This window comes from Saccoglossus kowalevskii, chromosome 15 (assembly GCF_978046115.1).
Source record: "Saccoglossus kowalevskii chromosome 15, keSacKowa6.1, whole genome shotgun sequence".
Classification (NCBI taxonomy): Eukaryota; Metazoa; Hemichordata; class Enteropneusta; family Harrimaniidae; genus Saccoglossus; species Saccoglossus kowalevskii.
Genome location: NC_140655.1, coordinates 10,139,756 through 10,200,635, shown reverse-complemented (window position 1 = coordinate 10,200,635; position 60,880 = coordinate 10,139,756). Strand labels below are relative to the sequence as shown.

At 34.6% G+C, this 60,880-nt stretch overlaps 2 protein-coding genes across 2 annotated transcripts; one reads left to right on the top strand and one right to left on the bottom strand.

Annotated features, from left to right (window-relative positions):
• Positions 1-9,392: 9,392 nt before the first annotated feature.
• Positions 9,393-50,539, bottom strand: LOC144357982 (putative N-acetylated-alpha-linked acidic dipeptidase). The gene is made up of 17 exons (XM_085508693.1): positions 50,396-50,539; positions 43,028-43,359; positions 39,705-39,842; positions 37,144-37,264; positions 36,269-36,394; positions 35,264-35,453; positions 31,110-31,215; positions 30,152-30,327; positions 29,811-29,930; positions 27,761-27,843; positions 27,524-27,655; positions 26,100-26,185; positions 25,467-25,557; positions 18,679-18,925; positions 18,016-18,100; positions 16,182-16,280; positions 9,393-15,786 (listed from the first exon to the last, which is right to left on the bottom strand). The coding sequence occupies exons 2-17, from the start codon at positions 43,354-43,356 to the stop codon at positions 15,588-15,590; spliced, it is 2,328 nt and encodes a 775-aa protein (XP_085364819.1). The 5' UTR covers positions 43,357-43,359; positions 50,396-50,539; the 3' UTR covers positions 9,393-15,587.
• A 184-nt stretch (positions 50,540-50,723) lies between these two features.
• On the top strand, positions 50,724-60,429 carry LOC100374387 (YEATS domain-containing protein 4-like). The gene is made up of 8 exons (XM_002737946.4): positions 50,724-50,809; positions 50,923-51,062; positions 56,124-56,243; positions 57,249-57,315; positions 57,399-57,493; positions 58,012-58,104; positions 59,154-59,241; positions 59,389-60,429. The coding sequence occupies exons 2-8, from the start codon at positions 50,997-50,999 to the stop codon at positions 59,568-59,570; spliced, it is 711 nt and encodes a 236-aa protein (XP_002737992.1). The 5' UTR covers positions 50,724-50,809; positions 50,923-50,996; the 3' UTR covers positions 59,571-60,429.
• The last annotated feature ends 451 nt before the right edge of the window (positions 60,430-60,880 follow it).

The window sequence follows — 60,880 nt, the reverse complement described above, 5'->3', positions numbered from 1 at the left end:
GAACAAACTAACACTAACCGTGAAAAACATCCACCAGTGTCGCTGGTGGAAAATTTCATATAAAAATCGCAATTTCTTAATTCTTTTTTGTTTTATTGCAACACATTAGTGATACAGTGACCCACTCGCTAAATCGCGGGTGTCGGGATCCAAACAAAAGTAGCGACTTATCGGGGTTCGGGACTTACCGTAGGACCCGTGGGGCGGCATGCGTTGGGAACGGATAAAAAGCACATATACACACATGGGTTTGTAGTATGTTTTCTTTATTGAAAAACATCACAATTCATTGTAGTTAATTTTATAGAGCGATATCAAAGGCCAAAATGTACGTAAAGTCGGGACTTGACACCCCGTCAACACCTTGAAGCAGGCGGCTGTAAGTGGTAAGTTGTCTCCTCCAGCCCTTTAACAGCAAATTAAATACAAGATGCAACGAAACATCAGTTCTTTCACTTCAAAACTGTTGTTAAAACACAGCAGAATTCTTGGGAGCCACCCAACTATATATACTGTGAAATACTTTATTTTAGCTGGAATCAATTTTCGCTGAAAAAACTTTTTAAGTGTTTTGTAAGGAATTTATTTTCACTGATTGTTGGCGAGTTGAATGTAAAATATAGGAAAAATAACGTTACTTGACGCGATATTGGCAATTGGCAACATTGTATGTTTTTGCGCTCGTTTTGAGCAGTTGCTTTCCAGTTGTTTACGAGTTAACATCTGTATTACGTTGTTGTTGAAGAATAAACGAGATTGAGTTCCAGTTACATGACGTGTCCGTTTCAGTGTTCACTTTCGTGACTGAGAAGACCCGAACCTCCCCTTCCCCCACATTTTTAGAATTTGCATATAACATTAACGCGTAACAAAGTTGTGATAAAGGAAAGAGTGATATAAACAAAGATCAGAAAGGGTGGTAAAAGAAAAGTTATATAACATTTAATTATTTAATAATTTATTAAAATACATAAGTTTGTCCATCTCCCTGTGGTCTGGGTCTATTTAGGAACTCCTGGCAAAGCACCTGCGCAAATTACAGTATAAGGAAAAAATACTAGTTCCTAAGGATGGTATCGTATTTGAACTGTGCAATGCAATACAACATGGTTGGTGAGGTATATTGTAAATATTGTAAAAATCGAAACAAGATACTGCTTTCAAGTGTGTTGAATAAATCCGTTATAAAAGACGCAATGAGGACAGAAGATGGCTTACTTACTTGGTTCACATTCTGGTAAGCCTGTACATGTTCTAGTCTCCCTTTTCCCAATCTCACATAGTTTTCTACGATTCCCTACATTTCTTACGCACTTCACAGTGTAAGGGACGTCACCGGAACCACATGTAACGGGACACCGGCCATACCATACTGTGAATAGAAAGGTTAAACTCACATACTAGTATGCAAATTAACAGCCTTCCACTCTTTACAGCTTTATTTCTCATAAGTTTGGGAATAAAAACCAAGCGTCTGGATTATAAAGGCCAACCGTAAAACCATGAAACTATAAACCATGGTAAAACCAAATATCTTACCCTTACCAACTTACACTTAACAACTCACGGTTACTAATAACCGTAACCATGAACTACTAAAGAATCTCCATCGACAGATGAGGGACAAAGCAACGATTTTAATACTAATATATTTGCACACAGCGACACATTTTTAACAGGGGTGTGAAACATGTCGCAAAACGGACGCTTGCGAACGAAGTCATTGCATAAAATGCTATCAAATACTGAACGAATAACTCACTTGTGCCAGCACTGCGACCCGGCACGCCACAGACAAAGATTGAGACGGTGAGAAAAACACACAGGACAACTTTGCACAAATTACGACACATTTCCGTCATTTGGAAACAACTCGATAAGAATAACCGGTGTGTTTTTCAGTATCGCTCCGGTCATTACTACAGTCGTTATTAACTGTTAGAATAATGGAATATTAATATTCTGAGATGAACACGCGAGACCGCGGGCGCAAATGTAGTGGTGGTAACTTTCAAAAAAAGTGCTTGGGTAGGTACAATACAAGAGAAATGAAAAGACAGTATTACACGTATTGTTGTTGTAACATATTTTGACTGAAACTCGTATTGGTTTTACGTCTTGCTGAGATTCTTATAGGTCTGACGCGTGAAGAAGGTAGCCACGAACTAGAGCTATTTGAAAGCGTTCGAATGTGGGACGCTTTCAACCTCCTCATAGCAAAACTATTAAAGTTTATTGTGTCAACATTTGTATTCAATCTTATAAATTTGATATTCAGCGAAATAGCAAAATAATAAAACATTTTGTGAATGAGATTACTTAATTATTAAAACACGCCTTAAAACAGTGACCCGGGACGCATGCGAGTTACCATGGTGATGTATTCTGTGTCATTGACGTATTTAGTACATAGCTTGTACGTTGATATTTCAGTCCAGTGCTATTGCTCAAAATGTTTTCAATAAGTTTTACCAGCAATAAGTAACCTAATTAGTATGCATTTCGAGAAAATACTGCGTGTGTGCATGCGCAATTTAAATAAGAGTATTTTCACTGTATTTTATTTTCACTGAATTATCCCTTCAGCGAAAATAGCGAAAATTAATTCCAAGCGAAAATAAAGTATTTGACAGTACTATTCATGCATGGGGATTTTAATTTTAGTCTTATTTTTATCTTATTTCTGTTCTTACTTGTATAGTCAGTCAGCTAGCTTTTATTATATTTTTTGAGCCCATTACTGTATTGCATTGTTTTATTGCACTTTATTGTTTTATTAGATTTGTCTTTTGTTTACTATAAACTTTATTACACTTATTTAAGCTTTATTCTAGTTTTATCTATCTTATTTGTATTTATTATAGTCTTTTAGCTATTTTATTATCTTTATTTTAATTTAATAATATAGTGCATTGTTTTACTTTTTGTATTTGTCTTTTATTTACCATACTGAACCCAAGGATGATTCGGTAGTGTAATAAAGTTATTATTATTATTATTATGAAAACAAATACTATAAAATCCACAAACGTAGATCTTTGTTTTTAAATAAGTGTATGTCCAATGGAAAAATAACAAAACGTACCGTATTGTAAGGTGTAATATAATGTAACATAATATGGGAATTTTGGAAATGTGTTAATGATCTTTCTAAATCGCTGAATTTAAACATAATATAACATAATTTATTAGACCCTTTATATACCTAATTGACAATATTATAACAAAGGGATTAACGCAGCATTTAGTGTTCTGGCAGAGGGTTGGGAACTTTGGACAATTACTTTGTATGTAACATTCAGAAATAGGTCACATTTCTTAAACTATTGCCGCATTAATTCAAAACATTTTGTGGTCACCCTAAATACCCTAAAGTGGGTAATATTAGATGTTTTATGGTCTAGGGGTCGACTTACAGGTTGTTTAATATAAGTTATATTCATTATTGGACTTAGTTTGTATATTATTAATATTATTTATTTCGCAATTTGTAGTTGTGTGTACACTCATTCTAATAACATGGATGAAATACGAGTAATTCTCGGGGCGGACATCCGGGCATTTTCTACCGCCTGGCAACCCTCGCGGTGAAAACAAAAACCAAAAACTCGCAGAAAACGGTACTTTGCGATGGTTGTTGAGAGTCCCCTGAACAGTGTAACAAGATTAGCCCTACGTGTGTAACATATATGAATTTGGTTGTTCAGGATTACTTCAAAGTTGAGTTTGTGTTGTTTTCTCAAGTTTTCACCGGCTCGACCGGCGTTCCATAGCAGCGCGAACAGAGCCCATAGAAATACATGTACAGTGGTGCGCGTCTTTGCAACGTAGAACGTCCGTGACGTAGCTCCGCCCCCGAGGATAGGCAGAAAGCGCATGTTTACGGTGCTGCCGCTTGAGGGCGCACTTCACGTCTTTGGTCGAAGTCCTGTAACGTCCTTGTTGCTTCCGAATATTTTTAATTTCACGTTCCGGTTCCGGGTTTTTTGGACAACCTGACAGCGCGCTTTTTGAAAACACTATCGACCCGCTATCATAATAATCCTTTTAGAAGTTACGTTTTTTTGGGTAGCTGTCGTGTATATCTATATAGAAGCTAGTTTCTTCGGTACCAGTCACGTATATATTTATAGACGTTATGTTTTTGGGGGTAGGTGTTGCGTGTATCTATATAGAAGCTAGTTTATTGGGTACCAGTCACGTATATATTTACAGACGTTGTTTTTGGGTAACTGTTGCGTATGTCTATATAGAAGCTAGTTTATTGGGTACCAGTCACGTATATATTTATAGGCGTTATGTTTTTGGGTAACTGTTGTGTGTATCTATATAGAAGCTAGTTTATTGGGTACCAGTCACGTATATATTTATAGACGTTATGTTTTTTGGGGTAACTGTTGCGTGTATCTATATAGAAGCTAGTTTATTGGGTGCCAGTCACGTATATATTTATAGACGTTATGTTTTTTTCGGTAGCTGTCGTGTATATCTATATAGAAGCTAGTTTCTTCGGTACCAGTCACGTATATATTTATAGACGTTATGTTTTTGGGTAACTGTTGTGTGTATCTATATAGAAGCTAGTTTCTTGGGTACCAGTCACGTATATATTTATAGACGTTATGTTTTTGGGTAACTGTTGCGTATATCTATATAGAAGCTAGTTTATTGGGTGCCAGTCACGTATATATTTACAGACGTTGTTTTTGGGTAACTGTTGCGTATGTCTATATAGAAGCTAGTTTATTGGGTACCAGTCACGTATATATTTATAGGCGTTATGTTTTTGGGTAACTGTTGTGTGTATCTATATAGAAGCTAGTTTCTTGGGTACCAGTCACGTATATATTTATAGACGTTATGTTTTTGGGTAACTGTTGCGTATATCTATATAGAAGCTAGTTTATTGGGTGCCAGTCACGTATATATTTATAGACGTTATGTTTTTTGGGGTAACTGTTGCGTGTATCTATATAGAAGCTAGTTTATTGGGTGCCAGTCACGTATATATTTATAGACGTTATGTTTTTTTCGGTAGCTGTCGTGTATATCTATATAGAAGCTAGTTTATTGGGTACCAGTCACGTATATATTTACAGACGTTATGTTTTTGGGTAACTGTTGCGTATATCTATGTAGAAGCTAGTTTATTGGGTACCAGTCACGTATATATTTATAGACGTTATGTTTTTGGGGTAACTGTTGCGTATATCTATATAGAAGCTAGTTTATTGGGTACCAGTCACGTATATATTTATAGACGTTATGTTTTGGGGGGTAGGTGTTGCGTATATCTAGAAGCTAGTTTATTGGGTACCAGTCACGTATATATTTATAGACGTTATGTTTTTGGGTAACTGTTGCGTATATCTATATAGAAGCTAGTTTATTGGGTACCAGTCACGTATATATTTATAGACGTTATGTTTTTTGGGTAGCTGTTGCGTATATCTATATAAAAGCTAGTTTATTGGGTTCCAGTCACGTATGTATTTATAGACGTTATGTTTTTTTGGGTAGCTGTTGCGTATATCTATATAGAAGCTAGTTTATTGGGTACCAGTCACGTATATATTTATAGACGTTATGTTTTTGGGTAACTGTTGTGTGTATCTATATAGAAGCTAGTTTCTTGGGTACCAGTCACGTATATATTTATAGACGTTTTTTGGGGTAGCTGTTGCGTATATCTATGTAGAAGCTAGTTTATTGGGTACCAGTCACGTATATATTTATAGACGTTATGTTTTTTGGGTAACTGTTGCGTATATCTATATAGAAGCTAGTTTATTGGGTACCAGTCACGTATATATTTATAGACGTTATGTTTTTGGGTAACTGTTGCGTATATCTATATAGAAGCTAGTTTATTGGGTACCAGTCACGTATATATTTATAGACGTTATGTTTTTTGGGTAGCTGTTGCGTATATCTATATAAAAGCTAGTTTATTGGGTTCCAGTCACGTATGTATTTATAGACGTTTTTTTGGGGTAGCTGTTGCGTATATTAATATAGAAGCTAGTTTATTGGGTACCAGTCACGTATATATTTATAGACGTTTTTTGGGGTAGCTGTTGCGTATATTTATATAGAAGCTAGTTTATTGGGTACCAGTCACGTATATATTTATAGACGTTATGTTTTTGGGTAACTGTTGCGTATATCTATATAGAAGCTAGTTTATTGGGTGCCAGTCACGTATATATTTATAGACGTTATGTTTTTTGGGGTAACTGTTGCGTGTATCTATATAGAAGCTAGTTTATTGGGTACCAGTCACGTATATATTTATAGACGTTATGTTTTTGGGTAACTGTTGCGTATATCTATATAGAAGCTAGTTTATTGGGTGCCAGTCACGTATATATTTATAGACGTTATGTTTTTTGGGGTAACTGTTGCGTGTATCTATATAGAAGCTAGTTTATTGGGTGCCAGTCACGTATATATTTATAGACGTTATGTTTTTTTCGGTAGCTGTCGTGTATATCTATATAGAAGCTAGTTTCTTCGGTACCAGTCACGTATATATTTATAGACGTTATGTTTTTGGGTAACTGTTGTGTGTATCTATATAGAAGCTAGTTTCTTGGGTACCAGTCACGTATATATTTATAGACGTTATGTTTGTTTTGGGTAGCTGTTGCGTATGTCTATATAGAAGCTAGTTTATTGGGTACCAGTCACGTATATATTTATAGACGTTATGTTTTTTGGGGGTAGCTGTTGCGTATGTCTATATAGAAGATAGTTTATTGGGTACCAGTCACGTATATATTTATAGACGTTATGTTTTTTGGCTAGCTGTTGCGTGTATCTACATAGAAGCTAGTTTATTGGGTACCCGCCATGTATATATTTACAGACGTTATGTTTTTGGGGTAGCTGTTGCGTATATCTATATAGAAGCTAGTTTATTGGGTGCCAGTCACGTATATATATTTATAGACGTTATGTTTTTGGGGTAGCTGTTGCGTATGTCTATATAGAAGCTAGTTTATTGGGTACCAGTCACGTATATATTTATAGACGTTATGTTTTTTGGGTAGCTGTTGCGTATATCTAGAAGCTAGTTTATTTGGTACCAGTGTATTAAGATTAGACATAATTTTGATTTCAAGTTGAATAATGTACTGCCAGACGAAGAAGGCAGATTTTTGTGCTTGGATATAACATTTCAAGATTTACAAGTACAAATTTGCAATATCTACGCACCAAACTATGCAAATAATCTAGATCGTTTTTTCAATTATGTTTTCAGAAAATTGGGGGAGTGCAACGCAAATGATGAACAATATGTGATAATGAGGGGAGATTTCAATATTTGTATGCGACCAGCATTAGATCGTTAGGGCGGAAACCTGAGGAAAAATGTTACATTTACACGAAATATTACTGAAGGTTTGTATGCCTTAAATTCAATAGATACATGGAGAGTAAAAAAAATAACCGCAAAACAATATACATGGCGCCAGAAATCTTCTATCATACAAAGTCGTTTAGATTATTGGTACATTTTGGATATTCTCTGAGGACAATGTTAAATCAGTGACAATTGACCCATCTATATGTAGTGACCCACTCAGTAATTAATATTTCATTTCAATCCCGCAGCTGGGTCAGACACGAAAATAAAATAATAGTTTATGTAACGATAGAGAGTATGTGAGCCAGTTAACTAACACCATTAATCAATGGGGTCATGAGGTTGCTAGCACTGACGAGAGGTTAATCTGGGAACTAATAAAATACAAAATTAGATTGTTTACATAAAATTTATCAAAGATAAAGACCAGAATATATCAGAATATACTATCAAAAAGAAGAAAAAAGCAACCATTTTTTCTGGGATTAGAAAAAAGTAATAAAGCAAAAACAACAATAAAGCGTTTATCTATACAAAACACAGATACAACTGATCTACTAGACATAAATTAAAAAAATTAAACAGTTTTACTCAAAACTATATTCCGCGAAGAATGTTAATATACTAGATGAAAATTCAAATGATTTTTTGCACAACTGTGACATACCAAAACTCAGTGAGAATGATAAAATGTTGTGTAATGGTAACTTAACTTTAAATAAATGTTATATGGCCATGCAGTCATTACCAAATAACAAAACACCAGGCAATGTAATTGGTAACTTAAAGAAACCATTATTAGAGGGGGAGTTAACAGCCACACAAAAACAAGGTGTTGTTACTTTAATTGCGAAAACGGGAAAAGATAAAACATTACCCAACATTACAGGTCAATAACTCTCATTAATGTGGATGTTAAAATTGCATCAAAAGCTTTGCCAAAGCGTATTATAAAAGTTCTACCAACATCTATCCATTCAGATCAATGTGCCTTTGTAACGGATAGGTTTATTGGGGATGCTGTGCGAGCAATATTGGATGTCATGTGGTACTCAAAGTAATACAACAGACCTGGAATTTTGTTATCGCTGGATTTTCATAAAGCATTTGATTCAATAGACAAAGAATTTATTGTTGAAGCATTAAAGGCTTTTAATATTGGAGACTCATTTATTAAGTGGGTTAATACCTTTTATAAAAATATCTCCTGTGTTATGAACCATGGGTACTCTCTTGGTTATTTCCCGGTCAATAGGGGGGGGGGTTAAGGTGATCCTCTATCCCCGTTCCTTTCTGATGTAGATAGAACTGCTTGTAATCAATATTCGTAAAAACCCACAGGTAGTCGGTTATAAATTTTCAAAAAAAACCATATCGAGTTAGCAATGTATGCGAATTATATTTGGGTCTAAGACTTAATGAGGACAAGACATAAGCCCTGCTCATGTATGCGAATTATGTTTGGGTCTAAGACTTAATGAGGACAAGACATAAGCCCTGCTCATGTATGCGAATTATGTTTGGATCTAAGACTTAATGAGGACAAGACATAAGCCCTGCTCATGTATGCAGATTATGTTTGGGTCTAAGACTTAATGAGGACAAGACATAAGCCCTGCTCATGTATGCGAATTATGTTTGGGTCTAAGACTTAATGAGGACAAGACAGAAGCCCTGCTCATGTATGCGGATTATGTTTGGATCTAAGACTTAATGAGGACAAGACAGAAGCCCTGCTCATGCATGCGGATTACGTTTGGGTCTAAGTCTTAATGAGGACAAGACAGAAGCCCTGCTCATGGGTTAAGGCCATAAATAATCTGGACTGATGGAATCAAAGTTTTGGGAATGTACTTAACATATGACGTTAAGACAAGAGAATTTCAAGAGTAAATTAAAAATACTAAAACAAATCTGTGGATTATGGTCCCAGAGGGCGCTGTTTATCACCGAGAGAATACACATTTTAAAAACGTTTGAAATATCAGTTTGTTTATGTAGCAACAATGGTTCAAACCCCTAAAACTGTTAACGAATAAAGTTTAATTTTATATAGAATGGTAAAAATAAAGTAAAACGTAATACAATAATTGCAGACATTAAAACAACCTCTACTTACTTACTTTAATACTCACTCCTCCCCCTCTCTCTACTTTATCACAGACAGAGATTGTAGAGGATTTTACTGCATAGAGCTCAATTAATCACTGGAATTTATTTCTTTTTTGCCAGCAGCTAAATGTGTCAACCCAGTAAATATTCAGAATATATCGTTTGCTAAAATCCTAGTGTATACTGCTACCACATAAAACCCACTAATATTCCCTCCCATGAATATTCCCTCCCATCGCCCGCCCTCCCACCACTCATTGCAGTATCTCCACTGACGTCCATTCATATGCAGCAAAAAGAAAACAAACGATGACTCATCATAGCGATATACATATATAATGGTACATGTAGTTTTAATTAAAACAAACAATGCAGACCAAAAAAAAAATCACATGAGTTAATACTCTTGATAATATAATAGAATAATACATGGATGCATCAAAGTAGGACACACTTAGCAGTGACGGCGGCACAGGGGGGGGGGGGGGCAGAGAGGGCAGTTGTCCCCTTGAAAAAAATATTGGGGGCATTACCCTTCCAAAAGAAAGCTGAAACCCTTTGTGTCAGCAAAATTTCCCCTTCAAAATGCAGGAAATAGCATTTCAGAGGGTCTATATTTCAAAATTTTGTAAGGTCGCATCTTCAGTGCATAGTTGGTGTGCAGATCTCGCCCCCCCCCCACCCCATGCAAAATTGCTTGCTGCCGTCTCTGCTTACACAGTATACAAGATCGTTTAAAACTCAAATAAGCCAATTTAATAATTTGCATCATTATTCAAAGTGCATTGAGGTATAACAGTAATTATCAGTAGATACCGGTAGTAAAAACAAAACATAACTGGGAGTTGTCAAGAGTAATATTTTAACATGTGGCTTACATGTTTCCCAGAAATGTGAGGTAAGTTCTTAGGCTGGAACACAGCAAAGTAATTAAAGGGCAGTGGTCATTGCACTGCATCCTGTTAGGCAATGCATGTAAAATACTTTGTTTACATGCACAGTACAACCACTGCCCTTTAACACCTCTAAAGGTAGCACAAGATACTGTAAACCACTCCAATTTCAGAATTGGAGTGTGTCAGTAAATCTATGAATGCTATCAAATCATTGAATCGCAAAAACAAACGGCAAAAATTAAGCGGTTTACAATAGATACATAATAGTATTCCATGATTATATGGGGCAATCCCAGGGTTAGACAGCTGTATGTTTAATGGGCAATTGTTGTGGCGACCACGCGCGTTGAAAAGTTTGTGTACATAAATTCATTTGACCCATATGAGTTTATTTTGCGTAGTATCAATAACGCACGCAGTGGCACACCCTTTAAAGACTAGTACTACGGTATATTATTAAAGACATTTTGGCACATGAATTTGATATTATTACCGATAGTTGTCTTTAAGAAAATAAAAAAAAAATAATTTCATCCATTATTTATGAGCAAAATGGTCGCCAAATGTCCATTTCAAAATTGCCAACAGCGTTCATTCCAAAATGGTTGCTCCAGTGAAAATGTAAGAAAAGATGGGGAAAATTTAGAAAATGTGAAAATAAAAGTTTGGTGTGGATAAAAAAAAAAGATTTTTTTTTTATTTATGTACACATCCTGTCAGGATAATGTTTGAGATTTGATATTGAGATTTTTTTTTATTAAACCTGTTTCTTCTAGAAACCATGATATGACTACATGTACTATAATTAATTACACCATGAAACAGAGCAGATATGTCAGTGATATTTAAAAACACATTTAAATAAGTTAAACCAATATAGCTTAGCTGCTACACAATAATGAAAATAATATCCACACAATATTATAGCAACAAAAAACAATTCAACAAAAAATGAATTCCGAAACTCGGTGCAAAGCAAACCAAACTATGACAAGCAAAGCAAAGCAAACATTCTTCCATAATAAGAAATTTCTTGCTAATATATTAAATAATATATATTGGGCTATGTAAACTATCGACATCAGATGACCTCTAGATTATCCACATCAGATGACCTCTAGATTATCCACATCAGATGACCTCTAGATTATCCACATCAGATGACCTCTAGATTATCCACATCAGATGACCTCTAGATTATCCACATCAGATGACCTCTAGATTATCCACATCAGATGACCTCTAGATTATCCAAACCCAAAGTTATATATAATCAAAACCCATGGTTATCTAGATTATCCACATCAGATCATATCTACATGCAGTGTTATCTAGATTATCCATATCTAACATTATCCACATCCAATATCTACAGTGTTATCTAGATTATCCAAACCCAGTCTTATTCATGTCTAGTGTTATCTAGATAATCCGCATCAGATGTTATCTGGATAATCCAAACCCAAAGTTATATATATTATCAAAACCCATGGTTATCTAGATTATCCACATACGATCATATCTAGACTATCTACATGCAGTGTTATCTAGATTATCCATATCTAACATTATCCACATCCAATATCTACAGTGTTATCTAGATTATCCAAACCCAGTCTTATTCATGTCTAGTGTTATCTAGATAATCCACATCAGATGTTATCTAGATAATCTACATCAGATTTTATCTGGATTATCCACATGCAGAGCTGTCTAGATTATTGAAGACACTATCTTGATTATGTACATCATTGCTATCTACATCCAGTTATTATATCTAAAAAAAAAATACAAGTCTATGGAAGCCCATTTCCTCTCTCAATTACTCTGGTTACATATTTGACACAGTACATTAATTGCTTTGTAGAAAAGTATCAGGTCAACAACAAAGTTTCAAACTTAAATTAAAAAAAAATATTAAAAGGTATGAATGATAAAGTAGAAATTCATTTTAGCTAAAAATAGTATTTGATTTTTGAAAACATTATTTTGCACCCTGTTCCTGAGTGTTTATGTGCGAAAATGTTTACAGGAGTTATTAATCACCACTGTAATATCAAGAGACAAATTCTCCACAAATTTCAAGTCTGGGAAAAGGTGTGTAATTGTGCAACAAAAGACATTTTACCTGGGTCATGGTATCTTGAATAAAATATTTTGTTTTGTGAAAGTTGATTGAATTATCAAAATGTGACAAGAATCTAATGAAGTGTTCCACAACAATGTCGTGACAGCAGCTCATCTCATTTTGCAGTTGATGACAAATAGCAAATATTCAGAAATGTCCTTTCAATACTTTGAGCACCAAAATCAAATTCAGTCACTATCAACAAAAAATAGTTTTAAATTTGGAAAGGTGAACTCTCAGTCTAACGAGCCACAGTTTTGATGCAACCCTGTGAAATCGTGAATTTGTCTTTGGAAATTAAAGAGGTGTTTACATTATCCTCTCTAAAAACAGTAAAGAAGCAAACAGAATGGAACTGACAATGAATAGCTAAGCCATCGTAAGATTACTCATATGACTACTAACTTCTATCACACAAAATAAATGGATCAATGAAGAGTTTTGTTAATGTACAATACTATTCACTAGTAAAAAAAGAATCTTTATTTTTACATGTGACATTCATTTCACAAAAATGAAAAAAATTAAATAAAAAATAAGGGGTCACCATACATAGAAATACTTGTAGGTGTACAAAATGGAGTGAAAATAGCAAATAGTTTTTTTCTGTTTTAGAGTATTTTTATACAACGAATATTTTCAATAGCAAGAATACATGGTGGAAATCTGATACGTGTTACAATGTACTTCTCCATGTCTGAAAGTATTTACATTTAACTCTTGTTGGTTTTTTAAAAGAAAAATAGTTGTCTGGTGTGCTACATTGCGCATCACAATGTCTGACCATTCCTTATTATCTATAACAATTATTTCGATTGTACTTGTTATCATGAAAAACAAATTGCTTTGTCAAATTGACCTGTAAGGAACACTTTTCAAGCAAAAGACAATATTTTGGTTTTAGCTAATTTTGGTATTTACAAGTACCGTAAAATCTGTATTAGAAGCCGCATCCCTAATAGAAGTCGCACCCATTCTTTTTGAATAATTGAGAACCAAAAATTCGTCATTTCTCATATGTGTAGATGCTCTAATAGAAGCCTCATCCCCTCTATTGCATTGTACCATTTTAATAGAAGCCGCGGTTTCTAATACAGATTTTACAGTAGTATATTTTTAAAAATGAAGATGGCAGTTTTGCAGCTGACTGCTCGTTTACTGTTCTTGTTGCCGGGATACTCAAATGACATGTACAGTTATGATGACTGAAACTTAAAAAAAATATGAAAAAAAAACACTGCTGAATAACTTTATATGAAAATACTCAACAAATCAAAATCAAAATACTCATCACAAGGAGAGTATATTTTACTAGTAATAAATTCTTAAATATTTTATTTGGAAACATTTTCTATCATGAAGCAAATTCATGATTAGTACAAGCTTATGATTGTTACTGGAACAAACAAATCACAACACTTGATTCATTAGTTTAGTGCAGTGCAGTGCAGGTTTACACAACTTTGCATTAAATTCTCAGTAAATTGCATAAAGAGTTACTTTTGACTGATATTACAAATTTAACGCTTAATGGGAAAATGCATTGTGGGATATGTTGTCAAATTGAACAGATCAAGGAGAACTAGTTTTTTTGCATAGAGGCAATAAATATTTTATAAATGGGTCATTACCCAGAATGCAGATGGGCATTAACTGCACTTTTCACATTACAAATAATACTAAGGGAGAAATTTTAATTCTGGGTTAAACAGAACAAGGAGAATTATTTATTTTTTTTTTGCATAGGAAGCAAAAATATATATATTTTTTTAATAAATGGGTTATAGGATTCAGAATGCAGGTGGGATATTACCTGCATTATTCATAATAAAAATGGAACAAACCATCTAGCAAGTAAGAAAACTTTGATCAAACCATTATACATGCACAGAGGAAGAGAGCTAAAATACAACCTAACTGCATTGTAGATGCATTTATCGTAATCTTCCGACTTAGAGTCCATGCTACTTAGCTCTGAAAATCGCGTTACACCACCCATGAGCAAAACCATTGTATCCTGTTAAATTCTGATCGAAAAGCATATAAATCAAAACTTGTTATTTGGACCTTAGAAACACCTCAAATTAATGTAAGCACATGAGCTACTAATAAAGAAAATATGGAATACTGTAGTTGAACCATTTATTTTCACAGGTATCTCATTTCACTCGTATTGTTAAATTTATTTTCAAATTTACAGATTTTTTAGTGAAATAAGTATGATTTAGCAGATTTCTTTAATCAGTGAAAATAAAATTGAAAAATTAAATGCTTTTACAGTAACAGACATTATTTTGTAATTTTTTTCAATTTTTCCTGACTGCCTTATTAATGACAAGACCTAAAGTTCAGTGAGTGATCTTTACAGTGGTTGATTTGAGTTTTTTAAACATAACCAACTAGACCAACTAAAAGAACTCTAAACCCAATATAATTTATAATTACCATGTTAAATGGCAGTAGTCGTCCCGGCATGCATGCACGAGATATATGGGTCTCATATAAACAAAGATGGCGACTTTGACTGTAGCGCAGATCAACAAGTACAAACTGAGACGTTACCAAGCTTTAATTAAGTATTTGTTAGGTGATTGGAAGATATCGAAGGAGTCACCGGCGGTAATCAGTGCAAGTCGCGCCCAGGTCAAACCTCATACTTGTGACTTCCATTTGAAGAGCGCATTGGATTGTGGGAAAATAATGTTTATCAACACAACGCGACGACCTTTAAATATGCAATATGGACGGAACCTGCAATTTTTATTATTGTTGTTGGATACTGTACATTGTCAGATACATTGAACTCTGAGTTCTCATGACCTGAAAACACTTCTTGTAGCACACATATGAGTATCCAAACAAGTACGTGCACTGGTTGATTTGGCACATGCATATTACAGTTTTTTGATTATTCAATTTTTGAATATTATTGTACCCTGCAAATGCAACATTTTTAGTTCAGGACAAACCATAACCGAATTTTGATTATGAAGTATCAACATCAATAATAATGAAAAATAATTTTCTAGCCATATTGCATTTTTAATGATGCATGAAATAGGTTAAAAAGTTTGGATTCTGTTTACTGCAGTAAGGCATCTTGAAAACTGTTTGTGGCAGCTTGTATTGATAGGGTAATCAGTGATAACTGTCGTTGAATTAAATCATCTCTACTGATGCTTGGATCGTACACAGTATGCGCATAATAAACAGAGTCAATGATACTTCCAAACCAGGTTCCAGTTGACAGGTTTGTTGAACTTGGAGACAACAGTACATGCCTTCAAAAAAAAAAAAAAAAACATTTCTGTACACAGCTCAGAAATCTAAATGATTGAAATTTGCCTCAAAAAACAAAAAAATAAAATATATTTCTGTATATATTTAAAATTTTCTCAACCATACCTCTTGCGTATTTTTTGATAATTCCATCATTAATATTTGACCAAATCAAAATTTTCCAATGCCTACTGTTCTAGATTAAATGTTTGATATCGTATTATAGCAGAAGTCAATTTGTGTTTGATGATTTACTGAAACGGATGGTTTGTTTTTAACTGAGTGGTGACTAGTATATTCTTGCATTAAGCATAATGTCAACTAAGTTCAGAATACAGTGTGTATCACATCAATATCAGACCAACAATACTGATATGAGAAAAAACATGATTCTTACTTGTACTGTTTATTTCTCTGTGGAACATTAATATCATGTCGGATAAAATGTCTTTCCAACTGCATCAGTCTATCATTGATGTCCCGTACTCGGTATGGACTGTGGACAAAGTAGAAAACATCCATAAATACAGAAAAAAATCAAAAAAATCAGGCTTTACAGAAATAATTTAGTTTTACTGATAATGCATATAAAAAAAATTTTAATTCAAATTGATTGGCTAAAATTCAACCAGGCTTTACAGAAATAATTTAGTTTTACTGATAATGCATATAAAAAAAAATTTGAATTCAAATTGATTGGCTAAAATTCAACCAGGGTGAGTGTACCACTGGGATGGAAGAGCCACCATACCCCCGGATAAGAGAGCCACCATACCCCCGGATAGGAGAGCCACCATACCCCCCGGATAGGAGAGCCACCATACCCCCCCGGATAGGAGAGCCACCATACCCCCCCGGATAGGAGAGCCACCATACCCCCCCCGGATAGGAGAGCCACCATACCCCCCCGGATAGGAGAGCCACCATAACCCCCGGATAGGAGAGCCACCATAACCCCCGGATAGGAGAGCCACCATAACCCCCGGATAGGAGAGCCACCATAACCCCCGGATAGGAGAGCCACCATAACCCCCGGATAGGAGAGCCACCATAACCCCCGGATAGGAGAGCCACCATACCCCCGGATAGGAGAGCCACCATACTCCCGGATAGGAGAGCCACCATACTCCCGGATAGGAGAGCCACCATACTCCGGATAGGAGAGCCACCATACCCCGGATAGGAGAGCCACCATACCCCGGATAGGAGAGCCACCATACCCAGGATAGGAGAGCCACCATACCCCGGATAGGAGAGCCACCATACCCCGGATAGGAGAGCCACCATACTCCGGATAGGGGAGCCACCACACCCAGGATAGGAGAGCCACCATACCCCGGATAGGAGAGCCACCATACTCCCGATAGGAGAGCCACCATACTCCCGATAGGAGAGCCACCATACTCCCGATAGGAGAGCCACCATACCCAGGATAGGAGAGCCACCATACCCAGGATAGGAGAGCCACCATACCCAGGATAGGAGAGCCACCATACCCAGGATAGGAGAGCCACCATACCCAGGATAGGAGAGCCACCATACCCAGGATAGGAGAGCCACCATACCCAGGATAGGAGAGCCACCATACCCAGGATAGGAGAGCCACAATACCCAGGATAGGAGAGCCACAATACCCAGGATAGGAGAGCCACAATACCCAGGATAGGAGAGCCACCATACTCTGGATAGGAGAGCCACAATACCCTAGATAGGAGAGCCACCATACCCTAGATAGGAGAGCCACCATACCCAGGATAAAAGAGCCACCATACCCAGGATAAAAGAGCCACCATACCCTGGATAGGAGAGCCACAATACCCTTGATAGGAGAGCCACCATACCCTAGATAGGAGAGCCACCATACCCTAGATAGGAGAGCCACCATACCCTGGATAGGAACGCCACCATACCCTGGATAGGAACGCCACCATACCCTGGATAGGAACGCCACCGAACCCAAAAAGTACAACTCACAGTAACCCGATTGAGAGTAACACAGGGAGCTACTGATCAAGATGTATTCACTGATGAATGCGACTTCATAAAAACTTGCTTGAATATTGTCTTGTATTTCAACAGTGGTTTTAGATAAACTCCAAAGAATATGGTTTGTTCACTTTACAAATGAATTCTTTCAAGCCTTGAGAACCAAATAGAAATTTTCACTACTACTATCTCATGAAATTAAAGCAATAATGGTGGATATCATATTTTACAAGTAAGCCACTTACTTGATAGAGTGATTAGCACTTGAAATGATTTCTTCAAATTCCATGGCAACTGAGACAAACTTTGCAATCGTACTATTCAAATAATCTGAGAAAAAGAAAAAAAAAACATCAATTTGTATCACAGCAACCAAACCTTGACCAAGAAGTTTCAGTTATTGCACAATCTGTGTAATTATTGGTATGCAATCTGAAACTCTTATCGCAGCGATAGAAACGATATGGGTTCAAGATCACAGAGAAGGACGAGATTTAGCATGTACATTTTTATATCACTACTTTAGTGTGAATTATCTGTACTAGTGTCACAGTGTAAGGCCTGCTTATTGCTATTGAGAGGGCCACCCACAGAACTCACACTGGACAGGGAGGGAGGGTTCTATATCTGCTGACTACCAGTGTGAATGGTTTGCATCACGGGTATGTGATAAACACAGATTGAAAGAGAAGAAGATATTTACTGGTTTTTGCTGTATTCATTCAACACCACTGAATTGAATGCACGCATGCAGTATATTACATGTCACTACCATGTCACGTACAAGACATGGAATACGATTTCCGTAGCCAAACGTACCATTGACATATACACTAGCAATTTACACTAAGTCAGTAACAACAACAGTGTCATTCAAATGAAAAAAAAAAAAAACTTTCAAACCCTACCTACTGATGTTGCTAAGCTTGTCAAATCCTTATGCGGCAAGACATCATTGAATTGTTGCTGTAACATTACAGCATAATCACCGACACTGAATGGTAGTATCGTTGAATCTGTTAATTCCAGTAAGACCTCACCAAATATCTTAGTCATCGTCTGATGGAGACGCAGTTCAGGATCTACCAAACGTTTTGCATAATGGTAGTCATCATATACAGTGTTGTATGCTGGATATTTCGTCATTTTATAACTCTGAATAATTAATATAATACGTGTTTATTACAAGAATACTGCAAAGTATGAACGAAGGTAGTATGGTGATTGTGTCAAATGACACATAGTGGAGTTTGATACGTTCCCATACTGCATACTTTGAGTCTATGCTTGTGATATCCTTATACACATTTTCCTTGCTTGTAGTAATAAATTAATGAAATATAACATTCTGAAAAGACAACAAAGAATGTTTCGCACTATACAGACGGGTGTGTATCGTGACGGGATTCTTTTTCTATCTCGTGTTTATAGCACTTCTGTGTCTGAAGTAAACAAAGAATCAAAGAAAGCTTAGAAAGAACTCCCGTGTGCTGAGAGTATTGAAGACACATTAAAAATTAATTAAAAATTACTTGTACATGAGATATTGATAGAAAAGCTGAAAACTAATTATGTACATCAGGTAACTAATATGAACAGAACAGAACAAACAAATTATGAATTATTATGCTAATTAGAGAATTAATATGAACAAATTTTAACCCAAAATTAAACAGGCCTGTCTATTGTCCTAGAGCATTTATGTACCAAATTTTATTCAAATGTGATGATCAGTAATTGAGATATCAGTGTTAATTAATTATGTTAATTAGGAGATTAATAAGCATAAATATTTACCAAAAACTAATTGGGTTTCTGCATAGTTCTCTTTAAAAGTTTCATTAAAATCCAATTTGTGGTTCTTTATACATCAGTGGAACATTATGCAAATTAGATAATTAATATCCAATTAAAACTAATTAGGTCTCTGCATAATCCTAGAAGATCTATGTAGCAAGTCTCATTGAAATGTGATGATTACTACTTGAAATATCAGAAGCTGAAAATTAATTAATTATGCAAATTAGGTAATTAATATGTACTCGTATTACCTTAAAAACTATCAGGTCTGTGCAGTGTCCTATGACATCTATGTACCAAGTGTCATTGAAATGTGATGATTACTACTTGAAATATCAAAAGCTGAAAATTAATTAATTATGCAAATTAGCTAATTAATATATACTGATATTAGCCTAAAACTATCAGGTCTGTGCAGTGTCCTATGATGTCTATGTACCAAATTTCATTGAAATGTGATGATTACTACTTGAAATATCAGAAGCTGAAAATTAATTAATTATGCAAATTAGGTAATTAATATGTACTCGTATTACCTTAAAAACTATCAGGTCTGTGCAGTGTCCTATGACATCTATGTACCAAGTGTCATTGAAATGTGATGATTACTACTTGAAATATCAAAAGCTGAAAATTAATTAATTATGCAAATTAGGTAATTAATATGTACTCATATTACCTTAAAAACTATCAGGTCTGTGCAGTGTCCTATGACATCTATATACCAAGTTTCATTGAAATGTGATGATTACTACTTGAAATATCAAAAGCTGAAAATTAATTAATTATGCTAATTAGGTAATTAATATCTACTGATATTACCCAAAAAACTATCAGGTCTGTGCAGTGTCCTATCACATCTATGTACCAAATTTCATTGAAATGTGATGATTACTACTTGAAATATCAAAAGCTGAAATATAATTAATTATGCTAATTAGGTAATTAATATGTACTGATATTACCCAAAAAACTATCAGATCTGTGCAGTGTCCTATGACGTCTATGTACCAAATTTCATTGAAATGTGACAATTACTACTTGAAATATCAAAAGCTGAAAATTAATTAATTATGCTAATTAGGTAATTAATATCTACTGATATTACCCTAAAAACTTTCAGGTTTGTGCAGTGTCCTATGACATCTATGTACCAAGTTTTATTGAAATGTGATGATTAGTACTTGAGATATCAGTGGAAAAGCCGAAAATTGATTAAAGGGGAACTAAATAGAGCCTATTTTGGTGTTTGTATTTATCAAGTTATGTATATTGATTATAAATTTGAAAAAAAAAATAAAAAAAAATGATTATCTTCAGAGTTATGATGATTTAAATATGAGAAACCATAAACCTGCGAAGGACTTCCGTTTGCGCCATCTTGCCATCAAAAAACGCCCTCATGAGGTATAAACAGGTAAGGTAACAAAGCATGATGATGAAATAGTATCTGATTAAATATAAGCAACTTAGGGAGCCATAGTTGGCTGGACTGGTGATTTGACTTCTAGTCTACGTTGTTTCGACTTTTACGTTAATGTTATTTACAAGCGTATCAACATACAAACATTATGGATGTGCGATTGATCGAGACAGGCATTTTGTTTGAATTTGAAATAAAACTATCATCCGAACAAGGGGCATCGTCGATGATATACTCTCATCACTCACACTGGACTGATCTGAATCTTCACAGTATACCGTACTTCCCTGATCATAAGCCCAGAGGCATGAACACGTAATGGAAAAGTAAGTGATGAGCTTGTACTCTAGGACCAACTCAGAAAAAATGATTTTGTGTTGGGGTTAAACACTGTAACCATCTTGCAAACAACGAAAAATTATCCAAAAAAGTTATTCGTTCACCACGCCGGGCTCGGGAAAATAATACTTATTTTTGGAAAAAAAATGCGTCATTGATTTGAACGACACTTACAATGAAGAAACAAACATGTTCATAAAAAACACACACATTTTATTACAATACGATTTACATACCATCTGAATTTATGGTGAAATAATGGGTAGGATCTGTGAGGAAACAGTGGACGAAGGCATTTATCATTATCTTCGTTTTAGTATGTTTTCGATCGTACGCAAACTCTCGACGCAAAGCAATTTTCCACTATGAGGTTTTTCAGCACGATTTGACCTGGAACAACTTCCTTCGACATAACAGGTCATGTCTTTCATTAACCAATCAAAATGATGTGTCGTAATGATGAAATTTTCCGATTATTGACGATTTTTTAACGCAATGCGGATGTGAATTACCGCAATGTTAAAATGCGATCTGTAGTACTGATTGCAACGAAAAAACGATGATTTTTTTCCCTAAAAACTGGCGAATCGCAATTTCCGAAATATAAATGACGGTTAATAGTAACCGTGGGTAAACTGAGTGTGGAGGAAGAATTTAAACACCTTTCTCGGTCGCCAACATGTCTCATCGTTCAAACCCTAGGCCTTTCATGATAGTCTCAAAGTAAACCATGCCCAATAACCAGGTACACGACTTAACGATCACATTTTTGACTTTTCGAAAGCTACTCCAGAATTGCAACATCGGGGTTCATCCTGAGTAAATGACAGAATAGAAAGCATGCGAACCACGTTGTGTACGTTCGCCATGCGAGTTTTCTCATAAAACTAAAAGCATGAACCAAACTACCATGCCATTCACGATTATTATGAAATGAAACACACCTTTTACACGCATATTATAATCGTGAATGCTCACAACTCGATAAATACCAAGTAAAAATATAGGGATGGGCTTCATACTCGAGAGGAACTTACGATCGGGGAAGTACGGTACTTTAATGCAATTGGGCTTTCACTCTCAGAATACTGTGGTTCAAACGCATAAGGCTCTAACCCAAGTTTTAACAAGCAGCCTATCGGCTGAGATAGCTCCGCTGTAAGGAATGCACATTTCAATTAAAGAACTGAAGACATTAGAAAATGAACAATATGAATAGTATCAAAGCAATCGGACTTACAGTTTTTAACAAGAAGTCGAAAATATCACTTTTTACCAAAAATTACAAAAATATTCTCCAAAATAAATAGAGAATTGAAGATATCATCACAAAACAAACAAATCTGAGAGAGGTCCACATGTAGTACCTATATATGTAATATCAAAGCAATCGGACTTACAGTTTTTAACAAGAAGTCGAAAATATCACTTTTTACCAAAAATTACAAAAATATTCACCAAAATAAATAGAGAATTGAAGATATCATCACAAAACAAATCTGAGAGAGGTCCACATGTAGTACCTATATATGTAATATCAAAGCAATCGGACTTACAGTTTTCAACAAGAAGTCGAAAATATCACTTTTTACCAAAAATGACAAAAATATTCACCAAAATTAGAGAACTGAAGATATCATCACAAAATGAACAAATCTTAGAAAGGTCTACATGTAGTATCTATATATGTAATATCAAAGCAATTGAACTATTGGTTTTTAACAAGAAGTCGAAAATATCACTTTTTACCAAAAATGACAAAAATATTCACCAAAATTAGAGAATTAAAGATATCATTACAAAATGAACAAATCTGAGAGAGGTCCACATGTAGTACCTATATATGTAGTATCAAAGCAATTGGACTTGCAGTTTTTAACAAGAAGTCGAAAATATCACTTTTTACCAAAAATGACAAAAATATTCACCAAAATTAGAGAATTGAAGATATCAACATGAAATGAACAAACCTAAGAGAGGTCTACCCAAGGTACATATACACCAAGTATCAAAGCATTCAGGCTTGTAGTTTTCAAGAAGAAGTTGAAAAAGTAAAACATTGACACGGACGACGACGACGGACAATCACTCATATGATAAGCTTCGCTCGACAAAGTCGACAGCGGAGCTAAAAAGCACATTGTGCATATAAAAGTTGAGTTTATACTAGTAGTACACAATGCTTGGCAGCATGAACGGCTATGTACAATGGCGTATACGAATGTGATCAGATACTAAAACGTCATAGCTTTGAAAAGTACCCGGCTGTTAAATATGTTCGTTCGTTATTTATTCCCCTCCATGAATGGCCTCCATGGTGTTTAATTGCAAGCACTTCAAATGCCTATCCAAGCTACAGTTATAATTAAAACAAAATTAAACCACTGCAATATTATTTCGAATACAGTTTAGAATATACACAACTATAAATTAAGGCCGCATTTAGGTTCGCTTTAATCATTATGCAAATTAGGTAATTAATATTGCACAGATTTTTACCCAAAACTAATCAAATCTGCGCATTAGTTTGGAGCATCTGTGTGCCAAGTTTCATCAAAATCCAATGAGTGGTTCTTTAGATATCAGTGGAACAGTCATGAAACAGCCAAAAATCAGCTAATTATCATGCAAATTAAGTAATTAATATGCATGGATTTTTACCAAAACCTAATCAAATCTGCGCATTGGCCCAGAGCATCTATGCACCAAGTTTCATCAAAAACTGATGTATGGTTCTTGAGATATCAGTGGAACAGACGGACACACATATATACACACACACACACACACACACACACACACACACACACACACACACACACACACATACACACATACAGACACACTAACTGCAAAGACTCCCTTTTTGTGCTTCGCACACGGGAGTCAAAAATGTTTGACTGTGACAAACAAGATGCAAATTTCCAAATAAAGAAGACATTTAAATGTCTAACACTTTCAAACACATCACGATTTGCGAACAAGTAAATTCTATTGTTTTCTGTGTTACATGTACTGTAAAATCTGTATTAGAAACCGCGGCTTCTATTTAAATAATACATTGCAACAGAGAGGATGCAGCTTCTACTAGAGCATCTACACATACGAGAAATGATGAATTTTTGGTTCTCAATATTCAAAAAGAATTTTCTATTAGCGATGCAGCTTCTAATACAGATTTTACGGTATAATAAAACAAATTATTCAGGTTGATTACAAGTAACCATATTTGCTCTGTGCATCTCAAATAACAAGTGAAGCAAAACACGGAGATTTTGAATACACCAAACATTAATGGGGATTCTCATATACAGTATTTTTCATTTTACAATTTGAATTTCTATTTTGAACAAGCGACTTGACCATCAAAATAGCTCCGCTGTCCTCTGAAAACGTTGTGATAGCAAAGTTAAGCAACGCACACCCATAGGACGACTTCTTGAGAACTGCTCAATTTGAAATTACCGACAAGTATCAAATCAATTGAGCTGGTAGTTTTCAAGTCGAAAATAGCATTTTTTACCAAAAATGACAAAAATATTTGCCAAAAATAGAGAATTGAAGTTATTGTCACAAGGTGAACAAATGTAACAGAAGTCCACCTAAGGTATCTACACACCAAGTATCAAAGCAATTGAGATGATATACTGTGGAATACTTTATTTTCGCTGAAAAGGCTTTTTGGGCGTTTTGTATGGAATTTATTTTCACTGATTTTTGATGAGTTTAATGTGAAATAGAGGAAAAAAAGTATATTCGCTGGATTTTATTTTCACAGAATCATCCCTTCAGCAAAAATAGCGAAAATAAATTCCAAGCGAAAATAAAGTATTCTACAGTATTTCAAGAAAAAATCAAAAAAGCAATTGTTGACAATCACCTATATGAACAGCTCCACTGTGTCATCTACGACGACAGCAGAGCTAACAAAACTTGATCAAAGTGGAATGCACGTCAATATATCAAAATAATTTATCAAATCAAATAAATGAAATGATTTATACCGCAAAATTAATACCAGTTTGACTATTTTTCAACCAATAATTTAACAGTTGAATTGATGGCATAACAAAATATTTAATGATTAGAGACAGTTTTTTTTTTTGTGTGTGTAATAATTGAGGTAATACTAACTGGATGTGGTTTATACATTAATTCCATAGATGGTACCCCCACACTCTGCATAAATGGTAAATAATCACCAGTACCTCCTAGTACATCAATCCTGCAATGAAATAGAAACATTACTGTTGTGAGTTTTGGGTTCTTTGTAAAGTACAGTGGAAGGCATGCACAATAACTGTGAATTCTAACATGTATAATTTCAAGAAAGAAAAAAAGCGATACATTGTCAAAGAACAATTGATCCAACTATGAAAGGAATCATCATGGACACGCATCTCTATATACATAATGCATATAACAAATTTGAAAACCGACATGTCCAAGATGGCCGCCAGTCGGCCATCCATTGATCTGATTACTGAACAAACTGATATGGACATGCATTCCAACATGTATGATGCATATGCCAATTAGTGGTCAGTAGGTCTTGAAGATAATAATATGACCAAAAAAGAAGATAGCCATCTTTGATCTGATTTGCATGAACATATATAATTTATGTACCAAATTTGAATGAAAATAATAAAGCTTTTCCACCATAATACATTTTCAAAAAACAAGATGGCTGCCAGTCAGTCATCTAACAGTTTTGCCTCAGGTGAACATTTTGTGTGGTAGACTTGATTTTATTTTTTGACTTACATAGGAAGTTCCTTTCCAGTCAACATACTTGGATGTTTTTCTATCCATTTATCATACACCGACTGGTCATTAGACGGAGACATCACCTACAAAATAAAGAAAAAACATTCAATGTCAATAGTACCTATATGACTAAACAAAACACTTCTGCTTACAAAATCATTGAAATCAGACTGGCTTATCTTTAACCCTTCTACAAACAATCTGTTAAGGGTGCATGATTGCAGCACATTCTGTTTGATGCGAGTCCCATGCGACATGTATAGTGCATGTAAAATACAATGATTACACCAATAGTCCTATATAATCTGCAATTTCCATCAGAATATTGACAAAAAAACAAATTTACCCAAATTTTCTGTTGGCTCCAAAAATTAGGGTTTACCGTACTCGACCTCGTTAGCGCCCAGGGGCCTCAACTCAGAAAATCACGATTTTGTAGGGATGGGCGCTTACCCGAGCACCCCCCTCGAAAAAGAGTGCAAATAAAAATTTTGATTCATCAAGTGACAGATTATGTCTTTGAGAGAAAATCAAATTACTAAATTAGTTGCGTCGTCATTGATTTTCACAATGAAGAAACAGAAATGATCACAAAAAATATGCACATTTTATTACAATATTAATTACATACCACCATAATTTACGGAATTAAAAACATTTGAGTCTGTTGGAACACAGTCGAAGTCAAAATTGTCATATTATTTCCACTGACGAAGTTGTTGGATCGTATGCAAACTCTCGATGAAAATCACTTTCCGCCATGATGCAATTGCAGATTTGACCTACAGCAGCGTCCTTTGACCTAATGGGTCAAGTTGGTTATTAACTAATCAGAATGCTGTGTTGTACTGACGCAATTCTTTGGAAATTCGGTAACGCAATGCGGAAGTGAATAATCGATGTCGTAGTACGATCTGTTAGGATTGATTTCAGCGAATAAACGACATGGTTTTTCCGAAAAACTAGTAACTAGCTATTTTTGAGAGGTAAACTGAATATGGCATGAAATATTTATCGCATTTTACTTGTATTAACAGGTCATTGTCGAAGGGTTACCGTGTTCTACGCATTCACATGTTCACAGCGATCGATATCCACGCTGTATCATATAAAAACGATTACCAAGATTCGTTACGCAAGACCAAGTTTTAAATTAGTTGCATTTTGAAGGGGTGAGCGCTTTGCCGAATGTGACCCCAAATATAAAAATTGCACAAAAGTGGGGAGTGGGCGCTTGCTCGGGCATGGGCGCTAACGAGGTCGAGTACGGTATTTCAAGAAATTTTGAAGAATATCAGAAAAAAGTGCAGACAAATTTTGGTGAGAAAGTCTGGTGGTGAAACGGTTATGAAAGGGGATGAAAAATGCATGCAATCCTTCAAAGTGATAAAAAGCATTATATTCTGTAAAAATGTGGATACCTTCTTGGTGGCTTCAAAGATAACCTTCTGGAGAAGTGGACTAGCACTGGCAGCAAATGAGTAGTCTCCCATGACAACCGCATCCAAGTTAATGTAAGCAACAGCTCTATTTCCAAGCATCGTACTAAACTCCTACATAGAGTAAATAGATTGACAGTTGTTTTAATAACAAAGATGTTCATCACTAAGAATGGTATCATGAATCAGTAAATGAAATATGACTGAAATATAATTTACCTCAACCCATTCTGTCGATCCAATCATCCCATACTCCTTGGCATCCCAACTAGCAAAGATTATAGTACGGCGCGGTTTCCAACCTAAAATAAAAACAGTGAAATGTTATTTTAGAATATAGAAACTGTTCCATTTCAAACACACTGTGGTTTCTCGAAATGCTTACTAATTAGATAACTTGTCACTGATAAAAGTCACCAAAAACATTTTGAGCAATTTTAAGCAATAATACTAGTCAAGAGTGAAATATAAACGTGCCTCTGCATTCTCCATTAATTTCGTAACTTGCTATGATCATGGTAAAGAGAAAACCTGTGCTTACTTTCAACAGCTAGCTGGAGTCTGATCGAAAACGCGTCTCAATAAATACCTTTACATCATTTTTCCGATAATTTTTTTCAGCTCGTAACGATAGAATCAGTCAATTTAGAACTAACATGTATGCTATTGGTAAGCATTTTGGCACACTTTTACTGAAAAGATGAGTTTTTCATTGCTCATGAATATTAATTTATGCAAATAAGACTATTTATGCAAGGGCAGACACTAAGATATTGCCTTCTTTCAGGGGGGTTTGCTTTTTGGTGTCATTCGTTGGAATATGAATAAGGATTTGCAGGAGATTTTTTTTTTTAAAGAGGAACGAAAATTTCTTAAACATCTTTGTAAACACAGAAATGAAAGTTGTATGAATTCACCATGAGATTTATTTTCAAATTTTATTTTTATTAGGTATACATGTATGTATGATTTTTCTCTTTTCTTTTATTTCTTTTGTTTGCTCTTGTTGGCATTCCAAAGGCTTAATAAATATTATTATCATTATTATAGACAACTTAATGAAGTGAACAAGCATTATCCCTAAGAAAATAGAAAAACCTTTCCTGAGTAACCTACGGGACAATTACAGATAAATTACAAAGTCACACTACACACACATTTCAAAGTGGACAGTAACCAGTAAATTAATTCTTTGATTAGAGAAGACAAACATAACACATTCGATGTTTATTCCCAGGTTATGTTATCAATGTTGATAACCAACTAGGCAGGATTTTCATTTTCTGAACAAAGAATATCCATGTTACTTAAATATTCACATAAAAGTTCATTCCAACGAGTCTACTGCTTGACATGCAATAACGGGATTCATTATAGGTGAAAAAAGCATCAACGAAGAAAGTACCATAAAGAAGGAATTTTTTGGATTCACAAATTCCAGGGAGATCTCTTCAAACTCACTGGGCCTAATTATACAGGTTGATTCTACACTGGGTGAAAGCTGACTTAAAGGGCGGTAGTCGTGCCATGTATGACGAGATATATGGGTCTCATAAACAAAGATGGCGACTCTGACTATTGCACAGATCAACGAGTACAAACTGAGATGTTACCAAGCTTTAATTAGGTATTTTTAGGTATTGGAAGGTATCAAAGGAGTCATCGGTGGTAATTAGTGCAATTCGCGCACAGGTCAAACCTCATACTTGTGATTTCCATTAGACGAGCGCATTGGATTGTGGGAAAATGTTTGTCAACACAAATGTCGCACATGGGCAGCGTAACGACCACCATCCTTTCATTATATGCGCACACGTGAGGATGACAGCGATATTATTATATTATATTATATTAGATATTATTCTAAATTAGATTTAGCATGGGGGACTACATGGGAATAAAATAATGCAGTTAATTATTGGAGTTTTAATTATATTCTATAATTCTTATTAGTCTGTATTAGTAAATAATATTGTCTATTAGCTAAAATTCCAGTTCTGACATGTATTATCCAATGTACTTATAGATACAGAGAATGTGTGTGTTGTCTGTCTCCACATGTTGTATATCTATCATAAAATATACCCATAATGCATAGCAAGTACACTAAATACATGCCTGTAACCACGTTTGTGCCAGCTTGACACAAATCTCCCACAATCTAAGGTACACCACTAGCTGGTAATAAATCTCCCATAATGCAAAGAAAGTACAGCGCATACCTGCTTGCAACAGATCTCCCATAATGCACAGAAGGTACACCACATACCTGCTTGCAACAAATCTCCTACGATTCTTGATAATTCCATCATAACAGCCATGCCACTGCTTCCATCAATTCCCCCATAATTCCATGCGTCTTTATGACTACCAATAATAACATAGCGATCTAAAACGAATACATTACACAAGTTGAGTACAAGAAATATCTGACAGCATCTACTATATAAAAAATATGTCTATTGGTATAACTACCGGTACTAAAATTGTGTTCTCACACTCACTGAAGTATTTGTTTCCACTCCAAATATATTCTGGAACTATTCTTTTTTTTTCAGAATCACAAAAATGTTAAACAAATGATGTCAGAGTGCATTGGTCTACACTGACCTGGTTCAACGGATCCTGGGACACTGGCGAGAATATTGGAAACTTGGTTCTTTCCTGGGGGGTTGTGAACTTCCAATTTTAGTGATAAATCTGAATTTAAGAATCCTGGTCCACCATTATACTGGCAACCTCGCTCACCGCTCCATTCAGGTGGCACATGAGGGAGGTCAAGTTGACTGTAAGGAATACGGGTGTAAATAAGGAGATACAATATACAACTGACAGTGCAGTACGATTGAAAACTGGCAAACTACAAGCATGTGACAAGCTTGTGACATATTTCACAGTTAATTTTAGACCAAATTACACGCAAAAAAAAGACATCAGTTTCCAATAAAAATGATAAAAATGACAGATAGTCTCTATATCTGCAGTTCTGTACCTGGCATTGCTAAATATAGATCAATAATAGTAATTTATGGTGAACTTGAGAGATACTCTGTTGACATATTCTTAAAGAAAATTAAATCATTTAATAGATTCAGTAATTTATCAAATATAATATTAATATTAAAGGATGCCAACACAAAAAAATAAGAGCAACTGGCTTCAAATAGTTTCAGAGTGGTGGAACTGATTTTGACGCATTTTGGAATTTAAATGGCGGTCATTCGGTCATTTTCAGTCAGATAATAAAATAAAACATGTGCATATAATGTCTGATGTATGTGTGGCATTTGAATTTGATCAGCCCAAGCATGGCTTGATACAGATGGATGTGAACAAGGACATGCACGAGGGTGTCAATCCGCGAGTCCCAATTTTTGGCAGGGGCCTCCTTGACCAGACATCAGCACAGTCAAGGATACTGATCCTGATGGTCAGATGAAGGTCAAGAGCACCCATTGTGGTGGCAAAATTGGAGAGTAGCATTGAAAGCTGGTGACCCATGAATGGGGGTGAAGAATGGAATCCTTGGCCAAAATCCAGATAAAAAGTCAGCAGAAATATTACTTACTATTCTGAACACATGATAGTACGAGCATCCTCATAACTGATCACTTGGACGGGTATTTTAGGCAGACTAGTCAGTACATCAGAGTTAGGTAAAAAGTAAGATCCATCTGAAAAAGAAAGAAAACAACTTAAATTATTTCATTCATCATGTTTATATCTTCTCTACAGTAATGCAGTGCGCCCTCTATCCATTTTGACATATCACCAGAAATACCGGATAGTGATTTTTGACAAGTCATTTTATAATGCAATCAAAACATGTGATTCGTACAAAAAAGGAAAACTAAACACCTTAATTTGTAAAAATACGGCATAATTTTTTTATTGAATGGCTTGAAAATCAAACTAGGAAAGATGCTATGCAATGTGCAACACTATGCATCGCTGAAGTCCAAATTCTCATTCAAATTTAAATTTTTTGATTCAAAGATCACAAACCACCAAGTTGGAAGGCATGCTGTCCATGGAACAAGATTATGTAAAAACATGGTTGACTCTCATGGTTGACTGGTATGGATTTGTTCCAATAGGTAGTGTGTCGCTATGACAACAATTATCAAATACTAAACATAATATTTATTGGCCCTAGTAGCGTTTATCTGTTTACAAGTCTGATAACTTTATTTACTTCCTGATCCAAACACGATGCCCAGAACTGAACTAAAAATGGTGACAATTTTTTATTAAATATTTTACAAGTAAACTTGGTTTTTAAAAGCATCCGCCATCTTGGAAATACCACGTAATGGTTCCATGTTTGAAATTAGCATTTCCTAATATGGTAGGATGCAGATTCCCTGTGCGATTCTGAAAAGTTATGGAACGGTGATTTGACAATAACTCCCCCCCCCCCCCCCGAGTCCAAGTTTGACTTGGATTCCATTGTTCTAATAATTGGTGAAATATGGCGATAAGTGGTCTAACTATTTTGGATTGCATTTTTCAGTGTTCAAATTACACAGTCACCACGCGTTTGTATGAACAGTGGGCAACTGTGTAAAGATGAGGAGTTCATATAATCCACAACTTTGCATTTTATACAAAGTTATCAACGATAGACAGGAGGGTACACATGTATAGCTTAAAACCAATAATTACCGAGTATGATGTATGCTACCAGTAAGTTACAATGTTGGGGTTACCATATGGTCTAGAAGTTGTTATGAAGCCCCATATTAACTCAATTATTCAAAGCGCATGCAAAAATAGATTTTTATACCAGCATTAACTTTATAAGTGATAGATAAAATATTTCTGCAATATTCTCTCTAATCTACATGAGCTGATGAATGTATGTGTAATCACTACCATTGATCACATGTATCACAAGAATACTGCAAAGTAGGCTTGATGTAAGTATGGTGGTCGTATCGACTGACACTAATTCAAGTAGAGGTTGGTGCTTTCCTGTGCTGCCCAACTGCAAATTTTGCATTAAAGCGCGGTAGTTGCCGTGCTGTGCATGTACAAGATATACGAGTCTCATATAAACAAAGATGGCGACTTTGACCTTTGCGCAGATCAACGAGTATGAACTGAGACGTTTCCATGCTTTAAATAAGTAATTTTCATGTTATTGGAAGGTATCGGAGGAGCCACCGGCGGTAATTAGTGCAAGTCGCGCCTAGGTCAAACCTAATACTTGTGATTTCCATTTGAAGAGCGCATTGGATTGTGGGAAAATCAATGTTTATCAACACAAATGTGGCACATGCGCAGAGCAACGAATACCGCGCTTTAATCTTTTGATAAAACATTTTGCTGTTGCATGTAATTGTAATTTAATAAGATAACAAAAAATGTTTTGTGTTGTGCAACAGCAACAGGATTATTTCCATATGTATACTTTAAAACACTTTCCTTTTTTTTATCGTTACATTGAATGCAGAATCACTAGATATATAGAATTCAATCACTGAGTGAAAATGTTCTCATTTCGCAAAATGTCTTGTATTTATGATAAAAACTATAAAATAGCATTTTAGCATTTTAGCAGTGACCTTGCAGATTTTCGAGAAAATTGTCTTAAAGGGGAACTAAATAGAGTCTATTTTGGTGTGTGTATTTATCACGTCATGTATATTGATTATAAATTTAAAAAAAAAAATTATTATCTTCAGAGTTAGGATGATTTAAATATGAGAAACCATAAACCTGCGAAGGGCTTCCGTTTGCGCCATCTTGCCATAAAAAAACGCCCTCATATGGTATAAACAGGTAAGGTAACAAAGCATGACGACGAAATAGTATCTGATTAAATATAGGCAACTTAGGGAGCCATCTAGTCTAGGTTGTTTTGACTTTTACGTTAATGTTATTTACAAGCGTATCAACATACAAACATTATGGATGTGCGATTGATCGAGACAGACATTTTTTTGTCTAACTGTCTAATAAATGCTGTTTCCAGTACTGCACTCTACGGCGAGCAAATTATTCAAAGTATGGATGCTGGAGTATGCAATCTTGAGTTCGTAGGTGGTGGTGGAAACATTTTCGTCCATGTATTCAGGGGGCTGCACTGGCAAATCATGGGATAATTGTCACAGGAACACCAAGCAGATTGTTCACAGACTTCCGTGTAATTTGAAATAAAACTATCATCCAAAACAAGGGGCATCGTTGACGATATACTCTCATCACTCACACTGGACTGATCTGAATCTTCACAGTATACCGTACTTCCCTGATCATGAGCCCAGAGACATGAACACGTAAGAGAAAAGTAAGGGATGAGCTTATACTCGAGGACCAACTCAGAAAAGATTATTTTGTTTTGGGGTTAAACACTGTAACCATCTTGCCAACAACAAAAAATTATCCAAAAAAATTATTCGTTCACCGCGCAGGGCTCGGGAAAATAATACTTTTGAAAAAAATGCGTCATTGATTTCCATGACACTTAAAATAAAGAAACAAACATGTTCATAAAAAACACACACATTTTATTACAATACGATTTACATACCGTCTGAATGTACGGTGAAATAATGGGTAGGGTCTGTGGGAAAACAGTGGACGAAGGCATTTATCATTATCTTCGTTTTGGTATGTTTTCGATTGTACGCAAACTCTCAACGCAAAGCAATTTTCCACCATGAGGTTTTTTAGAACGATTTGACCGGAAACAACTTCCTTTGACCTAACAGGTCATGTCTTTCATTAACCAATCAAAATGATGTGTCGTAATGATGAAATTTTCTGATTATTGACGATGATATTTTAATGCAATGCGGAAGTGAATTATCGCAATGTAAATGCGATCTGTAGCACTGATTGCAACGAAAAAACGATGATTTTTTCCCTAAAAACTGATGATTCACAATTTCCGAAATACAAACTGAGTGTGGAGGAAGAATTTAAACACCTTTCACGGTCACCAACATGTCACATCGTTCAAACCCTAGGCCTTTCATGATAGCCTCAAAGTAAACCATGCCCAATAACCAGGTACACGACTTAACGATCACATTTTTGGCTTTTCGAAAGCTACTACTCAAAGTAGTATGGATTACTCCAGTATTGCAACATCTGGGTTCATCCTGAGTAAATGACAGAATAGAAAGGGTGCCAACCACGTTGTGTACGTTCGCCATGCACTCTGAAATTAATGCGAGTTTTCTCATAAAACTAAAAGCACAAACCAAACTACCATGCCAATCACGATTATTATGAAATGAAACACACCTTTTACACGCATATTTTAAAGAATATCGTTGACGCCCAGTAAAAACACTCTGGGCTTATAATCGTGAATGCTCTCAACTTGATAAATACCTAGTAAAAATAGAGGGATGGGCTTCATACTCGGGAGGGGCTTGCGATTGGGGAAGTACGGTACTTTAACGCAATTGGGCTTCCACTCTCAGAATAAGGCTACTTTACTTCTAATGTTGCATATTGTTCCTTTATTTCTGTTGCATGTTTTCATTCGCCATTCTATTCCCTGTCCCAGTTCGATCTGCGTGTTAAAATTTTTTGTGAATTTTTGGGGTTTTTTTTGCAGGGGATGTCCGGGCATAGGCCCACCCCAATTTTTGTTTGCAATTTTCCATGTTCAGGACCCTGGGCTCTTACAGAGGTACATAAATTATAATACGGTACATAAATTATTGGCAAAAAATTAAAATCATGCTCTTTATAATATTGACTCACCAACAGATGGAATTCCGGGAGTGAGAGGATCCCCATATCCGAGATAGGCCGTACCACTTTTAACCGATTTCGAAGGAACCCACCATGTATTGGGATAGACATGACTGGCATCTCTACCATCTGGTGAGAAATCAACGCTGTCTGAAAAGAGTAAAACTCCAGCAGCTTTGGCGTCCTCAGCATTTTTCACCTGAAAGTAAATGATTTACAGTAAAATACTGGAACAAGATTGAAATAACATCGATTGGGATGAAATTTATTTTTAAATTAACTTGTGAGAATGTGTTGATTTAATAAGTTATGTTCACTCAGAGCGAAAATTTGTGTGACCATGAATGCAACTGTATGTTTTAGTGACACTGGCTGGGTGTCGTGACTGAAGATTTATTTTTAATGTACATGTAGATATGCGGGGTTACATGTTAGAAATATTAATTAGAAAGACACATTATTGTAACTAATGAGGAGAAGTTGTGTTTCGTGTAATTCACTCATCATGAAGCTTTTAATTTGACATTATGGTAAAAGCATGTTTGTGATTCGCTCAAATTAAATAGATTTGAGTGTGCTACCGATTAAGAAATGTAAGCAAGACGTGACCGTGACAGTAACCTACTGTCAGCTATTTGTGCTTTTTTCATTGACTCTGTTGGTAATTACACATAAAGCTCAGAACACTGTGTAGTTAAAACCCTTATATCAGTTCTACCTACCATGTTACAAGGAAATATTTAATACAGTGTTACAAAACAGCAATTCCAAGACCAGTACATCAGTTCTACCTACCATGTTACCAGGAAATATTTAATACAGTGTTACAAAACAGCAATTCCAAGACCAGTACATCAGTTCTACCTACCATGTTACCAGGGAACATTTAATACAGTGTTACAAAACAGCAATTCCAAGACCAGTACATCAGTTCTACCTACCATGTTACCAGGGAACATTTAATACAGTGTTACAAAACAGCAATTCCAAGAACAGTACATCAGTTCTACCTACCATGTTACCAGGAAATATTTTGCCAAATCTCATGATAACTATTTTATCTTCTGGCAAGTTAGCTTTCCTGCCTTCTAACAAATCAAAATCCTCCTTGGTACCATAGTTTAAGTAAACAGGCTTTTTCTGAAATAAAAGTAGCAATTACAGTTATATAAAAAATGGAAAGCACATAAATAAATAAATAAACAAATGCAACGCATATGTTCATGAAATATCAGGCGTTAACACAAACAAAAATTGGGAAAATCACAAAGACAATTTGGAAGTAATATTTTCACTTCTACAAAAATATTTATCACGACTCGCAAATCAACATGGTTTATTATTTAAAGTGCCAGGCGGTGAAAATGTCTGAATGTCCGTCCCAAGAATTGTACTGAGACAAGTAAAATTGTCATTCAGACAACTGAATACTGGCAGTACATGTAACTGACTGCAGTAAATATATAAACAACAAACATTTCAAACAAGCAAGTTTTAAAGTTAACGTCAAGCCCTGTAACTATACAAGTTCAGTGGGGAACTTGCTGAAATTGTTCCCAACTTGACCTACTAAACAATTTACATTCTAGAATTGTATAGTCACCATTTGTTTTAAGTTTGCTCAATACAGTTTCACAACAGTTTTTGAATTTTTGGAATTTACAAATAGATCTTTGCTATATAAGGTATGATGGAAAAAATTGGTAGTAAAGACACACAAGGTCATATGTGGAAAAAATTGGGGTACAGACATACTTTTTCGAATAAAGGTATACATGCGACTATGATGAACAAATAATACACGACCCACTCAATTGGAAAAAAATGTTTTGAAATGTTGAATTTTATACTTTTAAATGGCTTACAACCTTGAATATGAAATGACTTACGATGACGGTTGCAGAGTGGCTGTATGCGATGAAAGGCTGATTAATACCGCTCTTGTCTTCACCTTCATTCGTCCAAAATATATTTGATTCGTGACTCACAATGGACAGAGTGCTTTTCGAGCTGAAAACAGATTTATCCATTGGTGAACAAGAGAATAGACTTAAATCTGTAATGTTGGATTTAAAGCCTCCCAAGATATACATGTAATACATTTTTACAACAAAAAAGGCCACCAGACATCCATCTTTAGACAAAACATGATATGGGACATGTACACAATGTGTCATCTTGTGTTATGCAGGCTTTCAATTAATTTTAACAATAAATAACACCAAAAAATAAAAATAATGTACTTTTTTTATGACAACAGACTAGCAACTACTGTAAAATCTGTATTAGAAACCGCGGCTTCTATTAAAATGGTACAATGCAATAGAGGGGATGCGGCTTCTATTAGAGCATCTACACATATGAGAAATGATGATTGGTTCTCAATTTTTCAAAAAGAATGGGTGCGACTTCTATTAGGGATGCGGCTTCTAATACAGATTTTACGGTACTATCTTTCATTCTTTGACTATAGCTCTGGTATTATGCAATACTGTAAAAACAATCACTCTAGGCATGTCAAAGATATGGCATCTTGAAAAAAAAAATTATCTATCTATCTTGATCTATAACCTTGATTTTGTTGTGTATATACATAAACAACCTGAATACTTCCAGTTATAACCAACTTGAATAAAATTTTGAAGCATAAGCGTATGCATCTGTTAGACATACATACATACTCGCATGCATGTACTAGTACCGTAAAAACTTGATTAATTTGCGGTAGTAAATATAATTATTTTTTCAAGTGCGCGAATTAATAGCGTAAAAACATAAATTATTGGGTACTTTTAGATCGATTCAAAAAGGGGCTGTTTTCATAAATTTATTAGTGATTTGTTTTGTTTTCCAATGAACACTATTACAGGATGCTGTTTAAGTGCCTCTGAGACTCGTGGCTAGCAACATTCATGGCATACAGTCGGGTAGAGAACACGCACAACGTCAAGGACCACGCACCATGTTACACTTGAAATAGAACAGTGAAATGGCAAAGGTCACTCTGTACACAAACAAACAATGAACACGTGGCTACAAAGTAGCCGTCTGGCTGCACTGCCTTTTTTAAAAAAAATTTCGGCAGTACCGTCAGACACAGATTATTAATTGTTCGACAGGTCGTCGGCAGTGAAGCCGTCAAGCCAATCACCATCTTAGTCGTCGTCTAAAAGCAGATCAGCAATGATTTCTGCTATTTCAGTGTTGCTTCGGATAAGGTGGTCTCCTGCCCCGTTGATTGCATTTTTGTAGCCATGTGTTCATTGTTTACATGATTGTTTTGTTTTTTTTTGTCAAGCACTTTCATCTATAATGAAAATGTGTCATGAGGTCATTCGCCCGACCAATCAAAAACGTCAATTTACGTACTTAAATTACATCATAGAATAAAATCACTTTCCAAAATGGCGGACACATGGTCGATGCAACCCTGTGGACCAGCGACGAAAAGCCCTGTACTAAGCTTTCCATCACGGAAATTCGTAATCGATGTGCTGACCGATGGATATTTATCGACTAAGTAATAATTTTGCCCAACATCTGTAGTGTTGTGAGGGAATGATTTTTTTCAGGTCTAAACTGCTTGCTAACTGAAAGGCTGTGATGACGGAGATCGTCTGCGATTGCGGCTACAACAAGTACTGATAACATAAAAACTGTATAAATGTATATTTTTAATGTCTTCATTCAATATATATTCTGAGTTATCCACTTTATTCTGGCCAGCGAATTAATAGGATACAATTTCAAATATGTTTTTGAACGCCGCGAAGGATACATTTTAAAATTAGCCTTCAAAAATAAAATGGGTCGCGAAATAATAGGGACCGCGAATTAATCAAGTTATTACGTTATGTTACATGAGAACAAGTGCTTGAAATCAATCTAGGCATGCCTCAGAATTTCTTGTTTGAAAAAGAATGGCCACTCATCAGCCATTTACAAAAATGCCTGACACAAGATACCAGATTGAATGGTAGAAATTTTGGTGTCAACTAAAATGTCAGTCAGCCATATTGAATTTGAATGTGAATGGGAGGCAAATGCATACATGTGACTTAACATTTTCACCACCAGTTTCCTCTGTTGGTTCCAAAATTAGGGTTCATTTCCAGAAATATTGAAGAATATAATAAAAAGGGCAAAAACATTTTAGACGAGAGAGTCTGATGGTGAAAAGGTTAATGTATGTGTCAAGTAAAAGTGCAACTTTTGGGGCATGTACGAGATGTAGGTGTGGACAACAGAAAGGGGAATTGTAAGTCTCAGTTTTCAGACTACAACAAACAAGTATAAATAAAATATTGGACCAAATTATAGTTTCATCGGATTTGAAAGCAAAATGAAACTAATTTCTGATAAAAAGAAATGAAAATTAAAAACAAATTCTGTTCAAAGATTCAGCTACAATGTAGTCTGGGAGGTGATGAATTGCAGTTACTATGGTTACCTGGATTTAAGTGGCAGCCATGGATTATATTTCTTCGTCTCAACCGTGAACCCATACTCTGTCCATTTGTTAGTAATATAATTGTCTCTGTCCAGGCTTGCTTCTGATCCAATGGGATGAGAAACATTAGAGAAATACCTTGAAAAAATGGCAAACAATTAAAACGATGAAATTCTCATTTTGACTGTTTACTGCATTCATTCAGATTATACCAGATATACTAGACCAAATAAAGGTTTTTCAAACTTTTAAAACTATGAAAAAATTCCACACCTGCACTGCAGTATGGTATATATAGAAAATTCAAAGACTGACTGGGAAGGTTATGGCGCCCTCTACAGTCATCTTACATGCACTTGTTGATTGAGGACTAAAATTGCAAATCTATACTGTAAAAGCAGTAATTTTTACATTTAATTTTACTCTTGATTTTTTTAGCATATTCACTGGTTTGAAGTTGAAATCCACCACAGCCAGTACTCGCCTTTGATATATACAATGGTTATAAAAAAAAATAACAATAAAAATAATAATGGAGTTGCATAATGTATTGTAATGTAATGTAATGTAATGTAATGTAATATAATGTAATGTAGCATAGCATAGCGTAGCGTAGCGTAGCGTAGCGTAGCGTTGTAGTGTAGCATAGCGTAGCGTAGTGTAGTGTAGTGATGCAATCGGATTCCTGTGTTGCCCTCATGTTTATTTATCAGGTCATTTTCATAATACCCTTATTGTTATACATCTTTTCCTGCTTGATGTCATTTCGCAAGATGCGATAACCCAACATGCCAGCAAAAGTATTTTACGAGATTCAAGTCAGGGTGATTATCTGAATTCAGTGACGCAACGGGATTCAATTTCATCACGTGCTATAAAAGGTTACTTTGCCCGATATAAACAAAAGAAACAGAGTGCAAAAGAAATACGATGCACATTTCCTAAAAAGAAAGATGTACATAACATTTTCAAACATCTCAGTAGAGGGGTTTTACAGATATCTAAATATTATTTTCATACTGTTAATGGTTAATTGTAACATCTGGTACCTGAAAACCTGCCCTATGTAGACAAAGCGGAGTGTGGTGTGGTTTAAGCACAGTTTTATAAGTGTAAATATTTATTTGCGTCTCGGATATCAGTTTAATAGTTTTGGCTGTACATCGAGCGCATTTGATTTCAGGCCACACTTCACAAATTCAGCATTCATGCAGTGCAAAGCAAAAGGTTGCTGTATCATACGTTTTCATTTGACCTAACTAACATACATTGAAGGCAATCTGAATGTAATTGATTTCATGGGTCACTGCATTGTCACAGCTGCGCAGCACGATATTTCAACACTGTGGCGCTGTGGCATGCATTTATTCCAGGGACAAAACCATGCGTGCCATAATGGAAAAGAATGTGCAAAAAATTTTCAACCGTAGAGCTAAAAAAAGAAAATACCCTACTGTTCTTTTTTTACCATGATGATCTCGGCCTTTGATCAGGGACTGTGCTTTGATATAACTATCCACAAGAGGTAAATTTCATTTAGATGATAAATTGCGTCACTTTTGCAATCACAAAGAGTAATTTCAAACTATGAATAATTAACATTCTGTGAAAATAATTTGAAACCATGTCATCACTCACAGAAATGTAAACTTCAGAGTAAAAACATTGGGAAAACATTTTGATGATATGATGTGTATGCTAGCACTTTTCAAATTCCCCACATAAATGATTTTAATTTTATCCTGATTTGCTAAATGACTTTAAATTCAGTGTAATAATGAGTTCTATTGAAATTTTTTATAACCATGCAGATTTAATTTTTTCAGTAAAATAAAAGTAAAAACCAAATGAATAATTAATGCATTAATTGTAGTTTTTTTAAATGGGTTATGAGCCTGAAACAAGTTATTTTACTGTAGGATGAAATAATCACACAATTATTCACTGTTTTTTTTAATTTGCTGTTATCGCCGATAAGTAAAATCCATTATTAAATCAAATCCATGCAAACATGTAATATAACAATAGAGCTCATTATTTCCCTGCCAGGTTGCGTGTACTTTAAACACAGTGAAATTGCTCAAAGCATCCATTGTGACACAGCTGTGAAGATATTAGTGACCTAACGCTGGATTATATGCAAGCGCAAACAGCCAATTATGTTCTTTATATCACTTGCTTCAAATAATAGGTTAAGCCAACAAAGCACATGGATACAGACATGCAGCTATGATAAATAAATAAATGAATGTATGTGTGTACAGAAAATAAATACATGTACCAGACAGAAAGAAATTAATTGAATTATAGCCATGTATAGTGTTGGCTAATGAATAAGTCAATGCAAACTCAACCCCAACGTCAGGGGAGAATGAAACTATCCATATTGAAAAAACAACTGTAATTTGCATCTGAGGCCAATCTATTAAAAAAGGGAGTGAAGAAGTGAGCAATAGCATCTCCATAACAAGTATCAAGTCTTATTAGCACGCTAACATTTATCTGAGTAAACATTAGCTAGTACATGTTATTATGTCTAGTCTGGTTACACAACTAATATTTATTATAAAAGCGGAAAACAGATATCACAAAATCATAAAACAAAACAAAAATCAAAATAAGCAGGTATATTTGATGTGTTGGTCAAAATAATTGGAATAGTAATTTTCAAGAAGAACTGTCAAAAGTTTAGTCTGGCAGGTGGGCGGTTTACAACCAATTATATATCAATGGCCGTGCTGGCATCAGTGGAGCTAACAAAAGTAGCTGAATATTCATACAAGTCTACAAGAGTTCTCAGTTATTCTTCCAGTAATTGCAAAGGCCATTACAATACACTTTTATACGCTCACATCATTTTTGAAAATCATAAAAGATGTAAATTATTACACCAGTCTGGTTGTAAAGTATTCTTTGTATCATGGCACATTTTTATGTATTTTTCCATATTTGTTTGATAATTTTGATTCAAACGGGCATAATATTAAATTAATGTGGTTTAACAATTTTTTTATAGTGACAAAATATAGTTGACTTTGCAATCAAAGGGTTAGACAAGTTTAATTGTCTACACTTTTGAATGAATGCTCAATAACCATAGCAACCCTTTGAACATTAAAAATCTTGCACAAAATAAACTTTCATATTTTTTTCAAAAATGTTGATTAAGACTTATAGTCAATAGGAAATCATGATCATTTGGTCTTAAAATAAAGAAATTAGAGAAAAATACATAAATAAAGTGCCAAATGTTATATTAAAATTTTTACAAAAACTATATGAAATAAGTGTTTAAAAGTACAAGTGTTGTAGTTGTAACTTACCACAAGAAATTATCCAAATTTTCAACCGACACATCCTTGTTAAGGGAGACACCATATTGTTCTTCGTAATCTTTACTCAAATCGTTGCAGTTTCCTATATTCTTCACCAGATGGCGCCGAGTCATGTAACCAATAATCAATCCAAAAAAAAATATTAGCACTGCCACAAATATCTTGACCATAAGTCCTCGCTTTCCATAGCACCATTCGGGGCATGTAGCAATCTGCTTTGCAGGTTTGTACTGCGCAATATCAACGTTATCAGTCTCGGGATCCCATCGACTGTACAGAGCAGCTTTCCCACCACCTGAATCATTGTTCGTCGTCATTTTCTGAGAAAATAAAAATTAATGCAAACAATTAAAGAAAAAAAATTGGCGTAAATTGAAAATATCATTTGTACAGTACTGTAAAATCTGTATTAGAAGCCGCGGCTTCTATTAAAATGGTACAATGTAACAGACAGGATGCGGCTTCTAATAGAGCACCTACAATATGAGAATGATGAATTTTTGGGTTCTCAGTTATTCAAAAAGAATTGATACGACTTCTATTAGGGATGCGGCTTCTAATAGAGATTTTACGGTATTGTCACTAGAAAAAGCACAATTTTTGCTCATCAATTAAAAAGGTAAGGATCTTGTAAGATTGTGTTCATGCCAACGTTTCTTACAAAAAAGGCATAAATATGGTGGCCACCGGATAATACCGGTATACACAATGGTATGGACTCTTTTATAGGCAATGTTTTGGTTGCATAATTAATTCATGTATACTTTTGGAAAGCTTGAACATCACGGGACACCAATTTTAAAGGCTAAAATTTCCCAAAAAAGACTAATCTAGCATCAAGGTAATGACCGTCAATGCATCCATGACAAATCTGGGCCAATGTTGTACTGTACTTGTTGAAACCATGGAACTAGTGTTTTCAGTTTCATATTGAAACCATCGGCATATTTCTAGTTTAACAATGTATACAGGTCAATACAAACTTCCTTAAAATGTGACACACTCTGCGAGTCTACCTACCTATATGAAATAAGATACTATAAAATGACTAATTTTCACTGGGTTTTAATTTCACTGATTTACCATTTCAGGCATATTCAGTGGGTTTTAAATTCACGGTTTTATCATTTAGATAATGTGTTCTATGCTAAATTTTACATATTCACTGGGTTTTATAATTAAACGCATTTTCCTGTCAGCGAAATTAAAACCCAGTGAATAATAACCCCTTTACAGTATACTACAGTTGACTGTCTCACTTAAATTCAGGACACCATGTGATGTATGCATTCACAACACTGATTTGATTGTTGAATTGTTGTCAGTGTTTTGCCTTTATTAAACATATTTTAACCATTTCATCACCAGACATTCTTGCCAAATTGTTTTTTTTTATATTTTCGGAAATGAACCCTAATTTTGTTGCCAAGAGACAAAGTTTAGTCAATTTTCCAGTTTTTACACAAAAAATTTGGCTATTTTTGTCCCAATCTCTTGAAGGAAATTGCAGACTATAACTATTTTGTGAATTTGTGATGAAAAAAGCAAACTGATGGCGAAAAGATAAAGGCCCTTCACACCAGCAGATCATGTTCACACCTGTTTTCAAACCAATGTAATTATTACATAATAGTTCTGTTAGGCTTTGTCTTTTCCACAAAACGAAATGAAACAAAACCTAACTCGCATTTTTTTTCATTGGCCTAATAATATCTGAGAAAATTTCACACTGTGAAACACGAAATGATTAGCGCCATCAGTGTTCAACAATTCCAAAATGGCTGTCATGTCATGTCAGTACAAATGAGCTGCAAAGTAGGCGTAAAATAGATGGAAACTAAATATTCTCGACAAATTTATCTCTGTGACGTGGTGATGTTTGAAGTCATTCAAAATTTTAGGTTAGGGTTAGGGTTTCATTTTGTTTCGTTTTGTGGAAAAGACTTAAGTCGTTCTGTTACGCCAGTGCTGACATCTCTTTATCCAAGGTGGCTTAAACTCCTGCCTATTTAAATTAAATGTGTTTAAATCTGTTTTTTTCTTGCATCGCTGCAAGTTACACCAACAAAAAGGAACACAAAACAGTTATGAACACAATATTAGGGGGAATTATATTATTTTGACTGTGCTGGTCAATTAATCTTTTAACTAAATAACGATTTACTGAAATCAGTCAGTCATGACAAATGCATGCAATTCTGTGACATGTTCAATTTTTTCCACAAAATTACATATTGTATACATACATTTGCTTTCTTCAAGTTTACTATGTTGTGTATCTTAGTGATTTCATTTCAGCAAAAATTAAATGCTCTACTAAATCACAGTCCCTCTATCATCCGTACAGATAACGTTTCCTAATCTTCGTTGAAGCATGTACCCATTTTCTTAGGGACGACGTCAAAAGAGAGATGTCGGATAAAAAACTTATTTCCTTTAGTTTGGGGGTGGGAGGTTTTGACCTCAAAAAGTTTCCATCCGACAAAAACGATTTCATTTTTCAATGAAGTCAAAAAAATCTTGGAGTATTTGTAGTTCGTTTTTTTTTCTATCCAATCATGGACAGAAATAACCGAAAAAGGAAAAACAGAAAAATGGTTTGGTTCGAGTGTAAATCTGTGCGTCAAATGAGGTGCATTTGTAAAATCTTTTTACACCCACCCGACAGCCAACTGCTATGCAATACTACTGTCCGATTATCAATTTGTATTTAATGGTGAATGTAGTCTGACGCCATGACCAATATTTATCAATTAAGTTTCAGTGGGGGGGGGGGTTTGGAAAAAAACTAAAGGAATTAAGTTTTTTATCCGACATCGCTCTTTTGACGTCGTCCCTTAACCGCCCTCAGTGTTGAAATTGGGGCAGGGGACCAGACTAACCCAACCCAGTAGTTTCATGTTATTTCTTCAACACAGACATTACTGTAGGTTTAAATTATAATACCACGAATTTACATAAAAATTATTCCAGACTCCCAAGCATACTGTACATGTAAAAATGAGAAAACACTCAACTGTTGCAATTTTTTGTCTTTCAGATTTTATAAAAGTTCCACATAGTATAGCTGGGTTGTTGTCCAAGTGGTTCAGTGACCAGCTATCCTTTTTTAAGTTCGTTGACAAGATTTATGACTTGATAAACATTTACATAATGATTATATATTGCTGACCTTTTACAGGGGTGTAGCAAGGGATTATTTATTGGTAGACAGGGCTTGGCACTGTGCCAACAGGAAAGTACAAGTTACACGCAGCAGTAACCATATGTCACTGTTGTATACTTTGGTAACTCATACACGCAGAGAGTGAAATATTTGTCCCATGAATTCCTATATCCTGATTATTTCAAACCTCCAAATATAGATGAACTATGATATGATAAAGGCATGAACACTTTATTTTTATAAATAATAATTAATGTTTTATGAATTTCAAACAAAAGTTGAAATCAATTCGACCAAACCATCATGTTATTTTGTCTGTACACCATTGAGAAAATGGGGATGATTTTTTTTCATGGATTTCTTTATGTGAAAAAATTTATAGACTAAAACTACATACTTATTAAAATAAAAGGTCAAATTCAGATGACTGTAAAGGTCATGTTAGTCAAGTTTCACAACTCAAGTTTCAAGAGGTCATTGTGACCTTGCAAAGTGAAATTCACACTGCAACAAAACCATGCGTAGAAGTTGCAGTGCACTGTACTGTATAGGATTTAGCTGCATTTTATTTTTCCCTATTTTGCTGATACCTAAACGAGTAAAACTAAAATTTCCTCCACAAATAAGTGAGTTCCCAAACGAATGCACATGATACTCAAGGATGCCCTCAACTCGTAAAATGTCTAAAAACAGAGGGGTGAGCTTATACTCGAGGAAAGGGCTTATACTTGGGGAAGCATGGTATTTGATTCATACCGCTGTGTGCATGAACTCTAGTGAAAATAAAGATAAGTAAAGAATAAAAAAATCAAGCTTCACAACTTAAGACGTATGGTCAAATATCTTGTAAACAAACAAACAAACAATTTATTCTATACACATTGTATCTACTGCTACCCATTTTGGACACGACTCAGTTTAACAACCAAACCTTATAAGACATTTTTGAAAGAAAAACAATTTTAAAAGGGCACATTAAGACTTAAAATATTCAGCAAGACTTTTCACTCGCTGCATAATAATTAAGTTGATTAAACAGACACTGCATTCACATTCATGCGATTACTCAAGCATGAAAGAAAACTATTGAGAGCTCAATAAACGTGTCTGTATGCCAAGCGTCTTTGTCAGTCTGAATCCGAGACTGTCAACTGTGACAATATGCAAATTACAATTCTGTAAAAGACGCGACTCGTAAAGTTCCTCAATCGAAAGATCTAATCATAATGGATTTATAGGCATCACACCACTTATAGTTTATAATCAATTAAGGCTCGAAAACTTAAATTTGTAAGGATGATTCAGTGATGCATTATTGTGAAAATTATACAATGTTATTAACTTCTGATGAATTTGATGATTAGGAATGTGACATGTACAAAGCAACAAAAGTGTTACAGTAAAAAAAGGAACACATTTGAGATCTTCGCGTTTCCTTTCAGAACTGCATTTTTACACCAGGTGACACATTACTTCAAAATACCACAACACTGAGAACACAGATCTTAATCTAACATGAAACTATTAGAACAAGTTGATGTTCAGGTTCCACACTACCATTAGAAAAGCGCAATCAAATCCAGTGTTTTAAATTTATTTTAGCAATTTCAATTCCAACAATTTAGGGACAAGTGATCATCTTGTATATTACATACGGGTCCCATGATATGCATAGCAACATGTACATACAAGCTATATGCGTATAGGTAAAATGCTGTGATTATTTACATGCAATACAAATACAGACAATCGCGACGACCACAAAATCTTACTTTATTATAATTACCTGAATTATGAGTTTTTTGATTGTTATTTTTTTCCCATCAACATACATACATGCAAGTTATAGCTAATATCAGTGTGTTTGAAAATCAAACAATTCAGTATTTTCTGCCAAACCTCTATCAATATTGGCGGTGTGAAACATTAAAAATTGGATGTCAGTGAAAAAGGCTAGAATTTGTTTAAACATCCTATAAATACAAATTAATGAACGAGTCTGCCTGGATTTACATGATATTCATGAGTAGTAGTAATCATACTTGTACAAAGTGGCATATGGTTGTAACAATTTAAAAAAAACGAAAAAAAACAACACAAAAACACATTATTCTACAGATGAAATCCATGCAGGCTGTCGCAAGCCATGCCTTAACACTAATCCAGATATATTAAATTAACCGTAAAATAATACTGAAATAAGTGACACCTGCAGATACATAAATCCAAGTGTCCTACCACATTAGTTTTTTTTTTTTTAATTAAAATTTGGCTCATACAGCTGTAGCTAGATTTTGAGTAATTGAAAAAATTAGATAAATAAATACATAAATTTCCAAAATGTTATTTAATTATCATTAATAGAGCAGAAATGTGGTTGACAATGTATTTGACAAAATTTGAGTGGTTGTGAATCTGTCAATTATTATGAAAAGTCGGAAATATTTATTATATATGCATGTAACTACCATAAATCATAAATAGAATTCCATAATTGTTTTGATAAAGTCATTAGTCTACCACTGAATATCAGTATCCTGAAGGTACTTATAATTAGCTATCGTCACAACAAACCCACTCCCATCATTTTTATAAATATTTATAAATTTCAGAATTCAAACTGAAACCAGATGTTCCTATTGACCGAAGTATTAACATTGAAACATTTTTAAATAACATTACTACACTTGTTGATTAGTTTAACAACTAATGAAATTTATAAATACAATGCATTCATAAAAATTAAAGGAAATGGGTTAGTTGTCATCAGAGTATTTTCACTGTGATCACTAAAATCATTTTTCCAATTTAACTGTGCAGCATGCAATGCATTTTAACATATGGTATTGTTGGACACAGTGTGGTAACATTATATGCAAAGTAATACCATGAGAAACATATCCCACAGTACAATCCCATATATCATATAGCATATGCCAGTTCAGTCTGAGTTCTTGTGAGGACACTATTTAGCAAGGTCATTTATACAAAGTCATTCAACCAGGTAGATTTTTTTTCATCTGTAATTGAAATGAAAATTTACTCTGATCTCGCACAGCAATTTCTTTATATTTTCACTTGTTTTGTTCCACAACTACCTTCTTTCCTTTTTTTCTTGTTTATTCAAACCTTCCTTTCGCACTACAATTGTCAACTGGGTCATAGTAAAACACTTTCCTTTTACAGACAACTCCAGGATTGTTAACCAATTTGCACAATAATGACATGACCTAAAACGCATAAAGGAGGATATTTATTTGTATATTACTCCGCTTTCATATTGACTATACTTCAACATTACAAATGCTTCAGTATTTTGATAGAAATTTAGCATGGAAATAAAATAAACATGACTTGTACATATTTTGTCTGTATTTGTTTGCTACTACAAAGCTATATAAAATACATTGATACAAGTAGCAAGCAGTACTAATGACTATATATGCAGGGGGGTAATTTTTTCCAGCTTTAAAAATTTATAAATTTTTTAACAAGTCCTCTCTTTGATCACAAGCATGATAATTTCAAAGTAATTTTTTTTTTAAATCTTTAATAAAATTTTGATTTGTCTGCAGTAGCTGTGTTTCTATGGTTAATACATGGCCTTAAATGGGTCATTGTAAAATAAAACCGATAAATTGTTTAGATTAATCTTTTAATTTGACAACGTGAACAATTTATATATATATATATATATATACACATTGTCTGTACAAACACACATCAATGGCGATAAATGTCGCGTAAAATTACGCGGGGAATGCTCCTGACTGAATGTTTGTTGACATTATGGCGTCGTGCCCGGCACGCATAATAGTACCTCGCATCCAGGCTATGAAAAGACTGCGTTACTACTAGTGCATAACCAGTTAAAACGATTTTTTTTTTCAAGTTACTGCAAACAAAATTGTACCTCATGAACGTGGGCTATAATTTAATGTTAAACGAGATGTTTTTATGTTTCATTTACAGCGCAAACTACAACCACAAAAATCCGAAGCTCGGACGAGTTACGCACCACGACACACCCACGTCATGCCCACTCGTTTTCTCCCGGCAAAATAAAACACACAATTTGGCAACATGCCAATACTACGAAACACACATGTTGGCAAATTCGCAGCCAAAACAAACGGTTGTAAAACAGGATTGTATGGATCACGAAATGAAAAAAAATTAATCGAACTTACTTTTAGTTTCCAGAAGTTTCAGAGCGCCCTGTTTAAGATGCTGACACCAACAAGTCACGAATTTGGGTCTTTCAAAAATTGTTATTTGATATGTGTACACTTGTATTTTCACAGAGCGTGTATTCAAATGAGCCGACTAGACCCAGCCTCGTACATGTAGTTTGTATTTCGATTATTATTTTTATAAAATTAAAATATGGAATAAAAATTGTATAATGTATAGTGCACATTACAATCTATTTTTGTTCATGAATTATAATTGTTAAAATTAATCATCAGTAACTATATTGAATGTATGAATTAATTTAAGTGACGAACGAGGAGAACAAAAAGTTCGTGTTTGCCTGATTAGTTGGATGTAACGCGACGTGTGATTGGATGAATGCATTCTCATTTGTGAGTTGTTCAAGATGGGTTAGATGCTTTCTCGCTGAAGATTTCGCGTTTGCGTTTTCGTTCGCAAAATTCTGAGGCATTATTACAAATTCACAGAGAAATTAATTAACAACGCTCTCTCTTATCACGAGTTTCTTAGACTCTGTTCCTATTTTCAATACATCGTCGGAACCAATAAAACGCGGGGTCAGTTTTGGAGGTCAATATGGCTGCGATGCTGTATAAATACAAAATGGCAGAGTTTGGTCCTGACTCTGGCGGACGAGTGAAGGTTTGTTTTGCTAATCTAATAGTATTCTTCGATGGTATATTTTGATTGATACTGTTTGTTGATTAATATAACAGTTGGTGAAACTGTCCGTAACATTGAAAATTGCTATACCCTGTCGCGTGACATGAAAATCTGTGTTTTAATTTACCAAAACAAAACTCATCTTTTGTATGAGTGGGAAAAACCGGAAATGTCATATTCCCCTTTTTTTAGGGGTTAAGCTATTGACATTCCGGGGGTGAGTTTATTTAACCATGTATAGCATGGTTACATGATCTGCCTGTAGCATACATGTGGTGGAACTATTTTGTCAATGACTGTCGAATTTAAACCTTTTAATCCCCAAACCCCTCTATAATATTAAATGGTCTATCCCTTAGTCATTTTGTAGGTTATTTCGACCTGGGTCGTTTACCCCCTCAGGGTAAAATTGTCTGATTGTTGCTTGTTTGAATTGATGCACATAAATTATCACTAAAGAAAATGTAGAACTGTAGAACCCAAAATGAAACTGCCTTTTTATGTTGGAGATCATAAACAATGAAAGTCTCATAAGTCGTAGTATTGACTTGCCCGTTCATTTTGCGTCAGTCCATGGTCTGTTCAATGGAATACTATATGACCCCATGCCCAGTTTGTATCCACAGGTCATACTGTATTTGCATATATGCTACAGTGCGCGAATACAGTGGAATACACGGTCATGCAAGTCATTGCCCCAAACGGTCATTGCCCAGCATAGGTGTCAATAGCCCTGCGTACATAATTGTTTTGAGAGTAAAATTTACATTAAGACTTGACAGCACCTCAACACTTTCATGTGAATGGTAATTGAAGTTTTCCAAAACTCCACATCCTCGGTGGACGTGGCATGAGTATTTTTTTTAAAGAATCCTAAACTTCTCCCATTTGTAAATTACATTGATCATTTCGATGATGACATTGTCAAATCTGCAATCATTTACAAAACTTGAAAGCTGCCTTGAATCACATCATGCAACCTTGCTATTTTTAGAAACGGTCATGTCCAAGTGACAGTAGAACAGCAAATGAAGTGTATTTGGGTAACCAACAACACTTTTGGTGTATTGATATACATTGTATGAATTAGTCCGCAAGACAATTTGTATGATACATCATGTATGCTAAGTGTTTTTGAAAATGACCATGGTTTTCATAGGGATGTGCGTGAGGTGCATATCTTAATGAAAACAAGCACCTCCACATTCACTTTGCTACCAACTGGTACAATATATGTGGTTTGTGTAATGTTTAGTTCCACTCGAGATGACCAGCGTTCATCAGTGATTATAGATGATCTTTAAACAGGATTCATTCAAAACAGATCTGATATAATATTTAGTACCAACTGTTTTTTTGTATTTATGTTTTATACTGATGACCCATTTTTGCATGTTTCAGACAATTTTTCTTCAGCAAAATATTGCATACTTGGTAGAAAATTTAGTTTCAAAATCAAAAATTATGTAACACTTTTAAAACAAAAAAACATGATCATTTTTTTATATTTTAAATACTTGGCTGAAAGTTCGCAAACGATCTTAAACAAGACGATCTCTCTCGTCCAAACAACTGTTTCAAACACAAATGTTTCAAACCTGAGCGTAGGAAAACATGAAAACAGTTAATATTCAGTGAGAAGTGCGTTGTCAAAAAATATATAGACTGATTAAGTGTAGTACTGATAAGTAAACAAAAGATACAAAGTGAATGAAAGTGTCTTACCTAGTACATGTAGTAGTAGAAAATTTACCTTACTTAACTGCTTGGATGTCAGCATGAAAGTATTTGTACAATTTGGTTTAAATAAAAAAAAAAATGCTGAAGCTGATAACTGAAAACAAATTAACACTGAAATCAAAACAAATGTATTTTTTACAACAAGGGAGAAAATAAATGAATGATAAAACTGATAAATGAGACTTGTTTTGTTAATACTGATATTTTGTTTCTACTTGCCAGCGTCACTAAATTTGTTTATTTATACAAAATTGTTACAGATATTTGATTTTTGGTTCATCAACCTTTTGAGTGCCAGTCAACTTTTTGTCACCTTCCTTAAATTTAAATCTACATAACTTTGTTAATTTTTTTTTTCAAAATGTTGATAAAACCCTGTCTCCATAATTGATGTCCTTGTATTCCAATAATGTATTAAAAAAAATTGCGTAAGAATATCCAAACAAGTTCATCAAAATCATTGCTGGAAAAAAATGTATTCAAAGGGTTAAATGTATGGTGTTAGGAATTAGAAATGAAAAACACTGAATATCTTCATCTATCTGTCTCTATCAATGGCGAAATATCAGATTATTTTGATTTTTACATGTACCTTATGACTTTATTTTTTTGCTATTGTTCACAAAATCCAGATAATATCAGCTAACTATTTTCTGCACAAAAATAAACTCTGATTTAACTTGGTGGAAAGATTACTCATTATGATGGCTGACTGGTGGCCATTTTGTTTTTGCCAAATTGTGTTTCAGACATGTATCTGGTACATGCTTTAAGCAATTCACTTCTGTCAGTATACCTAGACTGTCCATATACATGTACACTAATGTTGTCATCTAAACAAGGTTTATCAACAGCTGACTGTTTTCGTTGCAAAAAAAAAAACACTATTGAGCACAAATAGATATGTGCTTGGTCATTTTGTGAGTTGCAATAATTATGAATAGGAACTTTCATTCATTTGTGCAATATTGTTGACATCTGTTTTTTTGCTATAAAAAAGTTTTCACTCAGACTCTCCTGTTTTTAGCTCCGCTGTCGACCTAGTCCAAGTTGTATTGCGAGTGAATGTCCGTGTCAACTTTTTAGCTCCGCTGTTGACTTTGTCGAGTGGAGCTTATCATATGAGTGATTGTCTGTCGTCGTTTGTGTCAATGTTTTACTTTTTCGACTTCTTCTTTTAAATTACAAGCCTGAATGCTTTGATACTTAGTGTGTATGTACCCTGGGTAGACCTCTCTCAGATTTGTTCATTTCATGATGATATCTTCAATTCTCTAATTTTGGTGAATATTTTTGTCATTTTTGGTAAAAAGTGATATTTTCAACTTCTTGTTAAAAACTGCAAGTCTGATTGCTTTGATATTATACATATAGGTACTACAGGTAGACCTCTCCCAGATTTGTTCATTTCATGGTGATATTTTCAATTCTTTAATTTTGATGAATATTTTTGTCATTTTTGGTAAAAAGTGATATTCTCTATTTCAACATCAAGTTGCATTCGTTGAATCTTGGCCAGTGGATTTGGCCATCTCATTGAGTCTGTGCCACATTCACCCAGGGTAAGGGTATTTTTGGTATTCAGAATAAGGTAGGATTTGAACTTGGGTCTACCAATCATAAGTTTGCTGGACAACCACTAGTACGTTACCAGTAACAGGTACTCCTCAACTACACAACAAGCATGTGCATTGCAAAATGCTTGTTAAAGATACACATGTCTCTGTTAATAAAAATAGCTTTGAGGTAAGGTTAATATAGCAGATTATGCGCTAGTCAGTGAGTGACATTTGTTATTGAATAAGTCTGCTGGTTGGGAAAAATAACAGTGCGACGGCCTATTCTCAAACACCCATAAACACAATCCACAAAACAGTAATCAAAAACTGTACATTACTCTAGTTGTTGTGACTCTTGAACAATGTAACCAGTTTACACCTACATGTAAAATCGGTTGTTCAGGATTGTCTCATAGTTGAGTTTGTGTTGTTTTTTTCGACTTAAGCTTTTTTCATTGGCTTTTCAACTGGCGTTCCACAGCAACTTGCGTAGAGCCCTTAGAATTACATGGTACAGTGTTGTGTGTCTTAGCAATATAGAAATTTCTGTGACGTAGTTATGCCCCTCCCAAAAAAAAAAAAATAGGTATCGATACATTTTTGTTCTTGTGGTTGTCTACTCAAAATGACATATTTATTTCATATGTCTGTGTATCTTCACATACATTCCCAGTTTTGCATTCCCTGGCAACAATTTACAAACAATTTTAATGCAATGTAGGTATAAAAGCAAAATTTCTGAAATTTATATCTTGACTGTAATATTATGTTCATAATAATTTGTGGTACACACCTTGTGAATTTATCATACATCATTAGGAGCATTTTACCACTCCCATATTAGCCTTTGATTACCTCCCTATCATTTTGTGAGTCTTATCATAATAGTCTGGAAATCTTGTGAAGGTTTCACCTCAGTAGGTGAAGGTGATTGGTTGGCTAATCCAAATATGCTAATTTTCCTATCAATGGATTATAGTTGTATGTTCTCTGCATATGCTATATAACGATGCATTTAGTTGCCATGAAAATGTGGCCGTCCTGTTCTTGATGTTAGAATGAATTTACATAGTTAAATTGAGGCAAAGTTTACAAACTTCTATGAGAGGACTAGTGGCCCCCACAAATAATAGGAAAGTATTTATTCACTTCTAAAACATGCAACAAGACCTGTACTGGCTTCCGCTAATGATAAAATTAGCCATGGTGGCCAAGTAACTAACTTTAGTTACGTGACATGCATGTAATTATTTGAATCCAAAGCGAATATTTTCATTGGTTGTAGAAGCCATTTATTGTTCATTACCCATGCAGGTGTAATTCAATCTTTGGCCATAGTACTGCCATGTATTCATTTTCTTCACCGATACATTATCTCAAGTACTAATCATCACCTTACAATGAAACCTGGGTTAATATCCGTGCATATTAATAATCTAATTTGCATAATTAATACTAATCATCACATTTCAATGAAACTTGGTTTACGTATGCTGACTTCTCAAAAAATGGTATCTCAAAAATTCAGATTTAAATTGACCTTGAGGTCTAGAATAAATTAGACTGAAAACCTCATATGTAAGTATTATAAACTTCAATAATGTGGATCACATTGTGCATCTCAAATAGCAGACAAATATTAGTTGTCAAGCTTCATTTTTTAAGGCTAATACACTTTTAATCTGTCTCCAATACTCGCAAATTACAGCAGTTCTTTCTAAGATTTCTTTCATTTTTTTAGGGCATATCAATCATCAAACCAGTTGTGTATGGAAATCTTGCAAGGTATTTTGGAAAAAAACGAGAAGAAGATGGCCACACCCACCAGTGGACAGTCTATCTCAAACCATTCAGGAATGAGGTAAATATAAAATGAAACAAAACTGTTTTCTCCAGTTGAGTAGCATTTATGGCCAGCCACAGAAAGTAGTTTTCCAATGAATTTGTAGTTCAATAAAGGTTGAACACCAAAGTCAAGATTTATCACCTTTACAAAATAAACATGAAAGTCAGTTTGAGTTTACAGTGAAAATTAGTCATTTTTCAGTACGTTGAACTAATAAGGTGATTTCTGCATTTATTTTCATGGTTGTCCCAATGGACAACTATGTTTGTTGGTCTCATGACAACAACAAAATGATTGTCCGGGGCAACCGGACAACTGCTCATCGTGACCTGTGCTATAGTTAATTTACATAAAAAATGTAACCGTGCATAAACTACACTTCGACAATGACCTGTTAATAAAAGTAAAAAAGCGGTAAATATTTCATGACGTATTCAGTTTACCTATAAAAAATTGCTAGTTACCGTTACCACTACCACTCTAAAATAACAATGGAATATTCTGTAGAAAAATTCACCTGACTAAATCTGAACCAAAATTAGATTCAAACTAATACTGCATTGTGCATAATAGTGGCTTAATACAGCTTCACAAAAGTCTTTGGAATTTTTATATACTTTGAGAATAGATTGCTAATTGCTATACAAGGTCATATGTGAAAAAAATTGATATTACTGTATATGGATTTGGATATTAATACACTGGACTCTATGAAAGGGGAAAAAAAAGCATGATACGTTCAATTAGAAAAAGTCTTTAAGATTTTTTTAAACTTGAGGTAATGCACAATGTGTCTGGAACTACCCAGTACATTTGAAAAAATAAACATGGAGTAAAGATATGATCGTTCAAATGATCTGCCCTATGCTAAAATATGGACGACAGAACGTATTTTCATGAGAAAAAAAAGACTGCATACCCCTTCAAACTTGCATCACATTTGGAAAACTGTATTTAGCAATCTTTAGGGAAATGTATAAAGTTGTAATCAATCTTTAATCTGTAATCAATTTTTTTCAGGATATTTCAGTATATGTTAAAAAGATTCAGTTTAAGTTGCATGAAAGTTATCCAAATCCCTTGAGAGGTGAGTCATGATGTCATTTCATTTCACAACATCTCTGAAAAATCCATCAGAGAACAGCTCATAGAAGTAAGTTTATTTTTCAGTGCTAACAAAGCCGCCATATGAAGTTACAGAGACTGGATGGGGAGAATTTGAAGTTGTTATCAAGATATTTTTCAATGATCCAAATGAAAGACCAGTAAGTTACAAAAAGTTGAATCTTTTTTGAATAATAAAATGTTATTGTGAAATTACACCCACTATCTACTATCTATTTCAACTTGCCAGGTAATAAATGGGGGGTTTCACCATTTTGTTATTGGAATCAGTCGTGTTAAAATTTTCTTGATTTGCCAAGATAGTTCTCTTTTGGGATTGAAAATAGTGCTCAGTGTTTTCTCCAGAAAAATTGCATAGAGCATCAGCGAATTTGCATATAATTATTATCACTGTATTCATTGTTAGGCTAAATGGCTGTATTGTTTATTAAAAATTGAAGAGTTGAGAACCCCTACTCCATAATGCTCTGATCCATTCTCTGTGTTCACTATTCTAATTATGGGAAAGGAATGCAATGATAAAGTGAAGTGAACAATATTTGGGGTTTTGGGTTCTCCTGTTTCCAGCAGTCATTTTCCCAGGACTATCATATGATGCACACCGCAAGGGCACAGATGCTATTGTAAACTCGTTTTTTTTTTTTTTTTACATTTGCAGGTCACGCTTTATCATTTACTAAAACTTTTTCAATCAGAGACAAATATAATGCTTGGGAACAAAACATTAGTAGCAGAACAGTATGATGAACTTGTAAGTACTTTGGTTTTCACTTTCTTTTGTGTTCTGATTTCAACTGACAAGAACGTAGCTTTGAAAAAAAAAACTATGATCTAGAATAGTGCGTGTTTTAAATGACGTCACTAAGAATTATGGTATGCGATAAAATACTCATGAAGATATTCTTGAAGATTTTTTTCTGGCTTTTTTTATTTTTTTTATTTTTTTATTTATATCTTTTTAAAGGGCAGTGAGATATTGGTCCACAAAAATTTACAAAAAAAGTGAAACTTGGTAATTAGTACACATCGCGTCCATGCCAATTTATGTTTACGATTTCAAGAGTGCATTGGATTGTGGGTAAATCAATACAAATCTCACACACAACATGCATGGTGTGACAATCACCGACCACCCATTAACTGACCATGTACAAACTTAATACAGCTAAATATGTTTTCTTCGCAAAAGTTAAAAAATTGCTTGCATGTATTTCTATTTTTTGTAGAATCTCTTTTGTAACTATTATCACCTTATGCAAATGTTTTTAAAAAGTACTCGTCAAGACTGTTTGCATTACTGTATCTGGGAAGTCAGTTGGTGCAGTTCACTTTACTACTTATGCTGGCTTCTGTTCATGTTAGACACATGGTCACTCTTTATACAGGGTCTTGTACATACAAATTGGGTTGGAACTGTTCAATAAAGTTTTACACTCAGGTGACTGTTCTATAGAAGTGGCTGTTAAAACACTTGTGATGATTTGACATTATGACGTTTAGTTTTAGTTATTTGCATAATGATACTGATACATTGTATGGAGCATCTCGTGAGTACTTAGGTTCAGTTTCAGGCCTAACAGTTGAGCAATAAACACCTTGGCTACAAGTGCTCCTCTCCAGTGCGTTATTCTCCTCCCGGATTTGGTGACCAATATTCACTTGGTTCACTCTACCTTGAGAAGTCTGTTCTCAGTTTACAACATTGTCCCCTCTTCTCATTATCTGTCAAATGAATTCAATAGGAATAATAGCGTATTTTGTAGGAGGTACCCAATGTGATGCGTTTATTGCTTTTTACAGATATTTCAAGATCCAACACAAATGATGCAGCAATTGCTGACAAATACGAGGCAACTCACGCTGGGATCACAGAGACATGAAACAGATTGTAAGTATCGTGATTTATTTCGCAATTTTGCAGTTATCATATTTTGTATTTTTTTTTTGCATGAGACTAATCATATTAAATAATGAAGCATTTCGTGAAGGAATTCCAGCTTATTTTGCACTGATAGATGAATTTACTTTTTTTCAGTTGAGGAAGTGGAAAGAAAAACGCTCAACTCCATAATTTCAGCCAAGAAAAAAATACGCTTTGAAATCTCTGAATTGAATGAAAGACTAAAACAGAGCAAGGAAGCCATACACAAATTTAGAGATGAAATAAAAAAACTTGAAGAGCAGGACGGTGAGAAGGATGACATCATCGGTATGTGATTGGCATTTTAGTGCTACTATTCAGTGGTGTTTAGGACAGAAGACGTTGATGGAATAATAATCACTGTTAATCATCTACCAGCATTCTACACTTTCCGTCACGTATCTGATGTTAAAATTGTAAAACATTCAAGAAGTGTCTTGGTTTTTCTGGTGGCTTTGTCATGTTCCGTCAATAGACGCTGTGTGTTCTGAACAATTACATTATCACAGCGTATATTTATCCATTGTACATGGATTCTGAAAAGCTGGCTTATGGGAATTACTGTAATGTATTATGAGAGATACAGCTTACAATTTGGCCTGACAACAGTCTGTGAACTCCAGCTTACGGACATCGTTGGAACTACATAAACAATTCTAATATTGAACACCAAAGTCAACCGGTGTCACCTTTCATAGACAAAATCTATTGTACTATTATACTTTCAAAATTTTTGATTGGGACATGTTGACAATAGAAATTGTCTTTCAAAATAAACAAAGAAAAATACATTGCTAAATAAAATGTAATGTTGTCATCATGCTTGTAGGAGTACAAATTTCATGTATTTTGTATCGTCCTCACATGAATATAATAACAGATTCATTAGAAACAAGACGTACCATCATTTCACATGTTTACATGGAGGCGTGTCTTTCTTAATCCATATTTGAACTGTTTTGAATAAAAATAACCAATAGAAATTGGTTTATAAAATTGTATTCCAGCTCATTGGAGGGCAGCTTATTTCAGAGAATCCTTCTGCCTGACATCAGTGCTCGTTAATTTTTCAAGTCAGCTTCACGTTGATAACTCAAATTACAAGAACAGACAAGAAGAAAAGGATTTTTTTATAAATAAAATTTGAGATATTTATTTGTTGAGTTTTTATTTGTTGCACTAACATAGTTTCACTTTCGATTGGTGATCCTTGGTGCATGGTTGAGTGGAGACCCCAGAAAACACAATCTGTCAGATATAATGACCCTAAAAATATCAATTTTATGATTTATATATTTCCAACTGAAATTTTGCTGCAAGTCCCTCTTCCATCGATACAACTCATGATCAAGCAATTCCTCCTATGATAAATATCCGTCATATGTTTCAATTATCTTTTCAAACCGTGGCAGTACACTATTATCCAATAACACAGACAATACTAATGTCAAATCTGTATTAGAAGCTGCAGCTTCTATTAAAATAGTATTAAAAAATACACTTGAGAAATGGTGGATTTTTGGTTCTCAATAGTTCAAAATGAATAGGTGGGACTAGACTGACGCAGTCAGGGCGATTAATACGTTTTTGGATTTATTTTATTTTA

Excerpts from the sequence above, each read along its gene's own strand:
- LOC144357982 (XM_085508693.1), bottom strand. The coding sequence starts at position 43,356 with ATGACGACGAACAATGATTCAGGTGGTGGGAAAGCTGCTCTGTACAGT. Across the intron at positions 30,328-31,109 it reads ACTATCATGTGTTCAGAATA|TCAACTTGACCTCCCTCATG; the intron begins GTAAGTAATATT and ends TATTCCTTACAG. Across the intron at positions 25,558-26,099 it reads ACTGGAAAGGAACTTCCTAT|GATTGATGTACTAGGAGGTA; the intron begins GTAAGTCAAAAA and ends ATTTCATTGCAG.
- LOC100374387 (XM_002737946.4), top strand. The coding sequence starts at position 50,997 with ATGGCTGCGATGCTGTATAAATACAAAATGGCAGAGTTTGGTCCTGAC. Across the intron at positions 51,063-56,123 it reads ACTCTGGCGGACGAGTGAAG|GGCATATCAATCATCAAACC; the intron begins GTTTGTTTTGCT and ends TCATTTTTTTAG. Across the intron at positions 56,244-57,248 it reads TCAAACCATTCAGGAATGAG|GATATTTCAGTATATGTTAA; the intron begins GTAAATATAAAA and ends AATTTTTTTCAG.